The sequence below is a fragment of the Python bivittatus genome, unplaced genomic scaffold (assembly GCF_059951505.1).
Source record: "Python bivittatus isolate LINGU-HERP-01145 unplaced genomic scaffold, Pbiv_v1 ctg000670_np1212, whole genome shotgun sequence".
NCBI lineage: Eukaryota > Metazoa > Chordata > Lepidosauria > Squamata > Pythonidae > Python > Python bivittatus.
The window spans coordinates 12,748,179-12,804,978 of NW_028277094.1; the positions used below are offsets into that span (position 1 = coordinate 12,748,179).

At 57.8% G+C, this 56,800-nt stretch overlaps 2 protein-coding genes across 12 annotated transcripts; one reads left to right on the top strand and one right to left on the bottom strand.

The window, feature by feature from the left end:
* The first annotated feature begins 2,523 nt into the window (after positions 1–2,523).
* On the top strand, positions 2,524–18,314 carry LOC103064079 (Krueppel-like factor 5). Its single transcript, XM_025174594.2, has 4 exons — positions 2,524–2,859; positions 10,281–11,178; positions 12,504–12,563; positions 15,131–18,314. The coding sequence occupies exons 1-4, from the start codon at positions 2,692–2,694 to the stop codon at positions 15,307–15,309; spliced, it is 1,305 nt and encodes a 434-aa protein (XP_025030362.1). The 5' UTR covers positions 2,524–2,691; the 3' UTR covers positions 15,310–18,314.
* Positions 18,307–50,694, bottom strand: KLF8 (KLF transcription factor 8). Of its 11 annotated transcripts, none has more exons than XM_088151705.1 (7): positions 50,549–50,692; positions 47,972–48,040; positions 46,560–46,729; positions 26,086–26,623; positions 25,313–25,415; positions 25,032–25,168; positions 18,307–22,975 (listed from the first exon to the last, which is right to left on the bottom strand). In XM_088151705.1, exons 4-7 carry the CDS (start codon positions 26,585–26,587, stop codon positions 22,794–22,796), a joined length of 924 nt encoding a protein of 307 aa, XP_088007831.1. In that variant the 5' UTR covers positions 26,588–26,623; positions 46,560–46,729; positions 47,972–48,040; positions 50,549–50,692; the 3' UTR covers positions 18,307–22,793. The 11 variants fall into 11 exon arrangements, with proteins under 11 accessions (XP_088007831.1, XP_088007832.1, XP_088007836.1 ...); XM_088151706.1 differs by lacking the exon at positions 50,549–50,692 and adding an exon at positions 49,507–50,150; XM_088151710.1 differs by lacking the exon at positions 47,972–48,040 and having other exon boundaries at positions 50,549–50,694.
* Between the last annotated feature and the right edge of the window lie 6,106 nt (positions 50,695–56,800).

Below are 56,800 nucleotides of genomic sequence, written 5' to 3' on the forward strand. Positions count from 1 at the left end.
CTCTGACTGGTGTTCTTCTTCTTTTCTAAGGGAATGTGCAGGTCTGCCTCCTCTGCTGAGGAGGGCCTGTAGCGCCAGTTATCCGTGCAGCTGGAGTGCCAAAGAAGCCAACCCTTTGGAAGATCCCAGTTCAGCCAGCAGGAATTGGTGAGAGGCGAATGCCAAAAGGTATAGACTTAGCATGCTGGAAGAGGCAAAACTGCACCAGAAGATCTTTGTCCATTGGACGACCCCCAATTACAGCTGACGGGTGGTCTGAGTCGCTATACTTCAATTTCCTCTATCCGCCAAGGGTGGTCGGAAAAATAGTCTTCCTCCACTGGAGGAAGTACTCCAGAGGATGTGACGTTGCGTTGAAGGAGGTAGGAACAGCAGCTGGCCATCTTGGGCAGATGTTAAGACTGCTGTGGATCTCACTGGTACGGACACCTACTCTGCAATCCCACCATATTCAGACTTTTACTACTCTCTCACCCAAGGAAAGGAAAGAGAATTTGCTTTGGCAGAACCTCAGAGGGTGAGCCCTGGTCTCTCGTCTCTGCCATTCAGAGCAGCGTGACAATGCAATGGTTGACGTAGAGAGGAGACAGAGGCTGAGCGGTTGCCTGCTGGGGATGCCTGAATTCCAGGATGTTCCAGGCTGGGGCCGAGCTCGCCCTGCCAGGCCTTTTCCGAACCGGGGCTCTGACGCTCTTCAACGCCAGCATTGGTTCCACCTTCACCAGCCACACATACCCTGCAGTGTGGTGCCAGGTGAGCAGAAGGCACACCAAAGGCCCTCAGGCGTTCTACTGGATCAGAAGTCTCTACCTCCTGCCTTCCTTTCTGACGTTGTACCAGTTCCTTGCACAGGATTGTTCCTCCTCCACAGTCGCGTTGCACTCTCCGAGCAACTGCTGAGAAGAAACGCACTGAAAACCTCAGATTGGAAAGCTGGTTCTGCCCAGATGTCTATGAAATTTGGCCAGATTAATCCCCTCCCTCAGAAGGGAAAGCTTGGTCTGCTGATTTCATCCAGCTTGACTAAGAAATGAAGAATGTCTGTAAACAATTTCCTTTTAAATTGTTTACAGGTCCATCCCCCAGCCCCGCTCTTATCTGTCTGAAATTCAGTACCGTTCTTCCCCCGTTAATGGTTATTCCTGAGCATTTCAAGCCGTTCCGTATAGACGTGTATGTGTATGATATATGTATATGTATATGTATACGCATATGTATTCTTTATTTTCCCCAATGATAGGCAGTGATAGAGAGATCTGGATTTCCAAACTGAAAATCAGACAAGGGCTTTAAAGTAAATCACAAGGCCTATGAATCAATCCCAGATTTTACTAAAAAAAGCCTATTGGGGTCCCACTGCACTTTAAGGCTGGTTACCCTCATCATATAAAAGTCTGTTTTCAATTCCTCTCTTCTTTGTCCTTGCACATACAATGAGTTTTTATCCTTGGCTACTCCTGTGCAAAACAGCAACTAGATAAGAGCTAAACAAACGCTTGTAACAACCCCAAAATCCACAATTGTTCGCATTTTGAAACATGGACTTTTTCTGGGATTTGTCAGTTAATTTCGGAACCAGGCCTTTTTTCAGGGCTGCTGAAAGGCACTCCTTCTTGCGCTGAGGTTCTTCGGAGGGCAGGGACCTCTGCCTTTTTGTACCCTGATTTCTCTGCATGGCAGAATTGGCCCCTGAAACGGTGAGGCCCTGGCCAGAGACATCAAGGGCAACGGGCTGCTTGCCGTGAAGGAAGAGGAGGAATTCTTGGTTTGGGGACGGCCATTGGTCTTGCCCACTGATGGACAGTGAGGCAGACATGGGAAGCAAGGAAGGGAGCTCAGATTTGGGGCCAGACAGATGAAAGTAGCTCTCAGGAAGCCAAGAGCGCCCAGCCCAAACCCAAGGGCCAGTGCCCCAGGCCGGTCTGGCTGCCCGCCCGCCTCTAGAAAGACCCCTACAGGGAGCCAAACACCTCCTCGCGTGTTCCACTCCTCGCATGTCCCACTCCTCGTGGCATCAGGCGCTCCGTCCACGGGTGCCTTGCTTCTCTAGTGCAGGGAAAGGATTTTGCAAAGGAAATTTCGGAATGCGCTCTGGCTCAGGAGAAGACCTTTGAAAGGCCCCGCGCCCTTCGCGCCAACTCTAGGGCTGGCACGAGCAGTTGGGCTGGGCAGGCAAGGCCCGGATGATGGCGAGGTGGTCCGGACAAGCCAGAGGGCGGTGGTGGTTTGCAAACGCTCTAGCCCCTGCAGCCGAGCCTCTCCTCCTGGAAGCCCCTGGCAGGCACCCTCGGCACCCCTTGCCCTCTTCCCTCCCTGCAACATGGCTGGTGGCCACAACACCAGCAGTCCGTCTGGCTCGTCCTCCACTAGGCACTGCGTCTTGCGTTGCCTGAAGGAAGAGGCTCTTGGCTCTGCCATTGGCCGGAGTGGTGCTCGCTGCCTCCCCGATTGGCTGGGGAGGCCTGCCGCAGACGCTTGCCAGGTTGGAGTACCTCCCACTCCAGGACAGGTGAAGATTTTCTGAAACAGATTGGGATTCTTAAGGCTACAGAGCACCTGGATTCCTCAAGATCAGGAACAGCAGGCAGGCATGCTGCGGAACGTCTGATTGTTGCCCCGTCCCAAAACTTGTTTTTCCTCTCTGATCTGGGTTTCGCAACTCAGCAAGGTGGGAGGGGGCACGCCAACAGGATGAGTGGGAGTGGGCTTGTCTTAAGCTCCCCAATTTCAGATGAAAGTACAGCCTTTATGCCCTTGAAGCCCGTTACGATGGCTAGGGAATCCAGTGACGACATGGCCGTCTTTGAAGACATCAAGCCGCCCATACGAATCTTGGAGAATCAGCAGGATTCGGCACAGGTAAGAGGAGTGTTGAACGGCACCCGAAGTTCTGGATAGGGGTCCAACGAAAAATAATGTTGCATTTGGGATGGGCAGGAAAAACATTCTTTCTAGGAAGTTGATAGCGTTGCTTTAATTGGAAAGGTGGATGAGATCAGTTATCAACAAGTTTCGAAATCAACCATATCCTTCTTTTCCCTCTGATTAAGGGTTTGGGGTGGGTATAAGGCAGAAAAGTCACTGAAGACTTTAGTCTGTTGGAAATGAATGCGGTTTGCCAGAATTTATGCTGGATCTGGATTTGGCCTGGAGCGAAATGCAAATCATTTTTTGTGTACAAGTGGGCGACAGATCAACTTCTGATGGACTGAAACAAGCAGCTGAGAAAACCGAAAGCTTTGATTTTGAGAAATGCGGCGTCTGACTTTGCCTTGTTCAGCGGTGCCAGGTATAAAGTTTCTAGAGGTGCTGTTGTCTTTGGGAACAAGCAAAGTCAAGGAAGCCTCCCCAAGTCCCTTGGGGTGGTTTTATTTCGTGCTCTGGGAAGGGCGGCGCGTCTTTCCTTAGGAAGAGCCAGGCTCTCTGGCCAGGTGCCTGCAGGGAGTTTCTGAGCCAGAAGAGCGAAAACCCTGCTCCAAAGGGCCTGCGGAGACTACGTGCCATTCTTGCCGTCTGGGCTGTTGTTTTTGGAAATCACTAGAATGGAATTCTCCTTGAGATTCCCCAGCTCCGTGCCCCCCCACCCTGCGAGATGGAGGTGGAGGCAAACCCAACTGGCACGCTGCTGCGCATAGTCACTCTGGCACCAGGCAAAAGATGCTGGTGGCTCGTTCCTCCCAATCTGTGAAAGAAACGCACAGGCAGCCTCGTGCTTTATAGGGCCAGGCCAAAGGCAGGAAGAAGGCCGTGCCGTTGTGCATGTGTGAGAGACTATCTCCTCGGCTGCTGAACCTGGTGGCCTGGCATTTGTGGAGGGGAGGGAGGGAGGGAGGGAGGGAGGGAGCTCTTCTTCGGCCCTCTTTTCAAGCCAATTCAAAGCAAGAGGTCCTCTTATGGCAGGGAGGTGGTTCTCCTCGGTGCTTTGCTCACCAGTGCTTGGAGGCCCCAGGGGTTGGCCCGTCCGCCCCTTCGTGGTCTAGGCAGTGTCAGCAGCAGCCCACGCTATGAAGCGCAAGGCAGGAACTGCAGCAGAAATCAGCTGACCTCAGAAAGGGTTCCTGGGATTCAGGGTCAGCGCTTATGTGGCCTGCAGGTGACCACGACGACGGGAAGATCTTCCCAGCCCCACGGACACGTTTCCATGACAGAGAAACTCCCTTGCCCCACATACTGTCCGCTTGCCATGCGGTGGCAGATACCAAGTGGAACCCTATCATGGGGACCTTGCCCTCTCAAGCCAGTCTGCTTATTCACCCTGGTTTTATGACCTGGATCCAAGGAGCCAGACAGGGCTTCTCGGAAGGAGCCAACTGCTGTAACTTGCTCATCATAAATTATTGACATGAGTGCAGAAGAGGAGAGGCAGCTGGCTTACCCCCCCCCAAGGATCCGTCTTCAGTGGGGGCCATCTGGGAGACAGAATTGGCTGACCTCCTTAAGGGGCCTTCTCGGACAAACTGTTCCAGAGGAGGACAGAAATGGGTCCACTTCTCCAGCGATACTGAAATTTCTCTTCTGTTTGCATAACATCAAAGGAAATTTTGATTTCAAGAGAATTGCCCCTTCAGTTTCCCATTTGCAGAGGTATAAAATTCCCACCCTGAGAGCATTCTTTTTCATGCCAACCCTCCCTCCATTTTCTCTTGCTCAATCGGCCCAACAAACTAGCTAATGATTAACCTCAAGTGCAAGGCTTCCTGGCGCCATCTTGTTGGCAGAGAGCACAGCGGGTCTTCAGTAAAGAATGCTGAGGAGGAGGTGCGAAGAGGTGCCCTGGCAAGCAAGGGGGTCCTCTTGACATTTGGCGGGAAGGCAGCTCTGAGAAATCATGAGCACTCTTGCATTCGTAACATTTAGGTCACACCGGTCTGTGCCCTCCCCTCTTAAAGAATCAGAATACCTCTTATTCTGGAATTTATGGAGGGGAACATCTGTCTCTGTGACTACCTCATCAACACTGTAATATCCCAGACTACCGTCCTAGCCACCATTTGAGAAATACTTTTAATCATGCCAGTTTGTACGGCCCGATTGATCCTGAGTGGGCCCATATTCTTCTTCATTCCCGAATGGGGCGAGGGGCAGTTAAAGGACTCCCCTAGGTTAGTAGGGTGCTAGCAAGCAGGATGGAGGCCTTGGCTCCTGCCTGCCTTTATGGCTGGTTCCTGGGGTTTCCTGGAATGCGCAATCTGGAGCATCTTTCAGAGCTGAGATCTGGCCAGGTTCTCTTGCTCTTTTGATCTGTGAACCGAAGACTTGGTTTTACTTGTCAGACAAGGTGACTTGGGCGGCTGGCAGCTGCCTTTTCCCTTACAAAGGTCATCAAAGTATGTCTTCTGGAAACTCCCTGGAACAAATGTATTTCCAGCCTCCAGCTCAACTTCCCACTTTTGAAACTCAAAGGGTATCACTTTGAGCTCCTCCCTCCCCCTCTCCAATCTCCATACTGGGCAGAGTTCTGCCTTAGATCGCCTTCCTTTGTCCCAACAAGTTCATCCTACTCTTTTGCAAAACAAACTATTTTATCGGAAACTTGCACTCAGGATCAGGCAACTAGAACTATGGCTAACCAAGCCGGAGTTGCCTCAGAGCACTGCGCAGCACTCTGCGGTGAATCCAGGCCTGCCCTAACCCTGCACTGAATCAGCCTTCCTCATGGTTCCTGGGAAGAGATGGCCCCGACAGAAGGGCTGCTCTTCAGCTCCGTCGGGAGGAGAGGCGGCCCATGCTCTCCGAGTCCCAGGCGCCGTGTGCAGGGAAAGGGCCCTTGGGGGCCAAATGTTAACAAAACGCTTTCTGTTCAGAAGCTGCTGTCAGCCCGTAAGCGCAGGCTGGAGTAATGGGCCAGTGGTGTAGCTCGATCGAAGGCAGTTGGTGCCTCAGGTTTCCACAGGAGATTTCAAGTGTCTTCGGCTTGTTCCTCCTTCCAGCAACCACATGGCTGGGCCACACTTCATCCCAGAAGAAGCCCCCCGGACAGGTTCCTGCACTGTCGGGAGATACGGTGCAGGAGGATCCTTGCAGGCCTTCCATTGAAGGGAAAACGTGCCAAGTGAACTGGGTGCCTGATACTGAATAAACATGGGTTCATAATTTGGTCACAGACACGCTACTTCATGATTTGTTGGCCCATTCAAACAGTTCTGGAAATATTATCTTCAAAACAGATGTGGCCTGTAGCAAAGAAGTACATTTTCTCACCCAGTCCTGATAGACATACTGTATACCCTTGTTCTTATACTACACATAGTATGGTATCCCCCAGGATTATTAATGTTGTCAGGATTTTGAGCTCCATCTAAGACCAGTTGGCAAGTTTACTTCAAGGTTGAGTGGACGTTTGACCAGGTGGACATACAGATACCCAAGAGGTAGACTGAGAGAGAGGACAGGGGTCCACGGTGGGTGTTGTCAGGGAGTATGGATTTGCAGTCAGCAAGATTTTCTGTTCCCTGGCTGGATCCTGGGACCTTACCTTGCTTGTCTGTGAAAAGGTAGCCTTGCACCGATCTGAGCGAAAGTTGCTGTGGTGACTTGACTCACCAAGATCCCACATTTGTGGTGGCTGTGAAATCTCCCTTATCTGACCTTCCCTCCCCAGAGCAATGTTTATTCCTCCAACCAGAAAAGACCTGTCAAAAACCTAAATGTGAAATCAAAAGAATGAAGCATTTTTCAGATTGTTGATTACAACAAGAACCACAATTGAATAAGACAGGATAAAAGCTTATCAAATTCTAGATTGCCAATGGTTATGAAAAGTTCTGAAATGAAATTTGGGCGATCTAATGCAAAGATCAACCCGGTGCCATTTTGGTTGCTGACTGATTTCACTGAAACACCACACAAGTTGAGGAAGCAAGCCTGCTCTGTTTCCTTGTAGGAAGCGATTCAGCAAATGCCAGCTGGTCCCTAGAGTCTTCTCCATGTCTGCAGCAGTGGTGGCAAGGGAGGGATCGGGGCCCTGCAACGCACACCCCCTTTGTTGTCTGGTTTCCTGGGTCCTTTTATCTCCTTGTGTGTCATTCTGCATCAGGACACATGGGCATCTACTTCTTTTGGGGACGGGGCGGTAGGATGATTTCAGAGAGCCAGATAGCTTTCGCCTGCGAAGTGAGAGGGCTGGGTGACCTGTAGTTACCTGAGATTGCAAGGGAGATCCGGCTGATCATCCGCCTGATCCACTTTGCCTCGCTCAGAGGAGCTGAACTATAACCCCCTCAATCCCAACTGGAGAGCTTTTCCAGCTGGAGGGCCCAGGTCTGGTTTCGGGAAGGCGGGCTTGTGGCTCATGGCATCCACGTCCCCCCATGGTTTCTGGCTAGACGCCAGGTGGTGCCCCAGGAAGAGCAGCCTGGAGTGGGCGTTGCCAGGCCCAAAGGAGTGGCACTGCCACCGCTGCCCATAAACTTCCACTGAGCACCCTGCTGACGTCATCAGACAGGAACCTGACACAACGTTTGCAACTTGAGAGAACTGGGATAAGTTGGGCCCCATCTATTGTTGAGGCTTACTTCCTGATCTGTCAGCGAAACGCTCGGTGGCAGAACAGACGTCTTCCTCCGTGGAAAACAAGGAAACTGGAAGAGGGCTGTGTGGTATCTCTGCCTGGCACCTCGGGCATCACTGGTTAGGGTCTGGGGGCTCTCCCTGGACCAGGCCGGGCGCCCCTCTTGCCCCAGTGTGCACCCCAGAGAATTCTAGGAGAAGGACTGGCTCGAAGCCAGGCCCGGGCCAATCCTGAGGTCAATACCAAGACTGAATGATCAGAGAAGCAAATATTGACTCTGGTCAATTTTTTACTAGAGAGACAATAAAGATTGACATTGAGCCAAACAAAAGTATAAGTGCTTTCTATTTAAATCCAGTCTCTTTTGAAGGAATGCAGACAAAGAGATTGATGGATTTTTTAATCAAGGCTTTTCCTCCAAATCTGTTTAAGTACCTTTTTTAGAGATTGGAAATGCTGCTCCTGGCACACGTGTGCCTACGTTTGGGGGGGGGGGCTTCTGACTCCGTGGAAGTTATTACAGGAGCCTCTTCCTCCGCCCCTCCCTGCCTCCAGGAGCGTACCTTGCTCTGTGGCCATCTGCTGCGCCTGCCTCATTCAGGGGGGCAAAGGCTGTGATCTCCTATTATGCGGGATAATCCCCCAGGAATGTTTGGCCAGGGAGGTTGCTGGGTGCAAGGTGTTGAACTGGCACCCTCGCACCCGCGGCCCCAGAGGGGCAGCAACGGGGGGATTCTTCCCAAAAGAGGGAGACCCATGCCAGCCCCCCCCCCCCTTCAGGCTTTGAACTGGCTTTGCTTCAGCAGAGAGGAAGATCAGACCACACATTTCCATGTCTTCTGGGCTCACTTTACTCCTTAAAAATGGAATCGTAATGGCTTTATATAAACAAAATATTAAGATTTTGGCATTGTAGAACAGTTGTGACATTTTGAAAATTGAACTTTGCTTTTTATTAATGGATTTTTAAATGTTAATTTCTTCTTTCGTTTCGGTTTAATGGATGGTTTTTCTGCTTTTTTGGGGTGGGAGGGGTTATCTAGTTTCCTTTTTGTTTTCAGTTAGCTTTGTTTTGGTTTTTCCTTTTATGCGTATCTTTTTTCCTAAAAGTGTTATTGTTTATACATACGGTAAACTTGTAGCCAATTGTAACTATTTAGGAAGCTCTGGAAGACAATTGAATTAATTTTTTTTAAACATTACAAGTCAGTAAAAAGCATATATTAAAACCCTAGACAAAAGAATTAAAGCCAAACGTGACCTGGGGGATTCCTGTAAATCATGGGCCACCCAGGAACCTGAGAGACGGCCCCCGTTCTCAGGACTGGACGGAGGCTTTTGCATCAGATTTTGGAGGCTAACGCAGCCAAAGCAGACTTACCCTACTGGAGGTGCTTGACCCTGAGCCAAGCTTTCCACCCTCTGCGCAGCCTGCCCTGCCCGTTGCGCCATCAGTCCTGCTGCTGCCGGTCAGGCCCTAGGCACTCGCCAGCCCAAGCGCGACGCTTGCGTGTGTTCGTGTCTAGAGGAGAACCGACTCTCTCGCTGAACGCCCAAAGCCAGCACCGACTGATAAAAGCCTCGCTCTTGACCCGTCCTGAATTGGAATCTGTTGGCTTGCATGAGAGCAAGTTAGGCGCCCCTATGAAAAGAGGGGCTGTTTTTCCTGCTGACGGCAGGTTGTAAAAAGAGCTTTTCTGGACTGGACTAAGGTTCTTCCAACAGGGACACAGCTGAGGGAGGAGGCGGCGTCCTCCCAAGTAGTTCCTGCTGCTTGCAGACCCCCGGGCTCCTTTTGGGGCACGAAGGGAATCTACTCCGCAGCCTTTATAATCAAATGCCAATCTACCCAGGAAGGGATGGACGCAGGCCACCTCCTCCGTGGAGAAGGCTGGCATCCCACGGCCTGGATGTGGCCGACAAAGCCCGGCCCTCAGGAAGGATGGCTGCAGGAGACGAGGAAGCCCGAACGAGAGGGGCTGGCCGCCTTCCTCAGCCTGGTGCTCCCCAGCTCCCCTTGCTGTAGGTGCATTTGGAGGCGTCATGTGGCTGGGGCCCTCGAAGCTTGCTGTCATAGGTGAGCAAGCAGGGCATGCCTTCATTCAGGAACGCATGGCATGCAAGCCTCTGGGTAGTTTCCTGGTACTGCCTAGCAGGTATTTGCTCCTGAGTTTAAAAATAACTGCCTGGAAGGGCCTGAGACCACACTAGGAAGCTGGTAATGGAGAGGCCGTTCCAAGGAAAACAGTTTTTCCTCAGGGCTAGAGAGGAAAAGGGGAAGCTGGCAGCAGAGCAGCCATCGCACAAACCCAGCCTGTCTTCCGCTCCCCTAACAAAGCTGACTTTCCCTGGGCTTGTAGGCCAGGGAAGGCAAGGGAGGACAGCTATAGCTGTAAAACAGCCGTCCTTGGGACGCCTGCGCTGGCTCCCAGTCAGGCATTCGGTGACCCCGAGACGCTTCCTCGGCATCGGACGCAGGTCTTCCTGGATGCGGCTTCCGCAGGAATCTCACGGCACGCTTCGGTCGCAGAAGGGCTTTCTGTGAGTGGAGCTGTTAGGCTGCCTGCTGACTTTGCTTGAGGGCGCAACGATTAACACAAGAAGGGACAGAGATGGCTGCCAACACTGGGGCTTCTGGGGAAGATCACGCAAATTCATGAAGGATAAATGTTGCCACGGGGCACCTGGTGGGGGCAGGGGGTGCTGGGCCGTGCACAGATCTCAGGCCTTTCTCTCCTCACCGTTCGTTCCTCTTCTGATTTCCACACAGGCACGGACCGAAATGGACAAGTACCTCTCTGGCCAAATGCCCCCTGCACCAATGGCAGCAGACAAGAAGTATCGCCGAGAAAGTGCCTCCGTGGTGGACGAGTATTTTTCCACTGAAAAGCCTCCATCTGCACCGTACAGCGTCAACATCAACGTGATCCTTCCGAATACCACGCACTTGCGCACGGGGATCTACCGGCCCGCCAAGTCCCTTGCGCCCTTTCCCCAGATCAAAATGGAACCAGGCACCTGCTTTGCCCAGACCTGCCCAGCCAGCACCGGGGTGACTCAGACCCTGCCGGACTTCACTAGTGTCTTCAGTGTGCCACAGTCCGTGGCCACAAGCAGCATCTTTGTCAAGCAAGAGCTCCCGTGCCCTGAAATCCCCCATTCGGTCAGCCCGCAGCCGGGCCTGCTTTACCAGCTGCCGGGGGACGTGGCGACCGTGGCCCATTCCACCTGCGGCACCACAGCCACCAGCAGCATCCATGGGGTGGCCATGTCCACCGGCAGCTCTGTGCTGGACTCCAGAGCCCTTCCCCGGCCTCTGCGACCAGCGGGGCAGCTCAAATCTTTCCCGGCACCCTCCCAAGGCCTCAGTGGCTTCAATGTGCCGGAGGAGTTCTACCCTGTCCCAGCAGTGAGCCTGCCCCCTTCGCCCCCCAACTCCCAGCCTGGCAGCCCCGAGAACCAGCCCACACCCCTCAACACCATTTCGCCTCCGCCCCCCTATGAGGCCACGTTCGAACTGAAGCAAGCCACCCCGGGCCAGATCGCCTCTGTGCCCAGCACCCTCGGGGCCATCACACAGGGACACCTCATCCTGCAGACGCCCAAGTACAACCGGCGGAACAACCCAGAACTGGAGAAGAGAAGGATCCACCACTGTGATTATCCTGGTAGGAGCCTGGCAACCTTCCGCTCTGGCTGCAAAACCCACATGGGCACAACTGGTGTCAGTGCAGTTGAGACGGGAGCATATTTTGACCTTCTCAGGGCAAACCCAGCAAATTGTGTGTCCCTTAACCACAAATTCAATTCTTGTAGCAGCGGGATGAGACGCGAGGGAGTTGGACACACATAGTCAGGTGCATTGTGTGCTGTTCAAAGGGTAGCTATCGATGCCTGGCAGCAAAATCGCCACCATCTGATCAGAGCGCCCCGCGGGATGGCTTAAAACCAGGCGGGAGCACCTGAAGGACCCTAGCTGCCCTGGCTGACCTCAGAAGCAAAGGCCTCTGTGCCTCCAGTCCTCGGAAGCCCCCAGGGTTATGTTTCCTGCCCATTAACTCCACCTTCCCCAGCAGGGAGCCTCCGTTCTTCTTAGGCACTTAGCAAGAGGAACAGAAACTCAAAAATCACAGGAGGGCAGTTTTCACTACGGTGGTATTTTAACTGGCCCTTTCAGACTCTTCCCTGTGAGGATGGGACCCTCTGTGACAAGATCCCTGCCTGGGAACGGTCTGTCATGCACTCCTAGATCATGATTACTTCCTGGTCCATAAAGGGCAGAGAAACCTCCTAGCCCTTTGCCCAGTCTTTGAATCCAGGCGCTTCCTCCTTAAAGCAACAAAAATCCTGGAAAATGTGCAGGGCAGCACAAGTTTAATGCGGGGTGGGGGGTGGGGTTGCCTTCTGGTATTTTCAAGTGAAGACCGTACTCCAGCATCCTAATTAGAGCTTTAGAAATGAGGAAGAAAGGACAGAGAGAAGCAGAGAGCAGAACACCCAAAGCCTTGTAGCTACTCTATGCCTAACAATGAACTATCACGCCCCCCCACCCCCGGTTATCTTCCTGTTTCTCCACTGCTTCTTCCATCCTCCTCCTTTCCACAACATTTCACCCAAGAGGGATAGATGGAAGACACAACGTCCTCTGAATGGCTGCGCTGGAGGCCACTGAGACGTCACAGGAAGAGGGGCGTTGAAACCGCTTAAGGACAGGGGCTCTGCAGGCAGTCGATGCGTTGGCAAGCGAATGGATCCTCTCAGAAGGCCCGCGAGGGGTTTGGATGAGTGGAGAGGGATCTTTCCCTGGACACCATCAGCCCTTTGGCAGCAATCCCCTCTAGTCCAGCCCCCCCCCCCCACACACACACAGAGTGACGTCAGGCTACACCCCTGGGGAAAACCCATCTGGACCGCCACCTCAAGCCTTCGGTCCTGGCCACGGGCCAGCAGCCCGCCTCAGCCATTCACTCTTCCTTCTGTTTTTTCCCCTCAGGGTGCACCAAGGTTTACACCAAAAGTTCACACCTGAAGGCACACCAGAGGACTCACACTGGTAGGTTAACATGTGCAGATCCTTTCTCAAAGCATAAATCATCCCTCCGAGTCTTCAAGGGGAGAATGTTTGTTCTGAGGGCAGGGCGTTTCCGTTTCCAGAACACTGCTGTTGTTCTTTGGGCTGAAAGCAGAAACTCAGATGGACGCCTCTGAAGACTCAGTTCTCGCCGAAGGGCAGAGCGAGGAGGTGGGCAATGTGGCGGGTGGGCTGGGCTCTCGCTCTGCCTCTGACGGGCGGGGAGGGCTGCAGGAAGCAGGAAGCCGTCTGGCGACTTGAGGGTGCCCCGGCAGAGAGGCCGCCCATGTCTTTCAGCCTGCTGCTTCACGAGGAAGGAGGGACAAAGCAGGGAGCAGCCCCTTCCCTTCCAGTCCTGAAAAACAGCCTGGAAACCATTTTCAGCACTAAAAGGGCCAAATCTCAGTGGCACAATTTTGAGCCATAGTTTGGGGTTGAAGCGGAAGGGCTTTGCTTCCCAGGAGCCCCCTGTTCCCACTCCCACTCTGTGAAGGGGAAGGGGTGAAAGAGCAACACAAAGTCTGCACTGCTCCAAAGGGGCCCTTTTAACCTTGACATTTCTCAGGATGCTCCACGGCTGCTCGCAGCCTGGGATCACCGCCCTGGCTGAGCAGTGAGCCCCCTAAACTCCGTCGAGCGGCTGACGGCCGTCCAAGACGACAGCAGAGGAAGAACAGCCAGGAAGGGCAGCTCTGGGTGCTTGCTCTGTTCCCCGGGCCCTGCTTTTCCATGACCTTGGAGGCGTCATGGCTGGTGGCAAAGCCCCTTCTCTGGAGGAGGTGCCCAGCCGCCCTCAGAAGGGCTGGCCTGCCTGCAACTTGCTGGGCGGGGCGGGGGAAGACAAATGCCCACGACTGTCCTGAGCGCGCTGCAGCGGGCCCTGCGCTCTTAAAGGGGGTGTCCCAGAAGAGGCATGCTGGAGCTCCCGCGACATGGGTGACGTCAAGGCAGCGCAAGGGCCCCTGTGGCCAGGAAGGGCAGTGCAAGGGGGCTCTTCCGTTGGCCCTTCTGGGCAGGGCCGAAAGGAACCGTTTCCTTTGGCAGAATCGCTCGCCATCCTTAGTCCGCGAGGGGGTCTCCTCGGCTCCCTCTGCCTTGGGAGATTCAGTACCCCCTCAGCTGCCCAGCAGCTACAGGGCCATTGTTGTGGCTGCCCTGCCACATTGCCCTGGGAGGAGCTGCTGCTTTGGGGGACAATGGAAAGCATTTGGTTTCGATCTGGAAACTAACTTGGCTATTGTCTGAAGCAGAGTGTGACCTTCCTGGGGACAATGGCTTTGACTCACAAAGCCAACCCCATCCTCACAGGTGGAAAATAACCTGCCAATGTGGTTCTGCACAAACCTGAATGACCCCAGGAGGGGTGTAAAATTCTCAAGATGCTTCACATACATTGCTCTGCAATTTGCAAAGTGCCGCTCTGCCTCCCTGAAGGCCAGAGTGCTAAATTCTGCTCAGGCCTGATCCGGTTCAGGACTTCTTGGCACCCACAGGAGCGAATGTGCAGCATCTGCCCGCCAGGATGCAGCCATGGTTCCCAAAGCGCACGCGAGTGAGCCACGCAGAACACACACGATACATGCCATCACGTATGGCAGCAAAGACGTCCAACCTGGACTCTGATTCAGATCTTTTTTCAGGGCATCACTAATTCCTATCTCAGATTCCCATCCATCCGTGGTTGCTCTGAGAATAAAAGGGGGGGGGGCGGAGGGGAGACCTTTGCATTACTATGAGCCCCTTGGAACGGGGGGAGTAAAAGAGTAAGGAATGACATAGCTGTGAACAGGTGTCTCTGTAAGAACAGAGCGCCCCATTGTCCCCAAGTCCACTCGTCCCTGAAAAAGAAAACGCATCAGCGTATTCTGGGTTATTAGCAGTCAGCTAGTTATCTGAATGAGGGCAAGAACCGTGGGTCAATTTGCAACTGTGTGGAAACAGCAGAGTCTGTGTTATCTTGAATGCCACCTTCCACTCCAGCAGTCAAAGACAGGCACACCCGAACAGAGTTGCTCACAAGGCCGCCTATTGCGAGCAAGCAGATGAGGGGGCCACAAGCTGTTCTTCCCTCGGCTGGATCAGACCAGCGGAGTTGTGGGCATCCAGTGGGCTCGCGCAGCCCCAGTCCTGCCAGCGTCTGATCTGGCACCTCGCCCCCGATGTTCTCTTGGGCCAGCTTTAGAACACTTGTGTCAGAACTGGGGTAGCTCTTACGTGGGACCAGCCAAAATCTGGGAGGTGTCACTGCTCATGACAAAACACCAGCTTTTTCAAACAAAGGGCAGAATTTCAGCTATTCTTCCTTCGCCAGTTCCTGGGCTCCTTTTCTAGTTATTCCCAGCTCTGCTGCTAGCAACTCCTGGCCCTTTCGGTTCCCACCACTCACTGCCTTCTCTCCTCTCTGGCACGGTCAGTGAGAGGAGGGCCAGTTGGAGTCATCGGGGTTTCGGTGGGTGGGCATCCTCCCAAGCCCACCCAGGGGAAGCTGGGTTGGGGGCTCTCGGCAGCTGTCTGGACAGTCTGACGGCTCCTTCCTCCCTCCGTTGCAGGCGAGAAGCCCTACCGATGCACCTGGGATGGCTGTGACTGGCGCTTTGCCCGCTCGGATGAGCTCACCCGGCACTACCGCAAGCACACCGGAGCCAAGCCCTTCAAGTGCCTGGCCTGCGGCCGCTGTTTCTCCCGCTCAGACCACCTGGCTCTGCACATGAAGCGGCACCAGAACTAGACCCTGGAGCGCAGGCGCCCGGCAGGGCCACCCTGCTCCCCCCGCACATAAGCGGCACAACTGCGTGGCGATCAAAGGCTGTTCCCCAGGCCACCAACTTTGCTTTTTGAACGCCACAAACTCTGTGGATGCCCAGAAAGGAACCCTGGGCTGGCAATAGAAAAGGGCTTCTCCACAACTCGGTGGTGCTCCAGAAAACAGCCAATGTATTTCCACCTCCCTAAAACCAGCGAGTCTTCCCCAACGTCTCCCTCAGACTCGCTGGGCCTGGAGCCACAGGAAGACATTGACTGTGGGGCTGCTGTCCAAAATGCACTTCTTGGCTCTTCTGTGGTCCAAAAGTCACGCGGAATATCGGTGGCCTTGGCTTGCTTGAAGGATCAAAGTGGTGCAAGTTAAATTGTGGGCGTTGCTGTGTTTCTGCAGCCAAGAAAAAAAAATCCTAACATTTTACACCTAAAACTTCCTCATTGGCAGAAAGACCTGGAAGTGGAGCTCTTTCTCTTCTTTTGCCAAAAATTCTTGAAAATGTATCCATAACTTCGTTGCTTGCCTTGGAGTCTAATCCCTTTGTTAGAAATGGTTTGGATCACGGAGGGAGAAAGACCGCATCGTGGAAGATGCTCTCCTTGGCTGTCCCCTCGGCCTTGCAACGTGCACTGAGAATCTACCCTCCGTGGGCAAGCGGAGGAAAATGACTGCAATAGAACGTTAACTTCTCTCTCTCTTCCTCCTTCCCTTTGCTGCACCAGATTTATGGATTTTTCAAGCAACTGTGGAAACTGTTCCTAGTCAGTCTCCCTCTCCAGGGTTCCCCTACCTCGCAGTTGCACAGCCATGCCAAACTCCGGTGGGATGTTCTAACACACAGGAGAAGTTTGGTTCAAACTCCAAGTTAGATGCAGCAAGGACAGCAGTAACAAAACAGAGAACAAATGCTCCCAGGCTCTAATACCTCACAGGGATGTCTACGGGAGGTGCCCCTCTGTGCCACAGGATCCCCCCACCTCCAGCCCCTTTGCTTGCGGAAGCCAACACCTTGGTTTAGTGGGACTTTCTCTGGAGAAAGCCAAATGAGCCATCTCTTGTGACCCGCACATCCTTTCCTTTTATGCTCTGTGTTTGATCCTGACCGAGGGTGCCATGCCAGTGTCTGCTTATAAGCCAGCCAGCAGGGGGCGTTAAAGGCGGGCCTGATTCCAAGGTTGGCATGTCCCTCTTTGCCTCGATTTTGCCCAGCGGGGCCCTTGGGCTTCCGTTGTCCCATCTGCAGACTCTGTCAGCCTTGGGGAACTCTAGCCCGGAGCCTTTCACCAACCCTGGCATAGCCAAGAGCCGTTCTTGGCTCTGCTGGGAAGGGCTGTGAGAGAGGCCATGCACAGCAGCTGGCACATGGGTGGGTGAGCTTAGTGCTTCTTCTGCAACAGACTGCACGAAGAGGTCAGTCCTGGTTGCCTCATTTCTCTTTGGGATCCTCAATTTTGCTTGCACGTTTGTGTGCATATCAGTGGCTGGAGTCAGAGCTTGGTACAGGTCTCCTCTGAATGACTGGCTGGCACCTCCTAACCCCCACAAATGGCACGGCTGCTTCTCTGGCTGCATCAAGGCCCATTCCCCAACCAAAATGTAGCTTCTGTTGTCCTGGCTGAAGTCTTGTTTTCCATTCCAGTTATGGATCCTTGCAGTTTACAGGGAGAAGGGGAAGAGTGCTCTTCTTCATATAACACATTAATATTGAACATGATTGCCTAAAAAGTGCTACATTTGGCTAGATTTATTCTGTCCACATGAATGCTTCGTTTATTTCAGCGAGCCAAGCACATGCTAAATGTCCAGCTAAAAAGCGATGGGATTTCAAAATGCTTGTTTCGGATCACAGCTGTGGTTGCTATGGAACCAACCAATTAACCAGACAAACTGCGAAAGTGAGAAAAAAAAAAAGATTTTTCAAGGCTTTAGCAAGTTTCAAGCTTGTGCAAAAGTTTGCCTTAATTCTTACCACTTTTTTCAATCACCTTCTCTAAAACAGCAGATAAATCTCTTTTCCTCTTCCTGATCTCACAGAACTTTTCACTGTGCAGATCAACCCTTTTTGAAGTGTATTTGAAGCCATCTGTAAGTGGAATTGGGGAGGCATCTTGGACGAATGGGCTGGACTGAGTTGCCATCTTGAAAACATCCCTCTTCGTTTCGCTACCCCAATGCTTCTTCACGGCACTTCCTTCACTGATTGATTTCCAGTCAACTTTTTGACTTCTCAAACACCCAACTGGTCTTTGTGTTCAGCTGATGCAGCAGTGCGTGGATCAGCCTTGCTACACAATTCCTCTCTGAGATCACACACACACTTTGGCCAGACCAGCTGGCGATGTTGATGTGCTCTCAGCAACCCACTAGAAAGGCCCACTAGGCAGTTCCAGGAGGCAGAGGAGGATCTTCCGATAGCAACCGGAGCCGTTTCTGGCCCCGCATACCGGCCGTGGCTCCAGGGAGCCAGGAGGGGCTTTCACACCCCTGCCTGGAAAAGGCAATTCAGCTCCTGCCCACTGTGAGCATGGCAAGGCCATTCAGTGCTACTCGATGAACTAAAGGCCTTCAGAGTTCAGGGACACCCAGCGAAAGGAAACCCTGCGTGGAAGTGGGGCATTTCTGGAGGCATCCGACGCTGCCGTCGCTGGAAAGCTGGAGGAGCTCAAGGCCCGTGGACTCCCGAGCTCTCCTCTTGGTTGCCAGAGAAAAGCTGCCCCAGCCGGGCAACAGCGAAGCTCGAATCTCTGCCTCCATCCGTCACAAGCTCCCCAAACCTGGTTTCCAGGCAGGCAGATCGGGGTGTCAGCAGAGCTGAGGAAAGAGCTGGACGCAGTCGGTAGGAAAAAGGCTTCAAATGACCTCCTGTGGCTTCTTTGCTTCCCACCCCCCACCCCCCAAAGTGGGGAATCTTTGTATAGGAAAGATGGTTGTACAGATTTTTGTGTATGCAACATTAAAGGATTATATTGCTTTTTTTACATGTGTAAGTTGAATTCAAGCATGTGATCTAGGGATGAACTCCGGCAGAAGGAAGAGGGTTGCTGTCACCGTAATACGCCTCTGTGAAACACCCTGGGGTGAGGACTGAGGCAGTAATCCTGCTTCCAAAGGCCCAGATCCACCTCCCTGCCCCACTTCCCCCAGACCCACATCTCTCCTCTCCTCCTGCTGGGGACCCCTTCTCCCACATCCCCTGCATCTGGGCAGAGAGCCTAAAAAAATGACTTGCCACCTCATCTTTTGTTTCATGAATAAATAAAAAGCACAAAAAGGCCCGTCTTGCCTCCTTGGCCCCTGCGGGCGTTGCGCTCCCCACGGATGGCTTTCCCTCAAAGCTGTGGAGAAACAAGTCGCCCCCTTTCCTCCTGACCCTCCTGGGGGGCAAAGGGGTGAGCTTGGGCTCCTGGCTCGCTTCGCCCCTTTGTGTTTGGCTGAAATTGGCCCTCTGGCGGCAGAGCCCCTTTGGTCAAGGGCGAGCGAGGGACTCGGACCTCCCGGGGGGCTGGAGCTTAACTGCAGGAGTGCATTTGCTGCACCTTTACGGGGTGGGCATCGATGTCTTAGCGCAGTTCAAGGCCTCTTTTTCCCTCAACGAAAACATTGCAGGGCAGGTTGTGCAGAGGGAGAGTGACGGGCCCCAAGTCCCCCTCGGGGCTGCGGGTGGACAGGACCCTGGCCCTGGGCTCAGGAGTGCAAGGAGGCCTCCAGGGAGGAGCATTTGCCCCCCACCCTCCAAGCGCCAGGGAAAGTGGGGCGTGCCCACCATTCCCTGCTCCTTGTGCTGCTGGTCACAGCCCCCTTCCTTCCATGAGTGTGGCCAGGCCTCTCTTCTATCTGCTGGGCTAGCTGCCCTGCCTGGGCCCACCCCAAAAGCACACAGATGGGGAGGGCTTCTCCTTCTTCCCTTCCCAGGACCAGGGACTGTTCCAGCCTGGCCAGGCAGCGCCTGCAGAAGAATCCCTGACAAGTTGGGGGCATCTAACCAGTTGGTTTTCTGCTGGACAATCCCAAGCTCAAGATCCTGCAAAAAAGACCTGCAGCCACAACGATGGCGTTTGCTTGGACCTCATGTTAAACATTTCCTGCAACCCCTCCCAACCAGCTCCCTTTGTATTTTCTCAGGTTCAATAGTCCTCTGAATGGTATATACTGTTCCCTTTCAAAGGTCTCCTACAGGGATGTCTGCCCCCTGTTCTGAGATTCTCCCCCTCCCCAACAGTGAGGGAGTCCATGTGGGCTCCCACTCAGCCTGCTGGGCGCTGATCTCCCTCCAGCTTGCTCAAGAATCAGAATGGCCTTCCTGCCCCATCTCTGCATCTCTGTCCCAGGGGGGTGGGGCGGGGCGTTCCCAGGGCAGGCGTTGGAACCAGAAGACAATAGGGACATGCTGGGAAGGGAAGGGATGGGGGCAATGAATGAGGAAGACCTCGTATGCCAACGTTTCACAGCATCCAGCTATGGGGCATAGGCAGCGAGCTCTCGATGGGGGAAGGACACAGGTGGCTGATCTGCACCCACGGGAACTATCTGGCGTTTCCTCTGCGGTGGCTTCTGACCCTCGAGGACAGAGCAGCAGCACTGCTCCGTGGGGACTGAGAATGTCGGCCTCCCTCTTCTGCCTTCCTCGGTGGACAGTGCAGCAGGAGCCCCTCGCCACAGAGCGCATTCACCCCACCCCCTTTTCTGCTGTTTTCAAAAAAGGGAGCGACAACGCTGTGCTCCTGTAATGCGATAGTGCAAAGATAACCTTCTCCCCAAAGGTCATGGCGCACAGAAAACATGCTTATTTCACTTATAGGGAGGAGTACAGAACTACAGGCCATGAGACGTGGCAGGCGCTCGGCTACTTAAAGCCTGCTCCGACTGCCACCGGGGTAGCTGCTCCCCGGAATCGAGGGAGGCCCCGAGAGGCAGGGCGCTGCTGCCTCCCTGCCTTCCAGCAGGCCCTGCAGCTGGCAGACCTGCCCTGGGGAAAGGCCCTGCGCCAGAGCCCCTTGCATTCCTCGCAGGGCGGTCCTCTCGTGCCCTGGGGCAACAGTCTGCAAAGGTTATAATGCTCCTGATCTCACTCATACTCCGTTTGCAATTTAATTGCAGTCTGTCTGGGATCAAACAGAAAATCAGAGCGAAGACTTCACCAGCTAGGCAATCTGACCACCCACCATGCTGCAAGGGGCTGAGAAATCCTGCCAGACCCTGTCCCCTAACCCACCGGTTGTCAAATGCCCCTCCAAGGCAGAAGGCAGCGGGATGATCTTCCCAAAACCTACTTCTGGAGATACCGTTCATGAGAGCTGGCAGCAAGCAGCGCATTAAAGGCCTTCTCATACGGGGTGGGGGAGGGGACAGAGCAAAAGAGGTCTGTTGCAGACCCCCGCTTCTCTTCCGGCTGGCAGAGACCCCGGTCAACCCAGCAGCCAGCTCCACCCACAGGCTCTCCTGCCTCCCGAGAGGCTTGCAGTAACTGAGAGCCTATTTTGGGGGGAGGGGGGGGGCGCTCAGAAGGCACCTTTGGCGGAGAGAAGCCAAGCCAAGAGCACCCTCTGCTGGCAGAAAAGGGACACCACCCTGAACCAACAAAGTGAGCGACAGCCCCGAAGGGAGGCCTGGAGCTCCAGCTTCTGGCCAGATGAGGCCTGACATCTGACTGCAGAGATATTGGGGGGCTTACTCCGTAGAGCGACATGAAGCCCCCTTGGAATCGGCTGAGGCCTGAGTGGCCCATGGGCAGGCTCGCTCCCCGGGCCGAGGAGCGCTTGCTGAGCATCAGTGAGGCCGCCGCCGCCTCCTCCTCTTCCGGAGAGGAAGCGACAGGAGGACCGGAGGTAGCAGGCCAGAGGAGACCAGGGCTGCATCCTGCTGCCACTGCGAAGGACAAACAGGTTGCCCAGAAGGACAGCTGCCGGGGGGGGCTCATCCTGTCCTGCTTTGGCAAGGACATTTGGAGCCAGCTGCAGAGAGGAGCCCCGGCAGACAGGAGTCCAAAGTGGCTTCCTGTTCCCACTGTAGTTTAATGTGCCAGGCGACACTGGCACGCCTCATGGCAGCGCTAATCCTTCACACAGGTCAAGGCACCAAAAGGGCCAGCGGGTCCAAGAATGCAGCACTGTGTGGTACCCTCACGCTTGCTGCTGTCCCACCTGAAGTCATTCCCCACGTCTAACTCCCGGGTGAACATCCACCCAACAGGCGGAAATCCTGGGGAAGCCTCCTCATTCCCTCCCCACCCCACAGCCTTGGGTCCTCCTCACAAAGAGCCAACCGTTCAGCACAAAGCTGCGAAGGCCAGCGAGTAACAACAGCCTTTCATGCACACGTGCGCGCACACGCACACACACAACTGGAACACAGCACATCATCTCCAAACCTGACTGCCCCCAAAGTGACAGTTCTGAACATCTCAGCGCGCCCCCGCACAGCGCCTTCTGCTGAACCACCCCAACAAAACACAGAAAGCCATCCGGGTGCAGGTTGCCGGGTTCGAAATATTTATCTGCCTTACTTGCCCTTTCTGACCTTGCAGGCAGAATTAGGAACCACTCCCCCCACCCCCGTCTAACTGAGTGGGTGTCACAGTTCTGCGTTCCCGAGTTTTTCCTTTTTTCTTGATTCCAGCCCAGCCCCTCCGCCCCCTCCCTGCCGAACATGGGGCCTCTTTTGAGAAGGCCTCTGCGTGCCCACGAGCGGCAAAATGAGCCGCTGGCCAGGACGGGCTCAGCCCTGCCACGATTTGATCGGAGTGGCGCCCCTCCCTCTCCCCCTCCCCCGAATGCAATACAGTTTTAAAATCCAAAAAAAAGTTGATCTTGAATTCAAAATGTTCAGCAAAACGTCTCTCAAGAGGAGAGCTGCGGTCCCCGGCTGGACGGGAAGCTATGCAAAGTGACGGCTTCGCACAGTCCCAGAAGCAAATCAGTCCCGCCTGTGGGGTCTCCAGGGTGGGTTCCAAGCCAAATTTCAGCTACAGGCTTTGTTCCAGCGCTCATAAAAACTTAGTTAAAAGCAATCAACCCCAAGCCCACCCCCCACCCCCAGCACACCAGTTCCTTCCTGGTGGTGTGGGATTTCTGTTTTTGTGCTGTGAGCAAGGAATGCCGGCAAAGAACCGGAGGCTGCCTGGCTTCTGTGCCACGTGGAGAAGAGCCCCGTGCGTGGGCGTGGCACTGTGGCCCCCTGAGAAACGCGGGGTCGGCAGCTTTCCTTGCCTGGGTCCCACTGCAGAAGCCCCTCTGCAGTCTGCTCCAGCAACCGGTGCCCCCCACTTGGCTTCCAGAGGGCTGGATTTTCCCAAGACTCTGAACCTCCACGGCCCACAGAGACAGCAGGCCAGTCTCGGGGCTGCAGGATGGCACGGACGCTCTCCGGGTGCACGGCTCTCGACTCGCCGCCAAGGCTCACAACGGGACGCCGCTTCAGGGGCTGGTGGGAAACGGGCTGCCCACCCCCTGCCCCGCTCACATCATGATGTGTCTCCGGCGGTGCAGAGCCAGGTGGTCGGAGCGCGAGAAGCTGCGGTCGCAGTCTGAGCAACGGAAGGGCTTGATGCCCGTGTGCTTGCGGAAGTGCCTGGTCAGCTCGTCCGAGCGAGCAAACTTCCAGGTGCAACCCTCCCAGGTGCACCTGTAGGGCTTCTCTCCTGCAGGGAGAAAGTGGGGGGGATAGGATCAGGGACTCTTTATGAAATCCACGCTTGACGCATTTTGCTCCTGGAAGCCGGTTCCCTGCCACCCATCCAGAGAGAGAGAGTACACACAGATGTGCATTGCCCCTGGGCTCCCTTGGGGCCAGTCGTTCTCCACCTGATCCCCACTCCCACCTCCAGCCCCACTGAGAGAGCTAGCGAACTGCCTTGCCCCACTGCGCTCTTCTGATGTGGGGAAAGTCAGAGAAAGGGAAGGTCACTTGTCCATCTTGCCAACCGACAGGCAGACAGCACCCCCACCCCCAACTCCTGGGCAGAGGACAGAACCCTCTTCAGCTGGAAATGCTGAAGTCCGAATCCGGCCTCCTGGCACGCGGAGCAGCCAGCTGGCCTGGGGATCACCTACCGCTTCCTCTCACCCCCGCTTTTGCACAGCACCAAACCATCGTGGGAGAAGGAAAGAGCAGGCTGCCTTTTTAAGATCACCTTCTCCCCCTCCTTCAAAATACAGAGATTGCGTGTGCATGTGGGCCTGCCCCAGACCGCTGCCCACCACCTGCGAGGTGCCCCGGAACAAAGAAGTAGAATGTGCTTTGAAATCAGATCAGCCAAATAGCAGACAGATGCCGGGAGGGAGCCAAGGAGCAGCAGGAAGGAGGCTGGTCTGCACCAAGAGCAGGGAGGGAAGGCGCACGCCCCACGGGCAGCCTCCCGGAGCACCCCCAGGGCTGTGGGTCTGGGTGCCAGCCTGCCTCGCATTCCAGGGGCAACAGGAGGGTCCCGAGAGCTGCCAGCGGATGCGTTTGTGCACAGAGAGCAGGTGGGACTGAGCAGGGAGGGGGTTGCTAGGATACCCAACTAAAAGGATTCCAGCCTGAAAAATGAACAGGTTGCTAGGAAACCTGTGTGGGAGGATCCCAGGGACCGAATCAGTTGCTAGGGGAAGAACCAGCAATCCCAGCCCCACAGGAGCAGAGCAGAGCAGAGCAGGCTAATGAAGGGTGGGGGGCTGAAGAGTTCAGAAAAGCCACCTCTGATTTTGGCACAGAGGCGTGGCATCGGCTGCGGGCATCCGCAGAGAGCCACCTGCTCGAGAGGGGATCCGCTGTAAGGCTTTGTTCCCAAGTCCAGTCCACTTGGGCTGGGGGGGGGAGGGAGGGGAGCCCCTCTTGCGACGTGTTTCATCAGTGCAGCAGCAGAAAGCAGCGCCTGCCCCGCCTGGCTGGGATCCCCCGCAGGAGCCCTCCCTGTGTTGAAGGAAGCCGCGGGAAGTGGGCGCTGCCCCTTGGGGTTCCAGAGCGCAGCGCCCAGAGCCACGTGGCCTGAGAACTCAGCCACCAAATTTGCCTGCCCCTTTCACAGGCTCCCCGCTAGCTGCATCCGCACCGTCCCGGGTTCCACTCCCCACCGGGTGAGGAGGCGGCTCCGAGACCCTCCTGGGGTTCTGCTGGAAAGAGTGAGGAGAGCCCCTCCCCCGCCTTCTGTCCACGCCTGGCCTAAGTCTAGCCTCTCGGCCGCCTCGGCCCCTTTCTAAGCTGCGAGGCCCCCCTGCCGCAGCCCTCGCACAGCCCTTCCTAGGATGTAGTGACTGACCTGGACCCTGCCCCCAGGGTATTTCCAGAGGGGTGGCAGAAAGCAGAGGCAGGAGAGTGGAGGTTCCCGGGTGGGAGGCAAATGGCTCCCAGACACCATGAGATCTCCAGAAAGGAAGGGAAGGGGAAAGCCGGGGAGGCAGAAGGCACACCTAAGACCCCAATCTGGCCCCTCTGGGCTTAGAAGTCGGGCAACTCTGAGTAAACAGGGCAGGCTCTGCCGGCCTGATGCTGCTGGCCACACTTGTCCTGGACATCCAAAGCGGGGGGGGGGGGGGGGGAAGCAGGGCGGTATGATTTAGGCAGAAGGATGCGTCTAATGGGAATTCAACAGCAGCTCCCTTGGGGGTTCCCCAGAACGTAATGGGCCCTGAAGAATCCAGGGGTCCTACTGAAAGGGGTGAGACCACATGGAAATTGGCCGCACTGACCATGCCTCCCCCATCCCAAGGACGCACCGGTGTGTATCCTTCGGTGTGCTTTCAAGTGTGAGCTCTTCGTGTAAACTTTGTTGCACCCCTCGAAGTCACACTGGTGGATCCGCCTCTTCTTCAGGTCAGGGGACTCCGTCCGCGGCGGTCTCCCCAATGAGGGCCTGGCAAGACATTCGGGAGGGCCGAAGCCGGAGCTCAGAGGGCGCTCAGACAGCGCCACGCTTCCTGGGCGCTTCTGCTGGAACGCTCCTCTGCCGTCCACGCAGAGCAGCCTCCCCCTCGCCCCCTTCCAGGCCGTGACTCACTCTTTCTGGGGGTCGGGAAAGGAGGCGGGCCCACTCTCGGAGGCACTGTCCTCGCTGTCACTATTGATCTCCACGGGGCACATGGAACTGGGGTCGACTTTCACTGCCGAAGAAACAGAAACCCGGTCAGAGATCAGGCTGGCAGGTCCTCAAAGGAAAGAGAATATCAGCCGCTGGGAGGCAGAGCCGTAGAAGGCTCCCTCGCCAGCAGCAGCAGGCGAGAGTGCCAGGGCAAACGACTCCTATTTCTGACACCCCCCCAACCTTCTCCACCCCATGCCCTGGAAACTTCTGCCTCTTCCCAAGACGCGGCGTGACAGCCTAGCCCTTGGGCAGAGGGAGATGTAGAGTGGATCTCTGCGTAAATGGATGTTCATTATGGCGGGGGGAGTTCCATTTATCATTTGCTCGCAGGGCGTTTTCCTTGCCTCCCCCGCTGGCAAGCAGGTGGGGGGAGAGAGGCCCTGTTCAAACCCAGGACGAGGGACCTGCCATCCAGCGACGCTTCCGGTCTGGCGCTGAAGCGCGTCTGCTTCCTCCTCTGCTCAGCCCGCCCCCCCTCCAGCCAGACTCTGCTGGAGAGGGAGGACCCTGTCTCTGCAGCAGCTGCCCCCCCCTTCCACATCGGGGATGCGACCAGGGAGAGAGGAAGAGCTTCAGCCTGCCCTCTGCCTCGGCTCTGGGCCTGCGTGACCCAAAGGGCCAGGATCCAGCCGCAGGCAGAGGAGGGAGGCCGGCGGTCCCATCCCGGCCCTGCAGCCCTGGCGGCTCACCAGATCCAGCGTTCTTGCCATCCCCCCCAATCAGCGGCACCGTGATGGCGGCCGTGACGCCGTCGCTGGGCATGGCGGTATAGACCACAGGCAGGGACTGCACCACCACGGGGATGGTCTGCAGGTGGCCCATCTTGCTGGGCAGGTTGACCGAAGGGATGGTGTGGATGACGTGCAAGATCTGCTGCCCGCCACTGCCCTGCGTCGACGCGAGGATGGAGCCGGGGGAGAGCACGGCGGGGATGGCCGAGGATGAGCCCAGCCCCGAGGGTGACATGGAGACCACGGGGGCTGGGGTGGGCGGTGTGGCCAGCATGGGCGAAGAGCGGACGGCAGGAGGCTGCAGGGAGCTCTTGGGCTTATGGAGAGACAGGTCCACCGGCTCGGCCTGCGGTTGGTTGCAGTCGGTGGCCAGCAGCTCTTCGGGGGGCTCCGTCTTGATGTCGCTCAGCAGCACCGGGGGCTCGAGGGAGCTCTCCTCCAGCAGCGAGGAGGAACTCATCCTGGGCCTGGCCTTGCCGTGGGCCAGCCCTGCAGACTGCAGGGGAGAAAGGGGCACAGCGTAAGAAACCCCCAGCCCGGAATTGATCTGCAGTCCCACAGCATGCTGGAGTTGCAAGGGAGCCCAAGGATCCCCGGTCTGGCCCTCCCCAACACGCAGAAAACCACTCAAATCATCCAGGTCCTCTTATGAACCTCCGGAGGTGTCCTGAGGTCCACCAGGCCTCAAGGGGGACAGCCAAAGTGGGCTCTGCAAGGAGGGACCCCTCCTGTCCCTGAGACCCTGCTGAACCGTCACTGTGCCTGCCCCCAAAGACTCTGGGAAAGGGGCTGGGATCCTCCAAAAGGATCCCCCCACCCTCAACCCTCAAGATGATGGGTGTGCGTGGGAAAAAGGATCCGGTGGCAGCCTGTGTTTTCGGAAGATGGGCTGCTTCTCCGGCTGGCATCTGAAGCAGTTGCTCTGTTCCCACAAATCTTGGCAGGCCCAAAGGCCGTCAGGCAGCCTGGCCCTCTGAGAAGGATGGGGCCTGGAGCACCTCTCGCTTCTGCAGAGCCGGCAGCCTTCTTATGGGGCTTGCGAAGGAAACACCAAGAGGGGAGGTGGGTTGATGACCGCCCCTCCCCAGAAGAGCAGCGGGAGCTGAGCTAGGTTGGCCTCCTTGTGGGGGGCTGTGTTCTCCCCAACAAGGACCTGCCTTTTCACCCCCCCACTTGCTGCTTCAAGGGGATCTCACCTGAGCCCTGGGGTGCCCCCTCCTTCCACAAAGCCAGCAACCCCCCCCCTCCAGGAGGGAGGGAGGTGAGCAGGCTGGAGAGGCAAGGGCTGGAAGGGTTAATGCAAAGCTGGGGAGAAGCAGTCATTTATCTCCGCCCCGTGACAGGCTGTGTGAGGCTGAGGAGGCCCCGGTGCCCACCACCTTGGAAGGGCACCCAGTCCTTGGGCCGGAGAACCACCCCCGTCCCCAAAAGCAGCAAGCTCCTTCCGCAGCTGGCTCGGGTGTTTGGAGGCCATCCAGCAGGGGCTGGCCTCGGATCAGGGCTGGCCCTGGCAGGGATGGAGGAGAGCAGGCTCTGCCCCAGCTGGCCAGACGGCAAGGGCAAAGGGGAGGGGGCCAGGGAGTGGCATGGCTGCTCTCCAGGTGCCTTGGATGCAAAGCTCAACAAGTGGGGCGGGGACAGAGGACTGCAGGAGGGAGGGAGGGAGGGAGGGAGGGACCAAAAGGTCCTGCCCCAGGCGCTCCCTCCCTGTTGGGGCCCCTGCAGCAGCCTGGACGGGCGTTCCGAGACCCGTTCCGAGACCCGCCCAGGACTGGTCAAGCAGGCAAGCCCAAAACAAGCCTCTCCTTTGGCAGGGCAAGGAGGGTGCCCTTCCCCCAGACTTTCTGGGTGGGCTTGGGCTGGCAGTTTGCCCTCTGGCCTGTCAGCATCCAGGACAAGACAGCACCCCCTCCCTGTTCCATCACTTCTCCGCTTTGCTTTGAGCAGAGGACAAGCAGGCTGAGCAGCTTTTCTGGGGGAGCAGCCCCCTCCCCTCCTGCAGCCCTGGTTTGGGGTGGGAGTGTCAGGGTTTTGTGTGGCCCGCCCTCCCCTTGGGCATGGGAAGGCCCAGAGAGAGGGGTACAGAAGGGATGTGCAGGGAGGAGCCTTCCACCGGCCCCCCTCCGTCCTGCTCCTTTGGGACACCCGCTGCTGGGGGCCCTTGAGAGAGGCGGCTGCTGGTGCTGCTCAAGCAAAGCAGGGTCCAGGGCTGGGGACCGATGCGGTAGAGGGGGGAGGCCGGAGTGGGCCAGGCGAGATCCAGCTACTTGTGTGGAGGGGGAAGAAACGAGTGTTTGGCCCCTCCCCCCACTTTACTTCCGAAAGACGAAGCGGCTGCAGGAATGCCTCCGCTCTGCTGCTGCCCCGCACGCCAGCTGCAGAGGGCTGCATCTGCCAGAGCTGAGTCACGGCAAGCGTTCGTGTGGGGCTGCTCTGGGAAGCAGCGGTGCAGAAGCCTCTGTGGAGGCCGCGCTGCTCCTCCAGATCTGGAGCGGCTACAGGGCAGCCCGGCTCCAGCTCCGGGGCTGCTGGACCAACATCGGGTCTCCCAGCGTGAATTTCGCTTCGTGGCTTCTGAAGCCCGGCCCGCACACACCCCTGTTACCCCAGCGGCATTTAGTCCTCCGGCTGAGGAGCGGGGTGAGGAGGACTCTCTGCCCAACCCGCTTCTGCTTGCAGCTTAAGACTTGCAAGAGGAACAGGCGCCGTCGCAGGGCGCTTTTTCACCACGGAGAGCCGAGTGCATTTACATAACGAGTCACGCGTATTCTCTGTTCTCAAAAGGAAGGTGCTGCTTTCCCCCACTCTTGCCGGCTTCCTCGAAACGGGGCGCCGCTGCAGGACGCAGAATCCCTCCCCGGGGCCACAGAGGGCGGCTTCCCCTTCCCCCTCCCCCCTCCCGGGGCCCGCCCCCCCGCGCTTCCGGCGAGCTCAGCTCTCCGCAGCACCTGCTGCTCCCTCCCCGGGTGCTCTAATCCGCAGCCTGCCTGCTGCACCTCCCTCCCCTTGGCCCGCCAGCTCCTCACACGCACCCTGCCTGGAAACCCTCCAGATTCCGTTGGTTGCCAGCACGACGGCCTTCCCGCCCGCCTTGGGTTGGCTTCTGGACTCCCTCGGCCCCAGAGCCACGGCAGAGAAACAAACGGCGGGCGTCCGGCCTCCTCGTGGCTTTGCAGGTGCGCGTGTTAGTTTCTCCTGCAGAGGATCAGCGCCTCGCCAGGAGCCTTTAACCGGCCCAGGCGGAAGACCACGGGCAACGGAACTGCAGGAGAGGAGCGCCAGGCTAGCCCAGAGCCCCTGGTGCCTCCTCCTCCTCCTCCTCAGGTGTAATCTTTACTCACATCGGTAAGGCCTGCACAGGAGCAGGACGAGGCCAGTATTTCCTCACGGCGGTAGGGCTTCTGAGCCAACACCCCCACAACACAGAGGATCCCCTTCCTTCCCCAGAAGGGTCAGCCCGGAGGCAGGTAGCCCCACCTCAGCAGCCCTCCCAGCTCCCGGATGACCCCAACTCGGCTGGGAAGCAGTTTGAACCCCATGATCTCCCCTCCCAAGTGCCAGGGGACCGAGCGTAGGGGCTACTGAGTGGGGGCAGAGCAAGGGGCAGCACCCTTCCTTCCTTTTGCTCAGAGAGGGGCAGGTTTGGGGAAGCAAAGCTAAACCCCCGCAGCCCCCCAGCATGGCAGAAAAATCCACGCTCCCCTTCAAGACCAGTTTTTCTTTCCTGCTCTGGGTGGCAGAGGCCAGTCTTACGAGGAGCCAGAAAAGAGCCCCTTCCGAAAGGGAAACAGCGCGTCCACCAGCCTCTTCCTGCCCGCCAACCCCAGGTCACGGAAGTCACACCCTGGGGGCGTCGCCCCAGCAGCTTCTTTTACGCCAGTCCAAGGAAGAGCTCAGCCCAGGAGGAGGCAGAAGGGGACGGAAGGGCAGGTGACCCAGCGCTGGGCAAAAGCTTTCTCAGACCAGCCAAGAAGTCACGAAAGGGGGAACGAATGAAAAGGCTGCTCCCCTCTGCGCAATCAAGGAGCGTCCATCTTCCGGCAGGGAGGGGGAATTACTGCTCCTGAGCCAGGCTGGGTAGAGCTGAATCCCCCCCCCCGGCCTTCCCACGTACATGAGCAGCGCTTTCCGTCTCCCAACTGTTTACCCAGCGCAGAGACTCTCTCCTTGTCTCAGTCGACTTCGAGGGGGTAAAACTAAAAATGGATTTTTAATGTGGAGGGGCTGCAACTCCCTCCAGTTCTCTGTGGCCCTGACAACCTCCGAGCGTAGCTGTGCGTCTTGTCTGCTCAACTCCAGGAAAAAAGACTTCACAAAACAGAGAAGGGCCTGCAGGTCTTCTCACACCTGAGATGTGTCTCCTGTCCTTTACTGACATATCTTGCGGGGGAGGGGAGTAGGCAGGGAGAGGCCCACCTGGCCAGATGTTTGGTCTTTAACTGGCATCTTCAACCAAAGGGCGCTTGCAAACACCACATTTAAGCTGTTTAACAAACCTGCACCTTCTCCAGACCGCAGCCAACGGGCATCCGACTGAGAGCTCCCCCCGCCCCCGCTCACAGAACGCAGGGAACCCGTCTGCTTCCCTTCAGCTCAACCCCAAAGAGCCAACTGGAAAGCAGGGGAGGGGGCACAGGCTGATGTCCTACTGTCTCAAGGGAAAAGCCCACTCGTTCACACAGACGTCCTTCCAGCCACAGCAAGCCCTCCCCTCCCGGGCACTCCGAAGCTCTTCCCTCCCACACTGAGAGCCCAGGGCCACCAGGAATGCAGAGGGGAACTACCCCTACCCATGGAGGCTCCAGGCAGCTGTCATGGATGCTACCTGTCATCAAGAGATCGGCTCTTCTGCGCGGGAGGGTGAGAGCAGGGCGTGGGCCCGGAGGGCAGCCTGGCAGCCCCACCTTTCAGTCCTCAACCGAAAGGAGGCTTCCAGCTCCGGGCCGCAATTGTTGCGAGGGGGGTGTTACTCAGCCGGGCCCCTTTGCTCTCACCTCCCCGCATCTTTTGCGCTCTAGAGAAGCTTCCACCCCCGTGCCCGGACTGTGCCCAATCGTTCCCGGCCAGCCTGGTGAGCGCGTTGCGGTCCAACACAGCTCGGCTGCTCCAGCAGCGCCCAAGCGGGCGGCGTAACGTCTGCCCAGGTGGCGGCGCCCCGGCCGGCCGCGATGGGGCAAGCGCTCCCTTCCCCCTCGGCCTAGCGACCTGCCTCCCGAGCGCGCTGCTTCCTGCCGGCCCGACGCCGCCGGGGCAGGGGAGGGCGCTTCGCCTCTCTCCGCGGCGCACTCACCGCCCAGGCCCTCTGCGCGGCGCTCGACCTCTCCGCGGGCAGGATCATCGCGAGCCGGCGCGCGGCGGGCTGGCAGGCGGGCAACGCGAGGGGCTTTGCCGGGCCCGGCGGCAGCGGCCCTCCTCCTCCTCCTCCTCCTCCTCGCTCCGCAGCAGGCTGCGCGCTCTGGCTCCGGCGCCTGCCGGGTGGGTGGGTGTGCCCTCATGCCAGCCCCACCCTGGGGAGGGGTCCGGCCAAGGAGGCGGCGGTGGCGCTGGTGTTTGGGGAGCTCCGCCCGGCTCCCGCCGCGGCAAGCCAAGTCGGCCTGGGGCTCGCTGCGCTGGCCTCTGCGCGACTTTGGCCAGCTCCTCGGCGCCTCTCCGCCCCTGCGGACCCGCCCACGATTGCGGAGGGCGGCCAGGATCGGGCGGGCACGTCAGCCCGCTGGCCGAGCCCCGGCAGGTGGACGGACCCGCCCCGGCGAAGGCGGCCAAGGGGCGGAGGGGGCGCGCGCGCCAAGGCTTGCTTAGCAGTCCCCATTCAATCGCGAGTTAAACTAGCAGCGAGAACGGCGCTTGGGCTGCTTTGCACGTGCACTTCCAGACCGTGGGGATGCTCAGCAGCAGGGCCAGGGAAGAGTCCGAGGCCCGCCCGCGAACCATTTCGCTCGGCGCAGAGAAAGGCTGTGTCCCGCGCCAAGCCTCCCCGGCCACAGACCCCGTTGCTTTTGACCCACCCGCAGGACCCCAAACTGGCACCGAAGAGCCGCTCCCGCTGGGGAGAAGCCGGCGCGCTTCGAGAGAAGCCGGCAGCGAGGGCAGCGATCCCTCCTTGCCCCACTCAGCCCTTCGCGCTGATACTCCGCGCCGCCCCCAGTTCGGCTCGACCCCGGAAGGGCATCGCTTCCCAACGCCCCCTGCCTGCCCCTCTCCCCACCCTCCTAAGGCAAGTGTCACCAAGAAGCCTATCGCGCAAACCCCCGCCGCGCCCAGCCCAGCCCTCTGGTGTGGCAGCTTGGGCGGGTGGCGGGCGAGATGGGAGGGAGCGGCCTGGCGAAGGGAGCCCCGCCTCTGCTCTGCGCCGAGCGAACAAAGCCTTGAAGGGGGGGCCCTGCCGGGGGGGGCAGGTTGTTCCTCCTGTTTGCAGCCTGAAGATGGGTCCCTGCACCCGTGGCTCCTAGGCCATTCACACCACCCTACAGGCTAGCGGTGCCAGTGCTGGAGGCCTCTCTCCCTGCTCCCAGGCCCCTGATTACCTTCCAGGGCTGAGCTCTAGAAAAGCCGTTTCCAAGAGGGGCAGATGCAGCAGGAGAGGAAGGAAAGGGGGCCAAACGGACGCTGTGAAAGAAGAAATGCTTCCCCACATTCAAGAACCTGGGAAAAATGGGCTTCTTCAGCCACAGAGGAGGCCTCTCTGCCAGCACATCTCAGTCCCCTTCTTGGTGGCATTCCCTCCCCAGCCTGGTGGCTCCAGCAAAGGGGGCAAGGAGGAGGCAGTGCCCCCAGCTAGGCCATCAGTCCCCTAGTTCCTTGCCCAGCTCAGGGGCTTCAGAAAACCAAGGAAACTCTTCTGGACTGCAGTGACCGCCTTGGCCCCACTCCGCTCGCAGGCCTTTGCCAGGTTTAACGGACTTTGCTCTAAAGACCAGGCAAGCATTTGGTCCAGCTGTCAACATATTCTTCTGCAGGCTGAAACCCACCAAAAACTCACCAGGTGCAGTGGGAACCAAGTCTGGGCACTGGTTCGTGCTATTCATGATGCCAGCCATCCTCCCTGCAACTTTGAACAAGGCAGCCACCCCACCCTGGCTTTCACTAGCCCTGCAGGGAAGCCCGTTTGGCATCGACAATCTCACCCCCCCCTCAAAAAAGCATCCAGTTAAAAAGAAAGGGCAGCTGTGACACCCCCCGTTCTTCCATCTGAACAGAGAGAAGTGACTAATCCACCCAAGTGGAGGTACTGAAGTCTATGCTTGGGTCAGCCTCCTGTTTCCAAAGAATCAATTGTAACCCCCCTCCCCAGTTATTACTGGTTTTCAAATGTCCCCAGAAGCTGGGGGTAACTGCCAGGCAGATGCAGAGATGAGTTAATCTTTTAACTGGTTGGGTGTTCAATGAGGTGAAAGCTGAAAAGAAATCAAGTCATCGCTTGGAGGGGAGTGCCGTGGTTAGACCTCTACAGGGGACACTGTTCCCAAGGGTTTGGTACCTCACTGGGCAGGATCCTCCCCTTTCTGCCTGTTTTAAAAAAAGGTGCAATGAATGGAACAGGGCCTCTCTTCTTCTAGGGGGAGCCAGAAAGCCCTGATCCCCCAGGCTATGCCCTGGTAGCAAGAGTTCCTCTTCTGCAGAACTTGTGCCCACAGGCAGCTCTGGGACTGCTGTGGCAAGACCAAGCCTGGCAGCTGGGGCCTCCACAAATGCCAAGCACGCTCCCGCAAGAATCCAGGGCTTTCCTTCTACCTTTGAGCCCCCATCTGAAATTAGCTGTGCTATTTAACCAGCCCTGGCCTGTGCTGAAGCCCCTAGTCACAGGTATCCAGGTGAGAGGCTGTGCTGCAGTGCCCGTTCCCCTCGCCCTCTTCTGCTCTGGACTGGCGCAAAAGTGCTGCACCACTGGTGCAGACGCCAAGCAAGGCCTGACTCTGGAGGCCACTCTTCCAAGGACAGCCAACACTGAGGGAACAGGAGGGTAGAGGAGGAGGAGGAGGAGGAGGAGGAGGGCCAGGCCAGCTGGCGGCCGGGCAAGAGCACTGCCAGGCTCCCCTCCCCCTCCCCCAACTCGCCTCCGCCCATGATGGACAGGCAATTCCTGCCTGCTTGGGTGAAGCTGCACGGCGGCCCCCGCCCTGCCCCAGGCCAATCAGTGGAGAAGCAGCCCCACCCCTCCCTCGCAACGGGCGGCGTCCTCCCCAGAGAGTAGAGGGCGTAGGGAGTGAGGCAGCTGAATGGGGCTGGAGCGCATTCCTCCAGCCCTGAAGGGGTGGGGGGGTCGGAGGCAGGAAAGTCCGGCAGGGCTAACTTGCGGGGGGGGGTCCCTCTCCTTCTTGGTGGGAGGTGTCTCTGGGCAGGATTCCCACCTTCCTGCACCAGGAGGACACCCTGCCTCTCGCTCTGATCCCACTGGCAGAAGGGCAGCAGCCCCACCTGCAGCACCGCCCCCCCACCCCATGGGTTAACTTTGCACCCTCTGAAAACACAGCCATGAAGTTTCCTGCCAGGTGGGGGTGAGAATGGCACAGAAACGTAGGCTGCGCTCAAATGTAAGCTTCACCCAGTGTGAAGAGAGAGGCCCTCCCTCTGCACTGGGCTGCCCCATGCAAAGCTGACACTCCCTACTGGAGAGGATCTTCGAGGTTACCACAACTCCCATCGCTCCCAGGCTGCAGTGCCTCCCAGAGGGCCAGGAGCTCGCCCCCTCTGGTGCTCTCACGCTGTGCTTTATTCTTACGAAAGTGAAGATAAAGGCCCATAATTCCAGGGGCAGCAGCTTCATTTCAGGGACCCATTTCTCCCCCAAAGTGAGAGGCGCTCAGCCCCTGGTGGCTGGAAGCAGTGGGGAAGGTAGATATTCTGCCCCTCTCAAACAAGCGGAACTCTATCCCACCCCTCACCCCCACCAACTCTGGGGAAGAAGCAGCCTCTCTCACTCAGACGCCGTTTCCGCTCTGCTCACCCCACTGCCTTGCACGGCTAGTGCTCGTGTTCAGAAGCCGGCTGGGGGGCCTGTGGGAGAAACCGGCTCTGCCGCTCCTGCCTTTGCAGCAGATCTCCCAACGTGGCCAGGGGGCCTTCCCCACAGGGCAGTCCCAGGCACTTGGGGGGCTGGAGGAACGAGCACTTTGGTTTACTAGAGCAACAATGGTTTGGGGACACACGCAGCACTCTTTTACACACGCAAGATGAAAGCAGAGTAGCAAAAACAGTCAGGGAGCAAGTTAATGCTGTGGTCATTAATGTCGGGGACGTTGCAGACAAGTTCACGGACACCTTTCCTCCCTTGGTGCGGACACCAGCAAAGGCCACTTCCTGAAGTAGAAAAGCAACGGGCTCACCCACCACAGAGGTGCAAATGACTGTCTGTGCCCAGAGCCACCAGGGCAAGGCTGAGCATGGGGAACTCTCACGCCAGACATCGATGTACAGCTTCTGTGCACCAACTGTTGGCCCTCCAGCAGGCTGAGGAAAGAGCAGCCCAACTCACCAAAGGAAGCCAGGGGCCGGGGGCTTTCTCTTTGAAACTGGGAATGAGGGGCTGAATCTGGGCCCCCTGGCCACCCGTCCCCGCGCCTCCAAGAGGGGTGGGCCAGAAGGGCAAGGCTAGAGCCGGCCACCCCCACCAGGGCCCCCTCCAGAAATGGAGCAGTGCTGAGCCACCAGCGAGCCCCCAGGCTTCTCAGCCTCAGCTCCTCTTGAAGAAGCTCCTCTCCAGCTGCACAAGACTTTTTTCTGAGTTGAGCCCCCCCCCCCCCCCGCCTGCCAAGGTTTCCCTTTTCTGCAGTGAAAGTACACCCTCCCCTCCATGGAGAAGAGATGCTCTGCTGAGACAGAGAGCAGCTGAACTTCCCGGAGTGCCTTCTGGCCGGGGGGTGGGGAGCTTCTGGCGGTCCCGCTTTTGCCCCCAGATTCAAACAAAAGAAACTAAAGTGGTTTGCAGACTGAAAGTCTAGCCAAGCCAACACCCCTTCCCACAAAAGCCACGCCTGGAGAAAGGGATCCAGAAGCAGGACGGAGGACAGTGCTCTTCCTCTCTGCCCACGCTTTGCTGGAACCAGCGGTAGACAGCTTCCGGATACGGAGGTTTCACTTTCAGTCCCAAGCGCCACTGCTATTGTGCAGCTGGGAAAGAAAAAAGCCCCCAACCTTTCTTTTAGAGGGCCTTCACATTTGGCAAGAGGGTGTTTCGGGTCTCCACTTCCAAAGGTCTTCCCCACTGCCCAGACGGAAGCGCTGAGCTCCGCTTCCACTTTTCCTGTGTAACCACAAGACCCATGCTGCGCATCCTATCTCCCCAGGGCGTGCACGCTGAGAGCTTGGTCCCTCACTGGGAGGGAGGTCATCTCGCCTGCTCACTTCAGCAAACAAAGAATGAGGGGGCTGCTTCCTCTCGGCCTGGGAAGGCGGCAGCAGATCACTGCCCACCAGGAATTACCCCTCCATCCACCACCCCCCGCACAAACAGGCAGCGCCCCCTCAGTGGGGCGGAGCGGAGGGCGCAAGGACAGCTGCCTCGGCTCCCCAAAAACAGAGGAAGGCGAGCTCGCCGCTCTGCGACCCCAGCAAGAGCAAGGATCCGTCCAGCCCCAGAAGGCAATCACAGCAAGAAGGGGCCATGCTGCCAGGCACAGGAGTGGACAGGCTTGGCGGGCAGCTCCTTGGTACCACCCCAAAGGACGCTGTAGCTGTGCGCTATTCTGTAACAGGGGAGCAGAAGTAGCAGGCATCCCCCACGAGAAAGGCTTATGGGCGGGAGACCCTCCTCTGCCGGGGCCCAGCACAGCCTTGGTGGTCCTCTCCCACTGAGGCCCAGAGCTGGCGCCACTGGTGCCCACCTCAAACATCCAAAGCACCCCCTTAAGGATATCCGCATAAGAAGCCCAGGAGCTTTCCCACATTCATTGGAAGCTAGGAGTTTAACGCAGGCACTGAAAAGTTGCAGTGGTCTGATTTGCACAAAATATTAAACCATAATGCATGGATTTCCACAAACCAAGCCCATTATGGTTTACTGTTGGGTGAACCAGGCATTTGGCATTAGATCACCTAAAGACAGTTTGCAGAGGCACCAGCATTTTGTGGGTGGAAACAGGGCCCTGCTCAGAAGGCCCCAATCCCCCAGTCATGGCTAGAGGCACGCCCCCGTCCCAGTTACACATTAACCTTCCCCGCAGCAGGGCCCAAACTTGGTTTCACTCTCTAATGGCCTGTCCGCCATTGCCTTCAGGGCCCCGCGGGGGTATGGATTAGGGGACGAGTGAGGCAGGTGTGGGGATCGACCCTCCCGCCCTTTGCATGGTTGGAAATTATCTGCTTTCAGAGGTATTTCACTATTTCACTGGAAAACGTAATCCTATGTGATACCTGGTCAGGTTTAAGCAATGCCCTGTGGCTGCCATGGATGAGATATCAAGCTGTGTACCTCTCTGGACTTCTGCGCGTTCGTTGGCAAGGATGGGCTCTCACCCAGGACACAGCTGAGTGCCAGAGACCGGGCAGAGCTGGGCCCCAAGGAGGGAAGGATGCCAGCCAGCAGGGCATTCTAATCCAATTTCGGAGAAGGAGTGCCCACCCCAAGAAAGGGGGTGGCTAAGGGGCCCACAAGAGCCCCTTGCCTGCACAGCGGACAGTCCTAGGGGGAGGCCGGCCTCAGGTCCCTCCCTCTTCTGGACTGAGACAGCACCAGGGAAACATTCAGCAGGACAGAGAACCTGAGCCCACGGGAGCTGCCAGGACCCTTCCTCTTGGCCACGGAAGAGCAGCCCTCAGAGCTGTGGCTCAGCAACCTCAGGGGGCCTCCGAGCCACCTCCAGCTCTGGGAGGAAGAGGTGGAAATGGGCAACAGAGGGCCTGGGGCTCCTCGGAGGCAGCAGGAGTTGGGGGGCAGCCGCTTCATGAATTTGCCAGGGCTTTGTTACAGCCTCCCCAACCTGGCGCCCTCTGCTTATGTCAAGGCCCCACCCCCACCCCCTGGGATTCTGGAACTGCAGGACATCTGGAGAACACCTGGTTGGAGAAAGCAGCCCACGGGGACTTCACAAAGACCCTCACTCACTCCTGGTACAGGCTACTGGCTCCTTCTTCTGGGCCCCCCGTGCCAACCTCCCAGGAGCCCCACGAGTTTTCCAACCCATTCGAGCCTGGAACCCAAGTCTCTGACCAGGGAAAGAACCGCCCACCCCCTGAGCAGAAAGGCAGCCCCCTCACAGCCCCACTCTGGATTCTGGAAGAAGCCTAAAGTCCTTTTCTTCTGCTTCAAAGACTGCCAAAGTGCTAAGCACCGTGGAAGGAAGCCGAAGGCCCCCCAACCCCATTCCCATCGATCGCTCCCCCATCGCTTATCTCCTGCCGACGTGAAACATGGTGCCAACCGCAAGTCTTTGTTTTAAGAAAGTCCCCACTCTTCAGGAGGCCCCGCGGAAGGGGCTGCTTCTGAAAAGCTGCCCTTGGCAACAGCCGCCAACAGCCCGCATTCCCACTGGTGGGGCTGCCACGGCAGATGCAGAGGAGCCCCCTGGCTTTGCTGGGGGGGTCCTCCCCAGCACCTCCTACGGCAAGAACTGGTCCAGAGGGAGCACCCAGTGGAGAATAGCTTGTGCCTGGACAAGATTAATGGAAGGGGAACCGGGAACTGCCTGGTGAACAGCGGCTGGCGGGAGCCGCCCTGCCCTGCCCTGCCCAGGGCCCAGGGACTGGCAGCTGAGCCAGCCGGGCTCGCAGCAGCAAAGGCCGGGAGCCCACAGATGGGAGGAGGGAGGCTCCCTCCGGAGCCTGAGCCAGCAAGGCGGAGCCCCAGATACTGCCCGGCAGCGGGCCTGTGCTGGAGGGGACACACCCAGCCACTCTGTGTCCACACCTCCTGCAGGAATTTCCTCCCGGGCCCAGCCCCAGCCCCAGCATGGCCTCACCCTGTTCCTCCGCCAGAGGAGATGCTGGCAGGCAGACGCAGATGGCACTGTGAGGCAGGGAGGAGGCAGGTGGCCAAGCCTGTCTGCGCAGTTGCCTAGAGAACTCACACACCCAGCAGGGCCAGTACCGGCTCCAGAGGGCCAGCAAAGTCACTTGGGCAGCCGGGCAGGCAAGCAAGAGGGCAAGGAGGCTGCTCTAGACCCTGCTTGGCACCCAGAGGCACCCTGGCTGACGGCCTGGTAAGAAAGAGCAAGCCCTCAGTGGTGGCACCCGGAACACAAAGCCGCAAAAGGTCGCAACCCCCCCCCCCTGCTCTTAATACTAGGCTGTTTGCAACCGCGAGCTGGGTCTGGCTTGGGGCTTAGGCTGAGCTGGCTGCATTTCAGAACAGCTGGAGAGGAATTCTGGCCACAAAACTACGCGAGAGAGAGACTTGGGGACCCTCCCTCCAGGAATCTTAAGGGGTTCTTATCCCAACCTCATTAAGGGGGAGGGGTGTTGAGAAAAGCGTGCCAAAAGATTCGCCTCCTCTTGTGCCTGTCCTTATTCCTCCCCTCCCAAGACAGCTCCACAGAGAGGAGAAAACGAAGATCCCCAAGGTTGGAGCAGGGAGGCTTTGCAATTCAACAGAGCCCCAGGATCTCCTTGCCTACAAGGACAGAAATGGGACTGTTTACCATAAAGCAAGCAGGCATGGGGCGGGGGGTGGGGGGGCATCAGGCTCACAGTGGTGTGTCAGTGGCTGTATTCACAAAGCAGGGATCAAAGAAAAAAACCTGAATCTGGCTTTATTTAACATTAATTGAAATTAGTACAATTGATAGAATTGATATCCTTGATTGTTTTCCTCTTCTGTCGCATTAATTAACACAATGCAATTGAAAACTTTTACAGAGCTTTGAAACATGCCCGAGGCTTCCAGGGGCTGCTTCAAACTGGCACCTCCCAGACAGGCTGGGCTGGGCTGGGCTGGGGGCACATGTTGGAGAAGCGCCAGGAGTCACTCATCTGAAAGACTTCCCCAAACAGCTCAGGGCAGAGGCAGACTTGCCAAGCCTCCTTGCACCCTTGGGCGTGCCAGGGCAGTCTCACACCTGGGGCCAAAGGGCCTGCCACCAGAACTGCCCCTCCGCTTCTGCCCACAGCCTCTCCACCCAAGGCCACCCATTTTGCCCGCCGTGCCCAGTAGCATCTCACCTGTTGGGACCCAGAAGAAGTGGAAGCAGGGGGGCAGGTAGCAGAATGGCCAGGGGGGGTCTGAGGCAATCCCAGCTGTAAGTTAACCCCCCCACACACATTTTGAGGGGGCTTGCCTGGACCTGCTTCATCTGTTTTGGAAAAGGACCCCTGGGGCCAACTGCCTCCTGTCCTGAAGAAAGGACGGGGGGGCGGTGAGGGTCTCTCTGAAGGGGCAGGCCCTTGCAGGCAGTCCCGGAGCCCCCCTCATCCCCTCCTGCCTGGCCAGGCAGCAGCCTTCCTGCCTTTGCAGGAAAGGTGTGTGCGAGGGAGCAGTTGCTAAGCAACCACAGGACATGCTCCACAACCACCTCCAGAGATGGGGGGAGGAAGAAGACTCGGGGGCTACAACTGCTGCAGTTGCTGCTGCCACCCTCTTGGGGGGAGAGCATGCCAATTCCCAGCCACCCCTTCCCCCACGCCCGCCTGCCTGCAGCTTGTCAAGCTGTCCAGAGGAGGGGGGAGGTGGGGGCAGGCAAGGCACTGGAAGTTGCCAAGCAACCCCTCCCGGCCACATTCTGAAACCTGCAGGGTGGTGGCCCGGGCTGTGAGCAGGGCAGAGGCTCACTCCCACCTTGGACCACGGGGCATCTCTGCTGGCCGGAAGCAAAGCAGCCCCTCAACGAAGAGGCTTTCGGCGGGGGCATGAAAGAGAAAAGCCAGCCCCCAAGTCTCTGCGGGTTGGCGGCGGGAAGGCAAGAACATCTCACCTTGCCGTTACCTGCCACCACAAAACTATCCGAACGCCACTTTCAAAACAATGAATATTCCTTGCAGTATTTCATGGGGGTGGGGAGCCGTTTTAATGCCAGATTATATTAATTTCTACAGAGATCGTATTAGTCAGTCACTAATGCTAGTGCAGCAGTGCTGTTCCCCCTTTCCCACCCCAGGCCAAGCTCTGAAAATGTTCCCCTTTTCCCAAGTCCGGCGGGGGGGGGGGGTGTAGTGCCAGATCGGAGGCCAGGCCCTCCCTCGCTCACTCCCTCTTCAATGCATCCGCTCAACAGCTTCAAGCTGGCAGGGTGCTGGGTCGCCTGAATGCCAGGAATCAGGAGGCTGGGGACACTGCCCACCTCTGGAAATAACGGAGAGACTGGCAGCAGGAGGAATCATGAGGGCTAGCCCCCCTCCCGAGGCTCCTTTTGACACACACCACTAGCTTGGTTCTGGTGAGGAACTGGACAGCCTATAATGCATGCCACCCTCTACCAGCAGGACCCAACTGAGCGCCCTCCCGTACAGGCGGCACGTGCTCCACGCAGAGGCCCCAGCTCTTCTCCCCCATTAATTCACCTTCACCCTGTTTAAGGCCACTGCAGCTCGTGGCTGTCGTGGCCTCTAGCAGGAGAGTCCATCCACTTCTACTGGACTTCATTGCCTTTTCTGCCTCCGCAACTTGAGAATTTCCAGGAAAGAATGACCACCCCGCCCAGGGCCTGGCAGCCTCCTGCCATGTTCCCCTCCCCACCTTGAGCAGCGAATCAAGGGGTCGCTGCAAGGGACAAACAGAGAAGCTTTTGTTTGAATGTTTGTGTTTATTGTTTTCAAGCACTGTGTAACTAGAAACTGAGAAACTGACTGTGTGATCTGCGGGAGAGAGAGACCCCAAATCGCGAAGCCCCGCCCGGACCCTGTCGTTCCGCAGCAGCAGCAGGACCCACCAACCTCTGGGGCACGCGGCCTGGACGTGCCATCCTACAGAGCCGTCCTGGCAGCGGGGTCCCTCCTACCTGCTCCCCAGGGCCAGCAGAAGGGAGCCTGGGCCCAACCCGGGGAACGGCTAACCCGTTAGCCCCAGGCTGGGTGTGAGTCGGGGCACTCCTCCCTTCCCCTGCAACCTCTCCATAACCCTGCTCCTGGCCTTGGAGAGTGGAAAAACACAGAGTCCCACTCCACCCAGCTGCAGGCTGTGCTACCCAGGGCTGCCTCTGCACGCCAGGCCTTGTGCTACAGGGCTGGCACCATGCGGGACATGTGAAGGACTGTGTGGGCAGAGCCCTCCAGCTGGCAATGCCATCTGTGAAGAAGGGAGGAAAGGAAGTGCACTGGCAGAGACCACACCAGGGGAGAGGATGCCCAGAAAGCACCATCCTTTGACAAAGAGACTGCCCCACCCCACTCCTTCATACCAGGATAGCAGCAAGCCTCCCAATTTCCACTCCTTGCAGCCTCTCTGGGAGAGAATCCAGGCCCTCCCCAGGAGACCTTCTACCACCCCACTGCTGGCATCTCCCTTGCAGCAGAAGCCTGCTTTTCTCAGCACACCTTTGTTTCGCTGCAGGTGGGAGCTAGGCGGAGGCACCTTCGGAGGAGTCAGGATGCACCCTTGGTGCCACTGGGCCTCAGCAGGCAGCATCACTCACAGACACCCGGGCACTGTCCAACCCCACTTCTTCCCACATTGGTTCAACTATCCAAGAAGGAAGGCGGCTGGAGGGTGGAGGGTCTCTCATTTGGATCCCAAGGCAGCTGCGCTGAACAGGAAGGGGGTTTCCTGGGAAAATGTCCTGCTTATAAAGGCTGTCCTGGGCTGGGGGGCATTCAAGTGGCGCTTGGCTGGGAGTGCTGCAGTTCCATCCTCCCCATCCTGGAAGGGATCCCTGGGGGTGGCAGGCCAAGCCTGTCAAAGGGCACCCATTGGCAAGGCTGGGCTTGCTCTCAATTGTCCGCATCTTGCCAAGGGGCGGGCTGAGCGGTCTAGAAGGCCCCTCCACCTTGCAGATTCCTCCTGGGTGGCCTGAGTGCTCCCAGCAACCCAGAGCCTTGCTGCTGAGTATCTGCAGGCCTGATCGCCCCCACCCCCAGGTGGCCAGGCTGGGCCCATGGCCAGGCTCTAGGCCCCCCACGTTCGGAAAGCAGAGGGTGGAGCGTTCACTTCCTTTCCTCCCAAACTGCAAGAAACAACAGTCATGGTGGGGGGGGGGTACTCAAAGAGAAATGGGCAGGAGGCCAGCACCCCTGGCCACAAAGAGACGTCCCTTCCTTTTAGAGCTGGGGACCAAGCAGAGTAGCAAAGACCCATTTCCATGTAAATGTCTTCTTCCCAGCCCTACAGCCTCCCAGTGATGTGCTGCACCCAGAACTGAGAGGGGGGGTGGGGTCAATGCCCACCTGCTCCCAACCAAGGGGGTAGTACTGCCCCCCAGCACCACAGCCCCTCCTCCCTTCAAAGAAGGGTGGCCTCGAAACTGCAAGCCCTTCCCAGATTGTGGTCAGGGTGGGACCAGGGGCGGGGGGGTGCAGGCTAAAACCAGGAAGCTCCTCTGTAGACCCTCCTGGCCAGAGAAGTTTCCCTCCTGGACCCCCTCCTCTGTTTTATACTGCTCCTGTTAAGGTAAGCCATTCAAGGAGCAGGCAGCACAGAAATACGTCAAAGAAAGGTACCTTCCCCCTCCAGAAGTTCCTTAAGACCCCTCCCCTGAGCTTTAGGCAAATACCCCTTTTGGAAACGGTCCTGTTTTGATCACTGACTTTTTCTGCATTACGGGCTGGAAGCCTGTGGCCTTGAGCTGCCTGGAAACTCTGCCGGGACGTCGGACGGGCAAAGGAGCATCCAGGCCCCGGGCAGATAGACCTGCGCTTCCTAGGCTGCCTCCCCCCTGGCCACAGGGGCCCCCCGGCCTCAAGAGGCAGCCACGCTAGAAGCTCCCAGAAGCTGCTCACGCCACAAGGACACCAGGCTCCATGGAGGAGCAGGCAGACCTGAACGCGGAAAAAACAGGCCGAGGCCGACGAGATCTGTGGAAGGGCAGCCAATCATCAACCAAGGAGCCCCTTCCAGCAGGTCCAGATCTATAGAAAATGACCGGCTGGACACCCCCTTTTGGTCCAGCCGTGGGCCAGAGTCACCTGAGTGTCTGGCGTGCAGAAGGTCCTATGCACCATGGGGCTGACCATCCCTCCCGGACCTTCTTGCTCCATGAAACGACCCTGCTCTGCATGAGTGCCCCCCCGTCTCATCTTCAGCAGAATGCGAATGGGAGGAGTTCACTAGCAGGCCAGCGTCCCTTGGGATTGCAAGCCATCTGCGCCAGGATCGTGCACATAAACCTGAAATATTCATGGCTGAAAAGCAATCCATTGGCAAGAGAACCGCTCCTGCGCATCGGCACACTGTTTACGGGATGTGCAAGGCGCTGCCGGCACCAAGTGGGACAAGGGAAGCCCAGGGAAGAAGCCAGGGTGTGCTTCTGCTGCGTAGTGACAGAACGGGCCAGGCCCAGGAAACAAACAAGCTGTAACCAGTTGGGTGACGCGAAAGCAGGAGAAGCAGCAGAAACCGTGTGAACTCCTGGCGTAACCTCTGCACCAGGTCCAGACCACAGGAATTCGGCACAGAACGGCACTCTGCGCCCGCCGGCCAAGATCCAGCCGCCCCAGATAACGCCAACATTGCCACCTTCCCACAGCTAACAGCCACTGGTCGAGGTGGATGCTCGGGCCAGGACCCACCAGTGTGGGGCTGGAGTGCTGTTCCAGCCACTTCCCCACCCCCCTGCCTGAAAAATAGGCCCGAGGGCCCAGAAGCTCCGGAGGCAGGCCCAGCCCTGTCCAAGAGCGAGGCAGCCCTGAGAACCAAGCGGGCCAAGCTCAGGGACTGTCACCTCTGAGGCGCCTGCCAGCTCAAGTGAGTTCAGGATCCCGTTTCAAATGTTCCAGGGAGGCCGCGCGCTGGCACAGCGCACCAGTCTTGGAGCCGAGCCTGGGCGCTCAGCACCTCTCCAGCCACCTCGGTGCACGCAGAGGTCAGGCGCTACAGAGAGGCAGCAGCAGGGCAGCCCTGGGGAGGCGGTGCCTGGGCCGCCGGGCAGATTCCACCAGGAGGTCAGGCGGCCAAGGTGTGCGAGGGGAGGCCACCCCGGGCCGCTGGGGGAGTCCCTCCTCTTCCGCCTGTGGGCATTCAGGGCAGCTAACGATGAAACGAGTAACGGGGATAAAAGGAATTAAAGCCACTGTGACAACTGCTCCTCCTGAAAAGGTCTCCAAGTGTCGCTGCCAGGGAGCTGCACAGCAGGAGGTGCCCCCTCCAGCCGGCAGAGCACATGGGGAGGGGTCATCACCCCCATCCACAGGAGGCGGGGAGAAGAAGCAAGAAGGGTGCAGAGAGACTCACCTTGGGTGGAGAAGCCCAAGTGCCAGCCAGGCGCCATGTTGGGAGAAGGGGGCGTGGGCTTCTCCTCTTCCCTTGGACCGTGGCACCCGACAGCCAAGTGACATTTTGAGAACGGGACCTCAGAGGGCTGCTCCCCTCCCGCCCATTAGGATTAGCCCCCAGAAGGGAGCTGGGGCAGAGCTCCCTCCCCCTCTGCAGGCAGAGCATCTCTGGTGCATCCAGGCACTTCCCTGGGGCGGCTCCCCCTGCCCCGGCCCCCGCCTCCACACGTGCCCTTTCTGCTCACAGCTGTGACCTTCCAAGCATAGCAGCAGCTCTGCTTCCTTGTGCCAGAGGGAAGCAAGGCGCAGGAGGGGGGCTGGGGGGGAGGCAGCTTTTAATGTGCCCAACTGCAGGCTGCACTGCCCGTTTCTCCCTTCCACAGGTGGGTGGGGCTGAAAGGGTCCCCCATCTGGGGCCAAGTCGCATCTCCACTGCGTTCTATGACAAAAAACGGGTTTGTGCAGAAAGTCTCCCGCTGAGACGCCCGAGGCGAGCAAGCAGGTTGAAGGAAGGGGGTTTTCTCTGCTAGACACGCTGAGAGCCACTGCCAGAATTCCCAGGTTAGGGGTGGTGAGCCCGTTCCCATGGCCACTTGGCTTGCAGCTTCTCACATCGGAACAGGATGCAGGCAAAAACAGTCCTGGAAGCCTGAAAACCGTTTCACGTTGTTTAAAAACAACCCAACCACCCCCAAGCACTCAGGGTACCTGCTCCACAAAGCCCCTGCCCCCGAAAGACTATGCTGATGCGAGTTGGGACAGCCCGCACACCAGGAAACCCTTCATGGGCCGAGCGCTGGGAGAGGACGCATCCCAAGTCTGCCTCGACCAACCCAAATCTCGGCAGACCAGCAGCCTTTGGGGAGCAGGAGGGGACCCCTATCCTCAGACAGCTGACATTAAAAATTGCCACGCTTCTTTGCTTGACCATAAAAGAACAGACGGACCACAATGGAGAACAAGCAAGTGATACAAACCATGAGATGAAATCCTTTGAAAACTCTACTCCAGAACAGGCATTCCTTCTGGATCCCCTTTAGCATTTTAGAATGCTAAAACATATTTCTTTTCAAAAGAAGTGGACATTTTTTTTAGATTTTTCAATCCCACCTTTATTTTTATATAAATCAAGGCGGCGAACATACCTAATATTCCTTCCTCCTCACAACAAGCGCCCTGTGAGGTGGGTTGGGCTTTTGAGCTGGCCCAAAGTCACCCAGCCGGCTTTCATGCCTAAGGTGGGACTAGAATTCAGTCTCCTGGTTTCTAGCTTGGTGCCTTAACCATTTTTATTGCCTCGTCACAGCTCACCTTCCTAAAATAAAAACAAAATTAGAAAAAAAGGATGTTAACCTTTTTTTATTTAGAGAATGCCACATGGAACAGGAACAGGCCCAGGCTATAGCACAGAAATGGGAATGTATTCTGTGCAAAATATTTTTAAATCTCTCCTGCAATTTCAGGCCGTGCACATTCAGCTGAGATTAGTAAGCCAGCAAGTTCCTGAGGCTTTGCCAGGCAGGCGGGCACAAGGCACAGTGAACCTTGGCACTGGGTACAAACCTCAGCCTAGGGACAATCCTGCTTGTGCGTACCCTGAGGATCAAGCTCTGTGCTCCTCAAACGGAATGGCAGGGGGACAGTCCACGGGCCAGGGAGGCTGCAGATACTGCCTCACGTGGGGCTTCCCTCTTGGCGACTTCCAGATGTGTAGATGTTTACCCCCAGAATTCCTCAGCCAGCACAGCCACTACCACTGCTGAGAATGCTGGGAGCTGAAGTCCATTCGTGTGGAAGGTGACCAGGTTGGGGACCTCTGGCCTAGAAGCATCCAGAAGCGGGCTTGGTCCTTTCAAACTGTCTGTCCTTTAAGCCTAGGCTTTGCTTTCGGCTGGGACAGTCCCGGCAAGCATCTCGCACACTCCCACTCCAAGAAGAACTACCCCGCAGGGTCAGCTGCAGGACAAGCCAAGCCCTCTTTCCACATGACTCTTATCTGGACAAGCTGCCAGCAGGGAGGTCAGATCCTCCTGCCGAAAGGGCCAGAGTTCACCAGAAAAGGGAGCAGACGGAGGAAAACTGAGAGTAATTCAGTGACTGGGGGAGGGCAGCAAGGCAGCATTTATTCTGTCCAGACAGGGCAGGTGCTTGGGCCAAGAGAGGAACAGCCAAGGAAGTCTGGCAGGATTTAATCAATGGCCCAGCAGGACTGACCCTGACGTCCACACCCACAGGCTTCCTGGTCCTTCTCGAGAAGCAGGAACTGGTCTCTTCGGTCTAGGCACAAAGGTCTGCCTCCACCATGCTTCTGAAACGGACAGGCGCCAGCACTGCCCGAGCCGTTCGTCAGCCACATAAGGGGCACATCCCACAGATCCAAACACACACAGCTCAAAACAAAGGAAGAGCCTCTGGATTCAAGGAAGTCATGAGCCTGCCAGCAAGAACAGGTTGGGGGACAGAACAGAAAGCAGGGCAGGAAAGGTGAGCTGCGTCCCCCAACGAGGTTAGTGGGGACCTGAGGGGCTGAGGAGGGGGGAAGCAGAGACCAGCTCACCATGCGTTTTCTCTAGCCACCGCTCCAACACATCACGCAGAACCCTCCTGAATACTCACACCTTTAGCCCTAAAAGAAACACATCTCAATGCTTGTACCACTTATTCTCAGAAAAAAATACACACACACATATTTTAGGTGGTTGATGTTTGGCCAGGAACAAGAAGGAACGGGAAAGAGTTAAGCATGTCAAAGGTGGTCCTCAATGATAAAGAGAAAGACTGTGCTGAGAGGCCATAAATTGGAAAGTATCTTATGTCAGATTTCTTCTGCTGAACTGTTGGGCTCCTGCTTGTGCAAACAAAGCATAACCATTAATGGTAGCAAAGGACCTTCGGAACTCATGGCCACCTGAGAGCACCCACCTGGAGAAGCCCCCCCCTTCCGAGAGCAAAGCTACCACGGAGGACCTTCAAAAGGAGAAAGGCAGAACAAAAGTAGGCAGTGAAGTGCAGTGGTTAGGGACCTGGACTGGACTTGGAGACAAGCCCCCTATTCAACCACAGCACTCCCAGGACATGTTGAGCTGTTCTCCTCTCTCTCAGCCCACTCACCTACCTCACAGAGCTGTTGTTGTGGGCATAATGGAAGGAGAGGCCTCCCCACATACAGTATGCTGAGCTCTCAAAAGCTGGCCTTTGGTGCAAGAATCAGGCTCCCCCCAAAGACGTTTTATGGGCCCCTGGGCCCCAAAACTGATGCTCCACCACAGGAGGTCCAGAAACTGTCCACCCTCAGAGCCCAGCTTCCTGGGTGGCCCCACGAGCTTAGGAGCCCCATGGGCTGCTCTGCCCCCCTAACAAGCCATAAAGCAGCCTGACACCCACAAGGGTCCTGCCAGGACCGGTCCGTGAGAATCCAAACAGGCGGCCTTGAAGCAGGGAGCACAAGCAGCCCCGATTACACCCTCAGCTGCATCAGGGACTTCTCAAACCCAGAGATGCAACTGGCTTTGTGGAGACCTTTCTGCCTGGGGGACTCGGGGAAAGCCCCCAAAACTCACCAGCTTCAGTTCAACTATCACACAGCCAAAACCCGCCTAAACCACAAGGCTCCTCCCCACATGGGCCCCAGTGGATCAGACAGCCGGTTAGCCCCCAGATGGGCACCAAAGGCCACCTCTGCCAGCCCTCCCCCACCTGACCCAGAGAAACAGCAGAACTCCCCCCAGAGCACCAAGGGGTAGGAGGGAGGACCCTGAAAGCAAATCACAGGAAAGGAAGCAGATGGAGGAACCCACATCACGCCCCCCCCCCATGCCAACCACACACTTGGCACAAGTTGAGGCCAAGCCCTCCCTGGAGAAAAAAAGGGATTTGCTAAAGGCACTCGGGGCTTCCAAGGCCCCCCCACCCTCATCCCTCTTTTCTAATTCGGAGGCCAGGAGGAGCAGCACGCCTTTGGCAGGAGCCAACCCCTCCCCATCCATAAACCAGGGGCGTGCGGGGGGGCCTGGACTCCCGAAGCAGGCGGGGCAAAGGCGCGGGGGAAGCAGTATAAAAAACGGCACCTAACTTCATGGAATTTCTACTCACATCCAGCATCTTCACGCTCTGTGCCCGCTCGCTTTCTCCAGCAACCTGACTAAATGTCAGTTTCCTGGCAACTCTTAGAAGTGCTTCGGGGGCCCCAACAGAATAGCCCCAACAGCACCCCCTCCCCGCACACCCGGAAGGGAGGAGGGAAACGGAGGTAGGAGGGAATGGTCGGCCCGGAGAAGCCGCGGGCTCCAGCCTTTGCAGCAGCTCCCTGGCCCTCCTGGCGCAACCAACACCACACTCTGCTAGAAGCTATGGACCGCGCAAGAGCACCCCTGGGCGCGTAAAGAACGCTCCGCGGGATTGGGGGGAGGCGGGTCCCGCCCTGAAACGCCCATCCGGCGTCATCCCAAACCCCGGGGCTGACCTCCCTCCAAGCGCCGCCGCTCCCACCCACCGAGCGAGAGCGCAAGCCGCCCAAGCCAGCCAGGCACCCGGGAGGGGCCGGATCAGAAAGGGACGCCCCTTCCCAGCCCGGCCCCGCCCACCTGCTGCTCGGCCCCGCCCCGCGGGCCAGGGACCACGGGTCCTCCCACCTTCTGCCTTCGGGGACCCGACGCCCACGGCGCCAGAGGGGCGTCGGGGGCGCGCGCAGCCTCTCCAGCTGTCAGCTCCGCAGAGCCCGCGCCCGCGCCCAGGAGGGAGCGCGACCGGCGGTGAGCGGACGAGAGGCTCCTCCGGCCGGGAGAAGCCCGCTGCCCCTCCCGAGCACCGCCCGCCACGCCCAGCCCGCTCTCCGGGCCAGCAGCACCCTCCACCTTGCCCGGCGGCAGGCGAGCCGGCCCCGCGGAGCCGCCCAGCTGGAGAGGGGCCGCTGGCGGAACGCCGGCCGGGCTCCTCAGCCGGGAAGGGGCCGCCCGGTCCGCTCGGGGGCGGAGGCTGTGGGCGCCGAGCCGCGGCTCCGCTGAGCCGCCGGTGCCAGGCGCGCTCTGCCGCTGCCGCCGCCGCTTCCTGGGGTGGCGCCGCTTCCTCTTCCTCCCCACCCTCTGCCCGGCCCGCCTCTCCGCCTGGCTCGCTCGCGCGCCCCGCGCCGACTTACTTTGCGTCGACTCCTCCCGCGCGGCTGCCGGTCCAGGCCCGGAGAGCGCCGGAGCGGGGACGGCCGCGGGCGGGTAGGCTGGCTGGGCGGCTTTCGCTGCCCCGCTCCGGCTCGGGCTCGGGCTCCGGCGCCTCTGCCCGTCCGTCCGTTCGTCCGCCGGCTGGCTGGCTGGCTCTCCTCCCTCTCCTCGCGCTCGGCTCCCCACCCAGCCGCCAGTCCCTGACCCCACCCAGGGCTCCACCCAGCCGCGGCTACACGCGCTGTCAATCACCAGCCCCTCGCAGGCGCCGCGGCCAACTTGCTCCCGGCGGCTCCGGGGGAGGCTTGGCGCGCGGGCGGGGCGGGCGCTCCTCGCCGTCCTCCGCAGAGCCGGCCGGCCGGCCGGGGGGAGAACCCCCGCCTCGCCTTCGCCATCCGGAGAACCGGCGGCCGAGCTGGGGAGGGGCCGCTCGCCCTCCCGCCCGCTCCGCCCTGCCTGGCCCCGCCCCCGCCTCCCGCGGCCAGGGAGAAGGGCCGCGCGCCGGGGCTGGCCAGCCAGGTGAGCGCGGGCGGGGGGCCGCGCTGCCTTCTCCGCGCTCCGGCCCTGGCCGGGCAGCCACGCCCACGCCTCGCCCAGCGGCGCTCGGCTCCTCCGGCGACCCGCCGAACAAAGGGCCGGCCCGGCAGGCTGACCCGGGATCAGGAGGGCCTTCCCACGGCGCGGAGAGACGCGCGCGAAAGCCACGCAGGCGTCCGTTCGGCAGCCGGGGGGAAAGCAGCCCCGGTCGGCTTGCGTGGCGGAAAGTCTCCGGTCGGGCGAGCCGAAAGTAGCTGGGCCAGGCGGCGCGGAAGTCACGGAGGGGAGCTGCGGGCGCAGCGCCCAAGTCCAGGAGAGGCGCCTCGGCTGGTGGGACCCGCTTGGGCCCTTCTGCCCTGGCACCCTCCCTGGCAGAAGCGTCGACTAATGTGCTGCCAATTAGGTCAAGGTCAGCTTTGGTCGTTAAGTTTTTAAGCCAGCTAATTTAAGTGGTCTTCAGGTACATGCAGGTCCCACTCCTGCCCAGAGCCCCCGGCTGCCCCCCGGTTCTGTGGGTCGGGCCTCTGGCTTGGAATAAGGGCCTGCTGGTCACCCTTGAAATCTTCCCTGTCTCCAGGCGCTGTGGCTGGAGCATTGCTTGTTTTGGGAAGAGCTCCCCAGAGCTTTGCAGGCAGGAGGCCCAGTTCAGCGTCCTGTATTTTCAGGCGGCCTTGGAGTTGCTGCCGGAGCTTCTCCGTCGCTGAAAGGAAGAAAGAGACAGCACCATCCCAGAATCACCCTTCGTGTTGCTCCATGAGGCAGACTGTGCGCGAGAGGGCCTGGATTCAACCTCTGGCATCCCCCAAGTTGATGGAATATGGGTAAATCATCTTTGCGTAACCAAGCAGCTGCCGTCATCTGTAAGACCTGCCGGGTCACCTTCTGTTAATTGTGACAATAGAGCAGGCCCCCCTATGCCAAGGTTGCCCATCAGCCACCTCTCTGTTGCGAGTGGACATACCCCGGAGCCACTGCTGGCCTCATGGAGCCAAGCAGCCCTTCGCTTCTTGGGCTTGGAGGTGGCTACTGCTTCCTCTGCTGACCTGCCCCAGAGGACCATTGTGTGCTAACAGGAAAATTCACCCTCGTCTGAGGTCCTGGAATGGGTGGCTGGCGGTATAGAGAGGAAGCGGCCACACACCTCAGAGCCAGCAGATGCCGCAGCAAACAGCTTTGCGAGGAAGAGTCGGTTACCCGTTTCCCACATGCTGGTCCCCACTACCTTCCCAATGGCTGGTGAACACCTGCTATTCCAGTATCGTCCAGCACCAGCTCCACTCAGATCCTGCCAGCTTCTCCAGGGCAACCCCAGCGAGCAACACTGGAGGCAGTAGTTTCCATGAACCTTTCCCATGGAAACAAGCTCGCCCAGCCCAGCCCAGCCCAGCCCAGCCCAGCCCAGCCCAGCCCAGCTCTTATTACCCTGTGGAGCATGAGCAACCCTGGAGAGAGGCCTCCAGAAAGGTAGGAAAGAAGGAGCGCCAGGGACTGGATGGCCCAGAATACCAGAAGAGAGATGAGAAGGCAAAGCATGGTATGGGCAAGATGGCACTACCATTGGGCGGATTTGCCAACAGGCCCACCCTTGTAGGGTGCCACGGCCTGCGTCTGGCCAGCATCTTTCCAAAATGGCCAGATCAGGGAGTCAGAGGACGGTCATCAGATTGGCAGTCAACCCCTTGAAGGCAGAATCAAGAGCAAGGATGATTGGGGAACTGGGTTAAAATACAGTGAATGCCCAAATATAGGACACGTTGGCTGGATTTAGGCCAATATGAGTCATCCACGGCACAGGCTTAATGGAACCCTCCTGAACTGCACCAGCAGAAGGCTGGCGTCCCATTCGTTGGCAGCAGGGCAGGATCGTCTTCTGCTCGTCCCAACCTTGTGGCTCTGGTGACCCGACTGGGAAATGGCTGGATGGGTACATACATGAAGACCCTTCTCCTTCCTGACCTTTAACGCCTTCAGCTCAACAATTCAGGGCCGGAAGGGAGACTGATGTCCTCCAGATGCTTAAAGCAGCACAACCGTGGCATGGGACTCTGGGACCCGTGGTGCAAATCATCTGGAGGACATCACATTCCCTTTGCTCACAGCCACAGTGGAGACTCCATCCTCCTAGACGTGGCCCTCCTCTTGCATTGTGGCCTGAAGGACTCCACTTTGAAGGAAAGCCCCAGCCTGTAACCAGGATCCCCCTGCAAAGCCTGTCATCTGCTGGGCGAAAGGGCCTTTGGGTGCCTCACTTCCTGCTTATTCAGCTGTTGTTCCGAGGAGGGGTTTGCTGCGTGCTGCTCGCTCTTGGCTCTTATTGATTGACAGTTGCTCTTTTGCTGTAGAAGCAGGAAGGTTGCTCTGTGGAGAGCCAGCGCTTGGAGGTCAGCCCCAGACCTTGTCATTGGCAAAGCAGACAGGTCCGTCCTCTCATGGCAGAGCCCCCACCCCCACCCCACTTCTGCGGCTTCAGATCCCGAAGGGGAGCCTGTTTTCCAGCCAGAGTTCAGCAGACTTAGGGCCTGAAAAGGCAGTGGAAGTCAGCTAAGCCGCAAGCAAGCAAATTGGCTTGATTTAGGTCTTGGGGGGTACACAGGTTTACTTTGGACCCCTTGCTCTGAAGAACTGAAGGAAGAAGTTGCAGCCGTCACCCCTGGTTAAAGAAACCTTTGTTCAACCTACTGATTGTGCTTCGATCAGGTATCGTTGCATGCAAGAGGTTTCCTGTTTATTTCAGTATCCCCTGCAGTTCCCTTATAGCAAACCTCAAGCGAGAAGCACAACAGCCTCCATCAGTGTGGGAGGACAACGGACACAGCCTACAAGCGGATGGCCCAGCATGTTCCAGGCAGCGGAACATTTCTGGAACCCAGTGGTGAAATCCGGGGGCAGGCAAAGAAGGGTTTTCCTTGCTGCAGGAGCAGGGGGCACTCCATAAATGGGGTGTTGCTGTCGAGGGTGCCCTCTTTATTTAGTGGAGTAAGGGTCCAGGCAGGCAGAACGAGCAACTTGATCTTTCTGATGCCCACATCAACTGGAGAGGCTCGAAGGGATCGTGCGGTCCAGCCTTTTCTGTCCTGCTGCTGGGAATTCTGGAAGCTCCAGTTCTATCTAGAGGCACCAAGTTGGGGAAGGCCGATTTAAACAACCCTCCAGTTCTCTTGTTTTCCCAGTATGACCTCCCCTGACTCTCAGAAGAGAAGCGATGTTCAAGAGCTGATGGGTTTCCTGGAACAGTCACACCTGGACAATTCCAGAGCAAGCCAAGCCACATGTTCCAGCCGAAGAGCAGAGCGATGCCAATTCCCTGCGTTGGAAAGCTTTCCTTCCAGATGTTTTTCATAATGAAGCAGAATCTCTTGAATTTGAGAGGAGCATATCAGAAGCGTAACCACAACCAGTATGGACCAGTCAGAAGTTTATGGGGACAGAGAGATGCGAACAGGAACTCCCTTAATTCTGGTGGTCCAGCAGGACCAAGAGGTGACATCACCAGCAGCCAATCCTAAGCCTCTGTGTCTACCCAGGGTTGCCATAGCAACAGATGTGCCCTTCCAAGTTCTGTTCTGCTGGATCATCTCTTGTGCAAACTGGAGATGGGTCAGGAAGCAGAGAAGGGCAGAGGCTAACAGATAAGGAGCAGCCCGCACCTGGCAGGCAGGCCACAAGGAGAATGGGCCTGCTGTGCCTTGGTTGCAAAGACCTGGCATGGCAGCTTCTGCCCCCAGCCCTCCATTGCTCTCACCAAGAGGGGACAGTGAGTCATGGGCCCCATTTGCATTCTCGCCAGATCAGATGGCTTCGCTCTTCCCCCTCCAGACTCCAGTGTGCCACACATTCCTTTTTCAGCAGGCTGTTGTAGCTGTGAATTTCCCCATGAAATTCTGTGCCCTGAAAAAGCATGACAGGCTGCTTTCTGGGGTATCGTGCTGTTTTAAAAGAGTGAGGTGAGGCCAGGCCTCACTCCGCGCTACACCTGTACCTGCAGGACAGGGAAGAGGGGTGTGTATGTGTGTGTGCGCAGAATAAAGAGAGATGGAGACACTCCAGATAGCAGAGGTGATGGGCTTCTGAGAGCCCATCAGCCAGGTAGCGGTTCAGGTCCATACATGTTGCAGTTACTTTACAACAGATGGAAAGAGGTTGTGCGTACAACCTTTCCCGGAGACATTTTTGTTCTCAAATGCATCAAGTTCTATGGCCTAGACCCTGAAGACACTAAGGCATAGTTTGTGCTGTAGGGTTAAGCTGGGGTTATATGAAGCCATAAACCATATCTGTCAACTCCAGTGGTTGAGTTTGTACTGCCAGCCACAGGTGCTTAGATTTTGGCTTAGCGTATTTTGTACTGCAGCCAGTGAAGCAATCCTGGTGCACTGGGAGGTCCCCCCGCCCCCAACCGTTTTCTTCCTTTTCTCAGAAGGAACCTCAGCTGCTGAGTCGTTTCGGGACTGACTGGATGGGCGCTGGGTGAAGTCGAAGGTGAAACCATTCCACACCGAAGCAGTTTTGTAACTGCAGCTCAACCATCTCCCTTTGCAACCACATCACTGCCCACGAGCAAGTTCCCACGGGGGTGAACCTTCCCTGTTTGCTAAAGAGCTCTCGCTACCTACTCTGCAGATCCTCAGAAGGAGCAGGGTGCTGGAAAGCCACCTGTGCCACAGGGTGGCAGTGCAGGCTTCAAAGCAGCGGAGAAGCCGGAGTTGCTTTTCAGAGTGCGGATCTGCACAGAGCGTTCCCACCAGCCCAGAGGGTGAAAGTTGGAGGCGTCCTGGAGGCCCTTGCCCTGTTAGTGGGCATCGGCAGAGGGCAAAGGACAAAACAAGCATTGGGATCTGGTGACATAACCTCCTCCCCTTTGGTATATGCAGTGATGTCACACACAGGAGGGGCTCCTGTTACAAGATTGTGGTGCTTGCTTTGTTCTGATGAAACCACTGGATTCTGCAGATGCCTGTGTCTTTGTCATGCATTGGAGTTCCTCTTTCCAGAGGAAATTAGACCAACCAGGAGTTGCATTATCTCACTGGTCTTGTCTGCTTTAGTCCCTTGCTTGTTTGACCCCTCTAAGAAAACTCCTTAACTTGCAGATATGGAAGGACCCAGTCAGTCCTCCTATGGGGATGTTAAAGGTGGCCCAGCATGGCAGAGAGGGGTACAAGCTGCACTGAACGACCCACGCATGGAGGCAGCCCAGGAACAGGGGTCCTGTGGGGCTTGGGGTTTCCTGCTCCTTAGGAGCCACTTTTCAGGCCAGGGGTTCTCCCTTCTTGCTGAACTTCCCTTGCCTGTGTGAGGAAGCGCAACTTGGCCTGTGGATCTACCAGGACCTGAGGAACCATCAAACACTTGGGGAATTTCCTGCCCTTTCCCCATCAGCCAAGGGAGCAGCTGAAGCTCTGCAGCGAGACTTCCTGGTTCTGCAGAGGCCTGAGACCGTCTTCTGAACCCGAGACGATCGAAGCGGGACCTGCTTCTGAAGCCAGCCTGCCGCTCGCCCAAGCCCTCTCCCCATCCTGCCAGAAACCAGGACAGGTGCCCCTCGTGATCAGTCACAAAGCACCCCTCCCCAGCTTGTCCTTTGGACCAACAGTTGTAATCTCACCAGCAGGACGTTGAGGGGCTTAGCCAGCCAATCAGACTCAAATGGGATTATTCTGGGAGGAGACCGGTTGGTGGGCCACTCAGCCCCTTTC

Excerpts from the sequence above, each read along its gene's own strand:
- KLF8 (XM_088151702.1), bottom strand. The coding sequence starts at position 45,580 with ATGCTCTGCCTGCAGAGGGGGAGGGAGCTCTGCCCCAGCTCCCTTCTG. Across the intron at positions 26,624-45,373 it reads CTTGGGCTTCTCCACCCAAG|TCTGCAGGGCTGGCCCACGG; the intron begins GTGAGTCTCTCT and ends TCTCCCCTGCAG. Across the intron at positions 25,169-25,312 it reads TTTCCCGACCCCCAGAAAGA|GCCCTCATTGGGGAGACCGC; the intron begins GTGAGTCACGGC and ends ATGTCTTGCCAG.
- LOC103064079 (XM_025174594.2), top strand. The coding sequence starts at position 2,692 with ATGAGTGGGAGTGGGCTTGTCTTAAGCTCCCCAATTTCAGATGAAAGT. Across the intron at positions 11,179-12,503 it reads CCACCACTGTGATTATCCTG|GGTGCACCAAGGTTTACACC; the intron begins GTAGGAGCCTGG and ends TTTTCCCCTCAG. Across the intron at positions 12,564-15,130 it reads ACACCAGAGGACTCACACTG|GCGAGAAGCCCTACCGATGC; the intron begins GTAGGTTAACAT and ends CCTCCGTTGCAG.